The 69,518-nt window shown below is 45.0% G+C and overlaps 6 protein-coding genes across 12 annotated transcripts in view; 5 read left to right on the plus strand and 1 right to left on the minus strand.

Annotated features, from left to right (window-relative positions):
- The first annotated feature begins 4,751 nt into the window (after positions 1 to 4,751).
- eif3m (eukaryotic translation initiation factor 3, subunit M) lies at positions 4,752 to 8,656 on the plus strand. Its single transcript, XM_030377587.1, has 11 exons — positions 4,752 to 4,898; positions 5,266 to 5,401; positions 5,532 to 5,670; positions 5,783 to 5,906; positions 6,122 to 6,216; positions 6,323 to 6,406; positions 6,522 to 6,621; positions 6,917 to 6,998; positions 7,775 to 7,918; positions 8,145 to 8,205; positions 8,400 to 8,656. Exons 1-11 carry the CDS (start codon positions 4,857 to 4,859, stop codon positions 8,521 to 8,523), a joined length of 1,131 nt encoding a protein of 376 aa, XP_030233447.1. The 5' UTR covers positions 4,752 to 4,856; the 3' UTR covers positions 8,524 to 8,656.
- Positions 8,657 to 11,477: 2,821 nt separating this feature from the next.
- prrg4 (proline rich Gla (G-carboxyglutamic acid) 4 (transmembrane)) lies at positions 11,478 to 16,513 on the plus strand. The gene is made up of 6 exons (XM_030376781.1): positions 11,478 to 12,370; positions 12,458 to 12,621; positions 12,721 to 12,748; positions 12,903 to 13,047; positions 13,144 to 13,335; positions 15,331 to 16,513. The coding sequence occupies exons 1-6, from the start codon at positions 12,256 to 12,258 to the stop codon at positions 15,356 to 15,358; spliced, it is 672 nt and encodes a 223-aa protein (XP_030232641.1). The 5' UTR covers positions 11,478 to 12,255; the 3' UTR covers positions 15,359 to 16,513.
- Positions 16,514 to 16,865: 352 nt separating this feature from the next.
- qser1 (glutamine and serine rich 1) lies at positions 16,866 to 29,347 on the plus strand. The gene is made up of 13 exons (XM_030376780.1): positions 16,866 to 17,216; positions 18,732 to 18,835; positions 19,085 to 19,231; positions 19,475 to 22,780; positions 23,133 to 23,446; positions 24,767 to 24,883; positions 25,414 to 25,547; positions 25,651 to 25,835; positions 26,219 to 26,356; positions 26,461 to 26,558; positions 27,072 to 27,218; positions 27,495 to 27,590; positions 27,801 to 29,347. The coding sequence occupies exons 1-13, from the start codon at positions 17,107 to 17,109 to the stop codon at positions 27,939 to 27,941; spliced, it is 5,037 nt and encodes a 1,678-aa protein (XP_030232640.1). The 5' UTR covers positions 16,866 to 17,106; the 3' UTR covers positions 27,942 to 29,347.
- A 3,455-nt stretch (positions 29,348 to 32,802) lies between these two features.
- On the plus strand, positions 32,803 to 41,413 carry depdc7a (DEP domain containing 7, paralog a). The gene is made up of 9 exons (XM_030378074.1): positions 32,803 to 33,064; positions 35,365 to 35,830; positions 36,713 to 36,843; positions 37,290 to 37,482; positions 38,625 to 38,845; positions 39,156 to 39,298; positions 39,414 to 39,539; positions 39,907 to 39,988; positions 40,105 to 41,413. Exons 1-9 carry the CDS (start codon positions 33,049 to 33,051, stop codon positions 40,317 to 40,319), a joined length of 1,593 nt encoding a protein of 530 aa, XP_030233934.1. The 5' UTR covers positions 32,803 to 33,048; the 3' UTR covers positions 40,320 to 41,413.
- An 8,168-nt stretch (positions 41,414 to 49,581) lies between these two features.
- Positions 49,582 to 60,881, minus strand: cstf3 (cleavage stimulation factor, 3' pre-RNA, subunit 3). Its single transcript, XM_030377152.1, has 20 exons — positions 60,694 to 60,881; positions 59,697 to 59,801; positions 59,418 to 59,513; positions 56,140 to 56,172; positions 55,209 to 55,306; positions 55,037 to 55,103; positions 54,754 to 54,788; positions 54,494 to 54,620; positions 54,261 to 54,338; positions 53,977 to 54,139; positions 53,559 to 53,668; positions 53,171 to 53,287; positions 52,862 to 53,080; positions 52,612 to 52,714; positions 52,428 to 52,497; positions 52,114 to 52,309; positions 51,846 to 51,996; positions 51,448 to 51,542; positions 50,544 to 50,604; positions 49,582 to 50,218 (listed from the first exon to the last, which is right to left on the minus strand). The coding sequence occupies exons 1-20, from the start codon at positions 60,718 to 60,720 to the stop codon at positions 50,013 to 50,015; spliced, it is 2,157 nt and encodes a 718-aa protein (XP_030233012.1). The 5' UTR covers positions 60,721 to 60,881; the 3' UTR covers positions 49,582 to 50,012.
- A 1,725-nt stretch (positions 60,882 to 62,606) lies between these two features.
- The window catches only part of hipk3b (homeodomain interacting protein kinase 3b), a 37,242-nt gene continuing 30,330 nt past the window's right edge, over positions 62,607 to 69,518 (plus strand). For 6 of the 7 annotated variants that reach the window (XM_030377366.1, XM_030377372.1, XM_030377368.1 and 3 more), the window contains exons 1-2: positions 62,607 to 62,981; positions 67,564 to 68,866. In XM_030377366.1, the coding sequence (XP_030233226.1) occupies positions 62,909 to 62,981; positions 67,564 to 68,866 (1,376 nt within the window). In that variant the 5' untranslated portion in view covers positions 62,607 to 62,908. Of the gene's footprint in view, positions 62,982 to 67,312; positions 67,362 to 67,563; positions 68,867 to 69,518 lie in introns of all 7 variants that reach the window. The other variant, XM_030377371.1, reaches the window with a different exon arrangement.

Here is a 69,518-nt window from a genome sequence, read left to right on the forward strand (position 1 = left end):
TGTGTGTGTGTGTGTGTGTGTGTGTGTGTGTGTGTGTGTGTGTGTGTGTGTGTGTGTGTGTGTGTGTGTGTGTGTGTCTGTGTGTGTGTGTGTGTGTGTGTGTGTGTGTGCGTAAGACTTCAGACTGGTTTATTGTCTAAGCAGTGTCCAACGATGTTCCACACACGTCCACTCCTTTATGTTGCCGATTACACATCTCCCCTCTATCAATCCTTACATTTATCTTCCCATAGGTGATCCTCTATCAATCCTTAATACCCTCTACCAACCCTTACGTTATCCTCTATGACTCCAATGTGTTTGTATTTTTGGGTTTGTGTACGTGTGTGTCCGTCCTGGGACTAAATTATTTTTCACTTGCGGTTTGAAATTCCAATGAATACATGTGTCAATTTCGTAAACACATCACCAAACAGAAGTGGTGTGGTCATGTCTGCAATGCTCCATCCCACAGCCTCTGGTTCATCCCAGCAGGTGGCTGGTTAGTCATGGACAAGGCCACGTTTTATCAGACGTTTTACAGTAAACCTCAGCCTTTCCTGGCCTGTCACACCCCAGCAGCTGTGGATAAGTAAGTCAGTCAGCGTCCGCGATATTGCGAGCGGTTATTGCGTTTTACCATAACCTTGAAGATCATCATGCGTATTTGAGAATGTTTAACCGGATGACTCTGGCGACGTTGTGACGATGGGAACCACCACCCGACAGCGGTATACATTGTAAAAGTGAAACCATGGCCACCGACGGCAGATTGCAAGGGAAATACCAAGATTGAGTCTTTAACACTTCTGCTTATTTTTTACGTTTAAAACGTGTGTGCCTCAATCACAAAGAGGTTTTTAATTTATTTTAGTTAAATGTAGAAGACACCAGATGTTTCCTAAGATCGTTTTACTGATAGTGTTTCCAGGTTTCAGAAACTTCGAAAATAAATAAACACTTTTAACACCCACCAACATAACTCTTCCTAAGAAGAATTATTCAACTTTATCTTGAAGTTAAACTCGAGGTTTACTGTTAAAAGTTGGATTGGACGTAAATGATTGGATCACAATAGTGTATCTGTGTTCACTGTATAAATCATCATCAATAGAAAAGCAGTAAAAGTAGCAATCTTATCTGTATTTTCTACTGCTCTCCTGGGTAACGCACATTTTCAAATCTCTTGCAGTCAATCTGCAATGTTAGATCCTTTATTTAAAGTGTTCACCTTTTATAAAAGAAAAAAGAAATTGGACTCTGGATACATTTGTCCTTGATATGACTGCACTGTTTACAATTCCTTTGGCTTCTCCTCGTCAGCTCAACGTGGATAGCGCAAACGACAAGAGGCCCATCCGTCATGTATAAAGCCACGAGTCAACCTATCCAGACTGGAATATCCAAATTCCTGCAAAAAAAGAAAGAAATGGAGCCTTTGCTCTTCTTCTCTTGCCATTAGGAGCAGCAACAAAGTGCACACATTCCAGATAGTGGAATTAATGACCTCAGATAGCTCACCAGCACTACTGTGAACCCTCCGTGATGGATGGCGCTGCTCTGACGGCGTGATATGAGGACGGTGTGCTGTGCTCATTAAGTGATATGGATAGATAACGGCGGGATTTTACATACCACAGCTTCTTTTCAAGTCTTACCAAATGTGCTTTCGCCACCAAGTGAACCGTTTTCTTGGAGGGGGTGGGCTTTAATTAAACAGGGCCTGCAAACAAACACAAAGTTCAAAAAAGCAATGTTTGATTTATTGTATGAAGAGGGGAGGATATTGGACTGTAGCTTTGTGGGAGTCTATCTCTGTGCTGCTTTTTTTGTGTGCATAAGAGCAGAAAATATGAGTGCAGTGATGACGGACCAGCTGTTTACAGTTGTCAATACTAGGCTCGCTTACAGTAGGACAACAAAGTGTGACTACGAAGATGAATACATACGATGGAGGTCCACGCACTTCTGCTGTCCTCTGGGGGTGTACATTTAAGCGTCGATTTTGTGGAAAATTTACCAAAACAATGTGTGTGTCCATGTTGAATGTGAACACGTCTCATTCCATGTTTCAACCGAAGGGAACACAAAGCAAACAAAAGCAAACATCAGGAGTTGGGTCAGCATGTAAATAGTTTAGCCATTGACTCCACCTAGGGAAGTTACTCAAGTGATGCATCCCGACAAGGTCACTGGCTGACGGATGAGCCCAACGAGGGGGATTTCTCAGAGGTTGCGAAGGTGAGAGGAACTGTGGGAACCAGACAATTAGTGGGTGAGAGGCAGGCAGCCATGTTGGAGGATAACCGTGAGATTGATTTACATGGATAATAACCATTTGGCAAAGGAAAGATACAAAAGAAAAGAAAGTTGGCTTGCTGACCCGAAAGAAAGAAACACCTGGGATTAGCTAACACACTTAACTCATAGCTGACACTCGACGTATAGCCATTCGTCTTTCAGCATGCTAAGCAGGCAATTTTCCAGCAGCTAAAGAAGTCCTTAGAGTAATTATTTTCAACAAAATAATGGCTGAATTGCATTAATATGAACCTAGCACACATGTGACTAACAGTAATTATAATTGCACCTGTACAAACAGTCTCCAGAAGTATATTTATGTATATCTATATGTAAACACAAATATTGCCCTGTTTTCCACAGTATTTAGTAATAATTTACGATATGCTAGATGAAATGGTTTTTGTTATTATACATTGAAATCCAATTAGTTGGAGGAAATCCTACACATACCTTACCTTCCATTTTCTACATGGATTCTTGTAAGAACTCAAAAGTTTGACTTTCTGCCTAGAATGGTCAGCAGTCTTCCCCTGAAATCTGGACACATACACTACCCAGTTACATCCTATCAGAGACTTACTATAAACACACTCTGCCGCCAACACATTCATGTGGCTAATGGGGAGACTACAGTGTCAGAGAAAGGCCGTTCTTTAAAATGATAGAAAACAGACTAGTAGCGAATTACATTACATTTGTGCCAGGTACAGTGTCATTGTAAGTGTACGCCTTATTTCTGTGTGAAGCGTGTTCTTTTGAATTGTGAATATTGTATCACATCAACTTTAATCTAGGACAAAACATTGTCTTACTTGCACCTGGAAGCATCAAAGTGCCCCCCAAAAACGATGTTTTGGACTTGAAACTTGCCAGGCACTTGACACCAGTGGTTAGTCAGCTAATGAAAACCTCAACATTGCACAAGAAGACGTATGGAGAAGTAGACATAAATTCCTTGCAGTGACAGCTTACCAGGGCAGAGAGAGAGAGAGAGAGAGAGAGAGAGAGAGAGAGAGAGAGAGAGAGAGAGAGAGGGGGGGGGGGGGGGGGGGGGGGGGGGGGAGAGAGAGAGGGGGGGAGAGAGAGGGAAGGAGAGGGAGAGAGAGAGAGAGAGAGAGAGAGATTGAATGAGAGAGAGGGATAGAGAGATAAAGAAAGAGAGAGGGGGGAGGGGAGAGAGAAAGAGAGATCTTGTACCAGGCACTTGCCTTCCGAACAGCATGACGCAGTTGGTGAATGTTATGGTGAAATGCTGCTCCAACCATTTCCATCCATAACATTATGAGATGGCCTTTGTCCTGCTCAAAACTATACCACACGCTAAATGCTCCAAATGCAGTAGTAACTGTCTTGTGCAATTTTAGCACTTTCAAGGAATTATGATGAGACATCCCTGCCCGCCCGATAAACCAACCCAGTATCACGCTAGTTAGATTGTGCTTGCTGTCACGAAACTGTATCTATTGAATCGTGGGCATAAGGGTTGCAATGACAGCATAATAATTAGAGTGCTTCATTTGTGTCTTGTGTTCAGCTGGTTTTGACATTACAAACTGCTATTGTTCTATAATCAACTGTAATTTAAATCTTGTTGGAATTCAACCAGAAATGCATTGATTTGTGCATTTTAAGTTGTTTAAATTTTGAGTTGTGGTAATTGTATTAATCAGCTATTGCTATGTCTTGCTTTATTCAGTCAACACAAATAAAGTACATTATTCCCCCCCCCCCACCTTCATGGCACAATGCACCACTGATGGAGGAGCCCAAACTCCATGATGTAGGATAGCCTGCTTGACACTTTAACTGTTGTTGGTAACCTGAGTGGAGGGTTTTAGGGTGAACCAGAGGTCCACTTACACTCTTAACCTTACCCACCTCAATCACCCAGTGGCCTGCCACAGTCCCTATACACAGAATCTCTACTTGATAGATGGGTCGAGGAAGGCCCCATATCGGCAAACTATCAGTGAGTGGGAGTGTTGTTGCAGAAGCGTGTTCCCCTCTGATGCTTGTATTGTTCCAATTGGTGAGCTTTCTGGGGTCTGCCATGGTGGTCCACGTAAATCCATGTAATTCCATCAGATAACCTTTCCTGAATGACACCCTCACCCCTGTATCTCTTATCAAGCCCCTCAGAAGAAGATCGATACCTTGATAAGAGAAAAGTGAATGAGCGAGTCATTATGGTTGAGCCATTTTGGAAGTCGTACAATTAAGGAGGCCAACTGATTCTATCAAAGAAAAAGAGATGTAAGTCCTAAAACAGTTTTAAGACCAAACTGGCCATAGGAAAACATTTCCTATGGTAGGTGAAATTACCTAACCACAAGACATATGCCATTTATTTTTTTTATAAAAAGAAAGGGTGGGGAAGAAGCAAGATAGGTTTTTACAGTTCCTTGATTTTCATCAAGTAGGTACCACCCGAATGCCCACATGAAGTTTCTTGAGTTCTGTCACTTTAAGAGATTCACCCGGAAGTGCAAATACTACGCCGGCAATCTTTCCTTTACCCTGGGTAAGCAGTGGTGAGAGCGTGGATTTAAGCTAAGATCGCAAAATCATCCAGGATGAGCGTCCCAGCATTTATTGACATCACCGAGGAAGACCAGGTACGGCATTTGTGCATTACAAACGTAGTTCCATGTCTGCCTAAACTCGTAGACACGTTATATAGGCCTAAACAATAATTAGCATAATAGTTAGCTTAGCATGATAGGCTACTAGCAAGAATGTACCACAGCAGTGATACTAGCTACCAGATGCTACTCTTATCTATTGCGGTATAGCAGAATATTACACCAGTCAAAGCACGCTATGGCACACCATCGCTAATCTCTTCATCGTGTTCTCTATTACCAACCCGTCAACCACGTAGACCGGCTGCATTATATAAAAAAATGAATAAGAAGGATGTTGCCTGTTTTTATGTGTTCCCTTCTCTGGTGCATACAATAATTCCGCACGTCCTGTTGACAGGCCTCGGAACTCAGAGCCTACTTGAAATCTAAAGGAGCCGAGATCTCTGAAGAGAACTCCACTGAAGGCGGACTCCATGTGGATCTGGCCCAGATCATCGAGGCGTGTGACGTCTGCCTCAAGGATGACGACAAAGGTGTTGTGGCACATACATTCAAATGTCACTTAATTAAAGTGTGGCTTATTAAACAATCCCAAATTGAAGTATTAATGAAGACCTCCATGTGTACTTTACGTAACTATTTTTGTTCTCTATCACTCTGCAGAGGTGGAGAGTGTGATGAACAGTATTGTGTCGCTATTGTTGATCCTCGAGACAGAAAAGCAGGAGGCTCTCATTGAGAGTCTCTGTGAGAAGCTGGTGAAATTTCGCGAAGGAGAGAGACCCTCCCTAAGGATGCAGCTGTGAGTCCCATAACCATGTTTGTTTAAAGGCATTACACTAGGACGCATCTGGTAAAATTCTCTTAAAACGAAGTACCTTTAATAATAATCATATTTCTTTATTGTTTTTCAGGCTAAGTAACTTGTTCCATGGCATGGATGAGACCACCCCAGTGAGGTACTCCGTCTTCTGTGGGCTCATCAAGGTGGCGGCAACTTGTAATGCCATTGCCTTCATCCCGACTGACCTGGACCAGGTAAGAATCTTTTACCATGCCAACAGACAGCTATGGCAACAGGGCAACCTAACTTTGTCTATTCAAAGACACGTTTTCTCTCGACTAGAAAGGTTTTCTAGTCTGATTTTAATTTTTTTCTCTCAATTGCAATGGAGCTCGTTTAAACCGATATCAAAGGTCGCTACGAAAGATTTCATGAAATGTTTTGGTGATGTGTTTGTGGGCATGCTCAGGTTCGGAAGTGGATCATTGACTGGAACCTCAACACAGAGAAGAAGCACACACTCCTCAGGCTGGTGTATGAGGCATTGGTGGACTGTAAAAAAGGGTAAGTGTGGAATGATATCCGCCTGGCCCTGTGGATGCATCTGCTCAAGGGGAGCCATTGATTGGCCCAGTTTTTCATGACTGGTCTGGTTTGTGTTGTGTGACAGTGAGTCGGCAGCTAAGGTGATGGTGGAGTTGCTGGGAAGTTACACAGAAGACAATGCTTCACAAGCTCGTGTTGATGCCCACAGGTAAGGAGAAGGGCATTACTTTTTTCCCCTCAATGCTCATTGAGAGTCCTATGAAATTACATGGTCATAAACACATTTCTACTTCTTCTTTCTCTTTCTATGACTATCCTTTTAGATGTATTGTCCGTGCTCTGAAAGACCCCAACACTTTCCTGTTCGACCATCTGCTGGCCCTGAAACCAGTCCGCTTTCTGGAGGGAGAGCTTATCCACGATGTGAGTATGAACATGGTAGCACTGGTTCTGCAATATATATTGCTTTAGTAGCTGTAAAATAAAAGTATCTGTGTTTATTATTGATTTCTGTTGTTAGCGCTATTGTTTTCTGGTCTTGTATTCAAAAGTATTAGTTTACTCCACATTTTTACTGGAATTTTACCCTATTTATGCGTGCAATTCATAATTTAAGTCAAACTATAATTTAGATTGTAGCCCTCTTTCAAAATGAATTTGTTGAATGGTGACTCATTTGTTTTACATTTTTGAAAATATCTCCCATCCTCTTTCCTAGCTTTTAACCATCTTTGTGAGTGCAAAGCTTGCGGCATACGTTAAGTTTTATCAGAGCAACAAAGACTTCATTGACTCCCTTGGTGAGTAGCCTTGACATAAGATAACAGATGCATGAATTCCCCATTCAAAGCCCATGCCTTTTATGAGTCTTTAATGACAGATTGAGGCTACTTTGAAATAATGCATTGCATGACTATTTGATTAGTTGCTAGTTCTGTATTACTTTTGTCACTAACGCAGGACAAATGTAACACTATATTTTGACTGCGGGCCTGGTGGATATGCCTGTTTATATCAGATTAGTGTAGGAATTCTACATTTAGTGTTATGTGCAGTCCGAAATGTAGTTGTAACTGGGAAAGTTTATCCTTCGAATGATTGAGATGGTTTATGAACTGCTACTGCTACTGCTTTTAAAGATTAGTCAACAGCATATATATATATTATTTTTTTTATCAGGATACATGTTCCATCACTCAAATGATTACTCCCAAATATTGTTGACTACATTTCTTTTCGACAAATAATGGCACAACATAATGATATTATATGTAGCTCCACATGATAATAACACACTGAGACCGTGAGATCCAACATGCACTGTTTACTGAGTAGGAATGCGTCTTGTCAGCAGCAGTCTTTGTGTCCCAACGCTGCAAGCTGAGGGGTAATTACTGAAGTGTGCAGGGTGCCCACTAAAAACAGACGATGTGATGTAGTGTTTGTATTAATGAGTAGATTCCCTGACTGTGTGCTCCTGAATGGAGATCCAATTAACACAGGGGAAACTCCCAGAGTAAAGTGTAATTGAGCGTGTGTGTGTTGTGGTTAATGATCCTTGTGTGTTGCTCCGCAGGCCTGTCCCACGAGCAGAACATGGCCAAGATGCGTCTGCTGACGTTCATGGGCATGGCGGTGGAATTCAAGGAGATCTCCTTCGACACCCTGCAGCAGGAGCTCCAGACGGACGCTGAGGATGTCGAGGCCTTCGTTATCGACGGTATTGGCAAACGCTACTCATACTCATTTTTCTTCTGTGGTTCAATGCAACCGTAGAGCACAGACGATGTCAAGAAAAAGAAAACTTCTTAGTTGGTCTTTGACATCTTCCCCGCCTTCTTCGCAATATGTTGTATACTTTTGGGGTGATACTTAATCGTTGGCTTGAATGCTTGCTTAAATTCTTTAACCAGCCCTTCTCTGTCCGTTTTCTTCCGACTCTGCAGCTGTCCGGACCAAGATGGTGTACTGCAAAATTGATCAGACCCAGCGAAAAGTTGTTGTGAGGTAAACCGAAGTCCAAGATTTGTTGTTTAGCTTGATATTTTGGCTCCAGATTCAAAGCAACTGTACTTTGTTCAAAAATGGGCTCAAATGGGTCTACCATATTTCCTCATAAACGTGCGCCATGGTTCTCGTGGCTGCTTTGTTGTTCAGAGTTATTTTCATCTGTATTCCCTCTCTGGTTTCCACCTCATCAGCCACAGCACTCATCGTACCTTTGGCAAGCAGCAATGGCAGCAGCTTCATGACAACCTGACCTCCTGGAAGGCTAACCTAGCCACAGTAAAGACCAGCCTGCAGACTCTCTCACCATCCGCTTGATTCTCATCCCTTCACTCAACTGCCCAGGTTACCATCTCGGCCTACTATTCCCATTTATTCCTGAACTCTCAGGCGAATCTGATCACCATTTGTTTTATATTGACCCAAAAAATAAAAAATGATGGAGATCCCCTTTGGTTGCATTTCAATCATTTTATCTTGAACATGGTTGTGTATAGTTATAAAATATTTTTGTGTTTTACAATAGTTATTTAGGTTGCATTAGGAATGATTTTATCCTATACATGTTACTGGATTTCCTGAATTAGTATTAAAATATATATTTGTAAAAATGAGAACTAGAGTTTATGTATATTCTCAAATATAACTGAAAATTATTATTAAGTATAACTTTTCTCACGACCGGAAGTATCTTTATGAAGTGCTGTTGGAGATACTTCAGGTAAGTGACAGTCCAGCGGCACTGGAGAGGTGGTCAGGGTTATGGCAGCTCCAGAGACACGCCCTTACGATGACCCCCTGTGAACTGAAGTGATTGACAGTACCGTTCGTGTCATCATCCAAGGCTGATTCAGTGTCTCTAAAATGTGGACACGCCAAGTGGGTTGTGGTTGAGCTTCTTTTACTGTGAATCACCATGACTCGATCTTGTGACCTCCTTTTCATGACTGGCCGTGGTTAATATTCTAAACTCGTTTTAACTATGAAGTGAAGTGTTGCATATCCCTTAGTTTCCCTTAAACCTGGCCCCTGTCCAGAGGGACATCTGGTGATATATATGAACAGCATTAAGTGCTTGAGGAGTGTGGGAGTGCCTTGCTGGGCCTGGAAGTAAATCAGCACGGACCGCCATAGCACTCAAGCATTGTTTCAGCAGGCTCGTACAATAAAAAAGACCAAACATTTGTTAGGGAATATTACTAAAAAGTATTAGTTTCCCTTTATTCAGGAGTACCAATAGGCCATAAAGCCATACTTAAAAATTTCTGTGGGAGTCAGACCATGGAAATAGGACAAAACTAAAAGGAATACTTGTTGTTAAAATCAAGGCATCGAATGTACATTATTTTCTGCTGTGTGCCCCTCAGGAGTATGTCCTCCGCTTTGCTTATTTCCCTTGTAATAAGAGTTTATACTTCCAGTAGAATTTCTGAACAGAATGTTATACAAGTCGAATGATAATTACATAACTCGGCACTACCCTTTCTGCTTGATTTCAATTTAGCCAACTAATCTGCCAATTGGACAGGCACGGAAAAAAGGGTTTCCCCCCCCCAAGCACCCCAAAACAACTCCACTAGGCCATCTCCAGCCAGCCGAGTTGTTGGGTGATGTCATTACTCCCTCCCTCCCACTGAGTCTGCAGAATCTCAATGCTCACTCTTGTGCAGTAGGTCCACGAGGGAGCAGCATCTTATCAGGAAGAATAAATCACACAACACGTTCACCGGAGCACCACCTCATCACCACTAGCACCCGCCAGGTGGTGGAGCACCCGAAGGAGAAGACCGCCACGTCAAACACAAAGCCTTGCATTGAGAGGGGTCTCAATGTGTTTGATTGTCTATTCTTCTTCCTAACTTTTTTTTTTTTTGTTGCTATTTCGTGTCTTCCTTTTTTTTGGTCACAGCAGAAACATGCTTGATGTGAGACCTGCCAGATGTGGCTGGTTTTATCTCCTCCTTATCAAAGTCGGATACAACTAGTTCCAAGTTGTTCTATTGTGTAAAATATAATGTAATTGCGATACAATTCCAGGGGTGAGGCTAGATTTCCAACGGACCACTTACACACAAACAGCTCGGATGATTCCACGTCGACTGATTATGTTCACAATTGAATACCCAAACTTGGTAGTTTGGGGATTTTACTGCTTCAAAAATTATTTCACACAACTTGCTGTAGTATTGTAAATTCAATTTACCCTGCTTCTTTCCACCAACATTCTTCATGTTAAATCGGAGACGGACAATATCCAGACGCTCAGCCCCTGTATGTCTGGATGGCTATGTTTCAACATAGCCATCCAGCATTTCCAGATTTGTTTACTTTCAATTGATGTTGCATTGATCCCATTGGGTTATGAAATTAGGTGTGGATGTATAATGGATCGTTGGTCCAACTATTAACTATAAGCACAATACACCCCAGCTCCACTCATAATCATTGATGGATTCTCAGTACCCTTCTCCTCCAAAGTCAAGAGCCTCAGCGTCATCCTGGACAACACCCTCTCATTCGCACCCCATATTCACAACATCACCCGGACTGCATTCTTCCACCTCCGCAACATCGCCAGACTCCGCCCATATCTGACCCAATCCAGCACTGAAATCCTAGTTCACTCATTTGTCACATCACGCATAGACTACTGCAACGCCCTCCTCACCGGACTCCCCACCAAACTCATCAACAGACTGCAGATCATTCAGAATTCAGCCGCCCGGATCATCAACCGCACCAAATCATCTGACCACATCACCCCTGTCCTCATCCAACTTCACTGGCTCCCAGTACACTACCGCATCCAATACAAAACCCTACTCCTCACCTACAAAGCTCTCCACAACCTAGCCCCGAGTTACCTCTGCGACCTCCTCCAAGAATACACTCCCTCCTGCTCCCTCCGCTCAACCTCTGCTGGACTACTATGTATCCCCACATCACGACTCAATACAATGGGTGCCCGGTCATTCAGTTGTTCAGCACCCAGGCTCTGGAACTCCCTCCCCCCACACATAAAACAATCAGACACCATTACAACCTTCAAGTCACAACTCAAAACTCACCTGTTCAAACTCGCACACAACGTCTAACTGATCACTGTCTTGATTGTTTGATTGTCTTGTTTTTGTTTCATTTATTTATTTATTTATTTTTCCACAATGTCTTGTTTTTAAACGATTTATATGACTTTATGCTCTGTAAGGTGACCTTTGGTGCCTTGAAAGGCGCCTCTAAATTAAATTTATTATCATTATTATTATTAACAGTGACAGACATTCAGGAATGTATCATATTGTCTTTTCACTTTATTCATATTATAGCCCAGGCAGAATTCATATTATAACAGTGGATGTCCTTATATGTTACTTACAAGAGGCGGCAAATGCCCTTTTTACGCTTTGATTTATATAAATAATGGCAAATATAAACTAGTCCCTTGGATGAAAAGGATAATTATTCATGTACGTTTATGGACAAATTTAACATTTAAAACCACCCCACCCCTTTCGCGTCAACTCGGCTGTTTAAGTTTAGATGGTGTCAAGTGCCACCTAGTGTCCATTTGTTTGTCATACAAAATTATAATCAGCAAAGTGATACCTCGAAGCTCGATTGGTTAGGTCTGCACAGGTAGTTTTTGAGCAGGTGACGTCACAGTAATTTGGAGTAAACAGAAAGTGGTTGTGCGAAGGATCAGCAAGTAGTAATTGTTTGCTTCTTTAGTACTGTATAGCTGACGTACAGAGAATGTATAGCTATCCACTTTCAAGTAGTTTTTTTTTCCAATAATACAGCTGTTTTGGTCGCTAGCTGAAGGTAGATATATTTTCTCATTTAACAAGCGTCGAAGTCAGGAGAACACTCAAGATCGGAGTTGTGATAAATAACAATTCGGCACAGGCCTCGACTCAGTGGGAAACAAATATTCTTTCAACACTGCAATTTTTCCTTATATTGAAAAGTATAAAGTAGGGGAGTCTACGAGATAATAATTATCAGATTAAACCCCTCGCCAGGTCGGTACAGGTGGATACCTTTTTGGCAATGGCCGCTTTTCTCTTTCTATGTACACTTTTTCAAATACTGGCATTTGGAGAGTTTGCTTGTACCAGACATTTGATGTCAATAGATGGAGGACGAGAGGACAAGTTGAAGGAAGGTAAATTATTTTCTTACTGGATGACACAATTTGAATCTAATTTGCCTACCTGGTGACACCGTTTTTCTCTGGTTTATTTGACTGAAGTTTTCCTAGAAGAGGAGAAGGCAAATCGGTTCTTGGGACGCCATCTACTGTTCAACAGGTTTGACTTTGAGATCTTCACTCCGGGAAATTTGGAAAGAGAGTGTTATGAGGAAGTGTGTAACTACGAGGAGGCACGGGAGGTCTTCGAGAATGACATAGATACAGTTAAGTGGTTAAAGCGCACTGAGTTCAATACGATTCAAATAGCAGCAGAAGCTTTTCATCACAGCTCATGTAACTGATTATTGTACTTTATTTTTTAGGGTACTTTTTGGAAAAAGTATAAAGAAGGTAAGTCACAAGTGTTTTTGATTATTTCCTTCTTTCTTCCCTTGGAGACAGACACCTTTGACAATGGTATAATGTTTATGCTTGTATGCTGGATGTAAGAATTCAAACAGTTACCATGCTCTTAATTTTACAATTTCTGTGTGTGGCTGTCCAGATGAAGGGAAGCGACCAGGAGGACGGCTAGATGTTACATCTCTCCTGGTGGGGTTGATATCGGCTGGGGTGTCCGTGGTTGTCATAGGCCTTCTCTCCTGGTACTTTTGTCATGGCAGGTGTAAAGAAGGCTCCTCGCGTACCAGGTACCCCAGTCCTATTTAAATTTGTAGCTCAAAATCTGATGCCTCAATAAGCCATTGAATATTAAAGGGAAAATAAAATAAACTTTTTTTTATTAGCTCAGTCAGGGTGCGTCGGAGGCGCAGTAATGCATCTGTGATCCTACGGAGGCTGGAGGAGGTCGCTCTACAGCCGATGCCAACATTAGACAATCCTCCGATAGAGGGCATCCCCCTCCCGGACCTGCCCACCTATGAGCAGGCTATAGCAAAGGCCGGGCCTCACGATGCTCCACCACCTCCTTATCCTGGGTACTTGTATTTGCCTGCTTGTTGTTTATTCTTAAAGGAGCTGTAAGCGATGTTGTCTTTTTGGCTAGCTTCCTGTCCGTTTTTTAAGTTAGCCCTCCCCTCCCTTCTCCCCAGCTCTCGCTTGAGTCCTGGCTCTTTTTCCTGGCAGCTTTCTTTTCTAGAGATGCACCGATCAACCGGCCGCCGATTAAAAAAGCCGGTTTTGTATCCAATCGGCCACAATCGGTGACCTGCCGGTCACTGTCGTAATTTCCGGTTTTCGGCCGATCAAACTCACCCGCATGCGCGGTGCGTAGCAGCTCAAGGCGCCCAGAGCGCGGGAAGAAAAACATGTCGCTGATTTGGACTTATTTCACTGTGTGCCAGGACGACCCAAAACACGCTGTTTGTAATGCTTGCAAGTCAAAAATAAGCCGTGGGGGATCATGTTGCTAGGTACGCGTCCTGCGTCCCTGACGCATTCAAATCTGAAAGGACGCACTAAACTCACTATCCATGCGTCCCGGGGACGCATCTAATTTTCCCCATGAAAAACGATACATTGTGAACATTAAACAACTCGTGTTTAATCACAGTAACTGGCCAAAGAAACCTTCTTGTGAGCAGACCAGACAAGCACTGTTTCAACCCTCTGCGCATCTACTCGGCGCAGACGTGATCCCCTGTTCAAAGTATCGCGACATGCTAATTTAGCCGCTACCAAAACAACTAGCTCGTCACCGCTGATTTCATTTCAACAATTAAAAATACAAACTTCATAGTAAATAAACCCACGTTTCCACTGCTCGATGCTGTGCTCATTCGTGTCGATTATGTTGTAACGTTTAGGGGACGTGCTGTAATGAAATAAATGAAACATAATCCGGTGGTGGTGATGAAAACTACATTGAACGGCAGCCTACATATTGTTATGCCCAAACGGCGCCTGCGCATACATCGCGCTTCCAACGAGATCCCGTTTTTCTCGAGAAACAGGCAGAGAAGAGAGAACGCAAAAATACCACCAAAGAAAAAGATGAAACCTATTGCAGGTCAGCAAACTATTGCAGCTGCATTTTCTGTCCCCACTACCTCTGCACTCCTCCCTGACTCTGATCAGCCTAGAGAGAGTACCTCAACATTGCCTGTACCTACTTCTGCCTCCCCCTCTACTGAGCCTGATGAGCCCACTGCAGAAGAATTGCCTCAACCTTCTACATGTTCCTCCCAAAAAAAGCGAACTTTTCTGAAGCAGTGGCTCACCACATACAAATGGCTGCGCTTTTCAGATGACAATTTCATGTATTGAGTTTAACACTATTAATTTCATTTAAGAAATAGAATAATAATAAAAAAGAAACACATTTTTTAAACTGGGGAGTCGGGACCCATTGAATTTCTCAGGGACCCACCCAACTCGCCACCTGTGGGTCCCGGGGACTCACTACATTGAAAACCTATCAACATATTATATGATTATAATTATTTCTTAGAAAATCGGTATCGGAAAAACCGGTTTTGGCAGGTCAGACCTCCTTAAAAACCGGAAATCGGTATCGGCCAAGAATTTTGCAATCGGTGCATCTCTATTCTTTTCCTCTTTCTTTTCTCCAGACTTGTTTTCTTGCTTTGCCTGTTTGGTTGTGTAAGAGCGCTTGAATTGGTAGCAGAAATGGTGCTGAATTTCTGCTGCCTATACGTCAAGGCGCAGCGAGGAACGCCTCTATGGGGAGTTCTCTCCTGATTTGACAAAAAAGGAATGGGATACCATTAAAATTAAATCTGTATACTGCAGAGCGAAGGCAATGGGAGACCCATTTAACCAGGCCAAACACTCACTATCCATCTGGCCATCGCTCTATCAGTGATGGCAGTCGGATTACTAAGCTATTCAACACTTATTCTATCACTCGATTACAGCGCCTTTAATCAAATACTATGTCCGAAAAGATGACAACCTCTGTATTCTGTCAATGATAATCTTTTCTTTTCTTTTTACCAATGTTGTATCCTCAGCTCAAGACCTGGGAGTATTCGGCGATAGTGTTTTGGAGGCAAAATACTTCACCTGACAACATTAAGCACAACTTTACAGTTTTCATTTATATTTATCTGTGCCCCTGACAAAGAATTACCTTTGGTCAGACATCGTCATTGAGGCCAGTCGTGGTTTTGATTCATTTAAGATTTTTTGTGAATCATTTGATTTGCTGCTTATTACACTGGTCTGTTCAAGCACTGTTCATGTAGTTTAGTTATACAAATAGAAATAGAAATTAAGTGAAGTAGATCTGAAGGCTGAGAAATGTAAAGCTGAACTGCAATCAAGATTATGATTGTTCTGTTTTACAATACAAGTATTAACGTAAATGATGGGATGAATGTAAGCTTGTGAGTGAACTCAAGAGAAGGAAATGCAATGTATGAATATAATTACATTCCTTAATATACCTTTTTAAATTGAGATGCTATGGTTACGGTAATATTTTCTATTATTTTTCTTATCAAATTGTCTAAAGGATTTTTTGCTGTGGGTTATACATGAAGCTGTTGTTGGGCATATTTTACCACTAGGTAACATTATTCCACTGCAAACAAAAAACGTGTGTCGGCCAAAGCTCACAAAACAACATACTTTGAATAATTGGATGCTGCTATTTTGGGGGGAAAGGCCCAGATAATTTTGCTCTAATTTATAACAATGTATTTTTAAATCATACCCACCCATTACTTTGAATTATGAAAAATGTCTGATGTTAGTTCTGATGGTTTTCAAAGGTTGTTGGAACTTTTGCCTAATAAAAGTGAGGAATTTAAAATGTTATTTTGATATCCATCCAGTGTAAAGATGGAACATTGATCATTATTGAAGATTTTCCTGCTACAAAGGTGGTCTCTGCAACTTTGGAAACCAAGGTTAACTGCATCACACATGACCAGAGAAAGCTACGTTTGTTATTCTCCAACCAAGTGATTGCAAGTTTTCAATACATTTTTAAGTTATATCGTTTCTTTAACAGAGAGAGACACAGGGAATGCATGTTGTGCAATAATTGATATTGAGTCGGCGAGGAAGCGCCTGTTGAACTCCAAGAGGTGCTTATCAAATTCTTTGTGTTTATTGCAGGGAAGATAAGATTGAAATTGTCTGTAAATGAAATGTTATGAAATGCCATTCAAACAAGGATGCTCAACCATTTGTGGCTTTTTCTCTTAATTGACCATGTAGACTGAATACACGTGGACGTGAAAGCAATTGTGTACTGTATCTGCTAATAGTTCTTTAATAGTACCTTGATATTTGGCTTTAATCCTGTCTGCCCTTTCTTAACTAATCACAACAATATTATACCACTTTATTAAGGAATGGATACAATCCAGTTTTCATGAATGGAAATGTTGGGTTAAATATACATTTGTATGTTAGTGTAGTCTTATGGGAGGTAAAGTTATATTTTAATATTTGAAATACTTAATTGCATAGTGTTCAGGTGAGAGCAGAAGTAACTTTCAACCTATGCTTGCGACCAGCATTCAACTAGGGTTTGTGGTGCATCCTGGGAAAATAACCAACATGGGGTCTTGAAACCATGCAGTGCCTACACGGTTCTCGAAGGGACATGAACAATAACTAGCAAATTAGCCGAAAACGACTGCTTTCTCTGGGATATCGTAATTCAACACGGAGGTGTATGGGCTGTGCATCCCTGCAATGTGACTGTCTGGTTTGTCTGCTACAATGTGTGCCTGCTGCTCTAAAAAGCTCCATCGGGGAAGGGAAGCTTTCACCGGATGATGGACAGGAATTATCCGACGTCAAGCTTTGTGGACCCGCTGGTTCCACCAGCACAGACCGTGGCTTCTTGGGCCTATGAACGCAGCACATCGAGTATCAAGTCAAGGTAAAAGATGAAGGAGAGGGCGCGTCACCTTCTAAAGAAAATGTCGGTGTTAGGCGGCCTAGCAACGAGCGAAGAAAGGGTTTCATTATTAGGACAATATTCGGCTACGGTTATCAGGAATTTAAAGTTCAAATTAATTAACGAATGGATGTGTCTGTTCTTTATGAAAACTGGACACATCGGTAATCACCTTTCTATGGCTACCTTTCCCAGACGTTAGCTCATGTGGCTAGCGTACTGCTAATACGCGTAAAGTTAGTAAAGCTAATATCAACGGAGACTAAACGTCCATTAACCACTTTGTAAACAAGTTGGGGCTATACTTGGCAGTTGCACGGGTAGAATATCGCCCCGGTATGTTCGGTGCATCTTGTTAAATATGTTTCGCTACCTGGTAGTATTGGTAGTTTGGCAGATTGATGCAGTTCTGTTTATACATCTAACGGACATATAGGCGTTTTGGTCATCTATATTTAGACGTATTTTTAAAGTGTCGTTTCTTTATTGCATACCAGTGTAGGCTGTCGGGTTACACTATTTTTACATTGAAACACACTTATAGTTTGCGAGTATTGGAATCACACCAACTTTGTTTTACTGTGTGGATCACCAGATCTATTTTGTGGCCTAATGTTATTTTGGTTTTATTCACCTAACCTGTTTCGTTCTGCAAAATGTTAATTATTTCTGTTAAGTCTACCATACGAGATTCCTAGCAAAATGTAAATGGCAATATGGAGTTAAGCCCACATGTCAATTTGTATTTGTTGTTCCTTTATTTAAATGAATTACGTTTAGTGTGTGTGTGTGTGTGTGTGTGTGTGTGTGTGTGTGTGTGTGTGTGTGTGTGTGTGTGTGTGTGTGTGTGTGTGTGTGGGTTGATTAGGGGACGAATTTAATGCAGATAACTCGAGCATTTCAACGGATGCCTCCTGGCATGAAGGGCACACAGTTTTATTTATTTGTTGCCTTCTGAAGCCACATCTTGAGGACTGCAGTACACGTATTAGGAAGAAAATAGGCCAACAAGTACATTTGTATACCTTTTACCTTGTTTCAAACTTGCATGGTCCTTTACATTGTAGTTGTTATCAGCTACATTGCACTATGACAGATGTTTACCGTCCTGGGTACTGTAACAGCATCCCGTCCCTTTAATGCAACATCCTTAATATTAGGCTTCAATATTTATCTATATTTTCGACCTAATAAGATGTATAATTGTTCATAAAAGTAACTCAAATTGCGGTAGATTTATCTCAGCCTAGGGCTGCTGGGGCTGATTCGTTATAACTTATTTTCTTAAATGAAGATATTAATTTGTAGTAGTACAGTTTAGCTGATGCATCAAACATAGTCAAATGTTTTTTTCAAGCAGCATAGAATCAACAACTCTCTTTCTATCATAGGAGAGAGATGCCAAACTCTTACTTTATATATGCAAGTCTATATTGATTGAGACATGGTTGGTATTATCTTAACCTTTTTGATATTCTGTTTTTTTTCTATTTTCAGTTCCGGTTATGGGGCAGCACACCTTGACACAGATCTCCTCCAGCGACCAAGCTATGTCTCCTCCCACCAGCTCCCCACGTACACCACATCTCCCCACCCCACAGGTCCAACGTCTCCTCCATCCTCTTCACAGTAGCAACAGTTCCTCCATCCTCTTCATAGTAGCAACAACTCCTCCACCCTGTTCATAGTAGCAACATCTCCTCCATCCGGTTTATATTAACAATGTCTTCTCTATTTGGTTTATAGTAGAAACAGCTTTTTGCTTTAATGGTAACATTTAGATCAATGAATGTTGTGCGCATCACAGTAATGACTTATCCGTGTTGATACATCTGTTTATTTTGTTTCAGGTCTCCCTGGAGTGTTTGACTCAAGTGGTCATACCTCTGAAACTTCTATCATGAGCTTCCTGTCCGCCATGGAGTCCAGAAGCCTTCAGGCTGGTCCTGTTAGTGCCTCATTGCTCCCCCCCTTCAGGACACCTTCATGGCCCGCCGGTGAGCATTGGAGACTGATGAATCAAATGAGTATGAATATCTGATAACGTATCGCACAAGGAATTTTGTGTTGTTTGATCCCTATTTATAACAATGACCATCGTTTGATTTGCACTTGGCTACTATTTGGGAGTCTGCAACGTAAATCCGTGCAGAATAAAACCATTATTTTCTATGGCTTACTTGATCTCAGTTTCACTTTCCAGGCCTCATCCAGTCTTTGTTTCCTTCTCTTTCATGCAGGCACCAACTCTTCGACAACAGAGCTGTACTTGACCGGTGCCCTGCCTCCAACAGCCACTTTCCCCTCGCCCGCCACCCTCTCTTATCAGCACACTGGTGCCTTCCCTTCGAGGAGCTATGCTTCCACCCCGTCTCTGGCCCTCCAGGATCCGGCCTCCTTCAGCACTTCCACCAACGGCCTCTTCTCTCACCACGATCCCCTCCTCCACCTAAAATCCAGCCAGACTGTCCTCCCCACGGCCCTGGCCTTCAACCATCTCTCTTCTCCCACCCTAGGCACTGCTCTGCCCATTCAGTCCTCCACCTATCGTTCTGCCCAGGAGTCCGCCCCCCATCTTCTACAGCCCCAGTTCAGCCTACTGTCCTCTCCCCTGCCTGTGTCCCACACCACCTCTCAACCGTATGCGGCCCCAGTCTTCTCAGGCTCTATTGAGAGAGCGCTTCAGCGAGAATGTAGTGTGATCAAACACCTCCAGAGGCCTTCCAGTAGCCACACGGTTGCAGACCAACTCACTAGCTCTCAGCACTCGTTAGAGGGGTATTTGGGCGCAGCCAGTGGAACGGAGATGTCCTACCAACAGGACCCCTCCAATCATACAACAGTCTCCTGCAGCCCCCCCACAGTGGAAGGCTCTTCCCAGGGTGCCAATGGTGCCCAGCAGAGCAAAGCAGAGTCAGGAACCCAAGCCTATTCAGCCTCTTTGGCAGCCAAGGCAAAAGACTGTTCTTCCAAGCATCCTCCTGCAGGCAGAGAGGGTCATGGACACACCCAGAGCCTGCCAGGAAGATCTCCCGAGAGCTATTCCTCCCCTGGGCACAAGCAGAACTCTGTCATAGCAAACCAACAGCCGGTGGATCTGCCCAGCCTCCTCTCCACCAGTCTCCCTCAATCCTACGTTGCGTCCCGCAGCCAGCCCCAAACCGTTTCATCCAACTCCGACAAGCTGCCTTCCCTTTACACAACTCTTCCTACATTCTCCAGCCATTCTGCCTCTATTAATCAGACACTTCTCTACTCCTCCAGTCCTGGTCTCAGCCAGGAGCAAGTGGTTCAGTATGGAACCCACGTCCATGCCTTGTGTCAGGGCAATCTGTCGGAGAGCTACTCCTCCTCCCACGCCCAGGGGGCTCCTAGCGTAACGTACTCGTCTCAGTCGCAGGGGCAAGTTTCCCTCCCTCAGTCGCAGAGTTATGTCCCGGGACAGTCTTTGAACTCCCCGTACCCGTCCACGGTTACCCACAGTCTGCCCGCGTCTAATTCTACGCAGGGCTACACCCTGATGCAGTCACCAGTGGGAGGGAAAACTGATGACAACCAGCCCCAACCCCAAACCCAGTCCCAGAAATACCTGATGTCTGCTCCGTTGGCCAGTTACTCTGCAGCTGCTCATTCACAGTCACAGTTACAGAACAATATCAGGCCTTCAGTACAGGAACTAAAGGTCATCTATGGCAAGCACAAATTAGAAGAGCTTCCCATACAGGACTTGCAGGTTTCCATGGAGACCAATTCCCACAGCAATATGTCAGCCCACAACAATGTTGTTTATGTTGTGTCAAAAATGGAGGATCGCTACAAAACGCAGAGTGTCATCCGGAGCAATTCACGTGAGGATCATCTCATGGGACTGGAGCCTACCAACATGGTCCAGGTGAAGGAAGAAAGGCTGGACTCTTACCACCAACAGCACATCCAGTTAGGCAGTAGCCAGGGAACGACTGACCCCAAAACGACACACTCAACTATTATCTCTTCACATTTGGGCCTAAACGCAGAGCAGCTCAAACAACATTCTGTCCTCCTCAAATCCCCAGAAACGCATCAGCAAAACCACCAGAACCAGGGTCTGGACCAGGGCCAGAACACTGAACCCCAGACCCAGTTCATCAGAGTTCCTAACTCTCAGGTTACCCTTGAACACAACCAGATGATTATGCTGCAGCAGCAGCAGCCCCTGGTCCACCACACTCAGAACCCCTCAAAGGTGGTTTCGCCACACATGCTGTCCACACAGGCATCAGGCTCCGTTCAAGTACAGTACCCCCACATGGACGGAGAAATGCTAAACCCCGGCATCACTGATGCCCAGAGTCGGCAGGGTGCCGTGCAGTCAGAACAGGGCTCGGGGGGCACAGACTCGTCTAAACTCATCCAGCCATCGAAAGATCACTACAGCCAGGCTGTGAACCACCAGTCGCACGATGCCAAAAACCAATTCACCCTGAACTCCATTTGCTTCCCTGACTCCATGCTGATGGTGGACGACAGGAACATTCTGTCCAATGTCGATGACATTTTGGCAGCCACAGTGGTGGCCTGTGGTGTCACACCGCAGGACTTTGTCAAAGCTACGTCCGCCATGGAAAGGGAAATGGCAAACCCTATAGACTCTAAGGGTCACTTCCAGACGCTGGATGTGAGGCATATGTCCCCGAGCTTCTCCACAGCACAACAGCCTATCATGGCCAACACTAACTCCCAGACCATGGCCATGACACTAAACGGAGGTCACTCGACCGCAGACTGCCAGGGTCATTCCGTTCACACCAACAGCGGTTGTGACCTGAACCCCAACGTCGACCGAGGTATTTCGGAGAGCGATTACCATCTGGCAAGCCAGGTCTTTGACACCTCCGGCCTCCAGAACAGTGGCCCGGGTAAAGGTATCAAAAGGGAGGACGGCCTGATGGAGTGTCATGGCCCGGACGGCTTGCCCAAAAAGAAGGCCCGCAGCAAGTCCACCGCCCAAGAGGAGGAGAGCGGGCCGTGCCGGTTGGTGAAGCGCGGCGGGCCCGCCAAGCGGCAGAACTCTCGCGGCAGCGACACCGGCTCGTCGTCCTCGTCCACGCCAAGCGTGCCGTACGACGGCTATCAGCAGCAGGAGCGCATCCGGCAGAAGATCCGGGAGGTGGAGGAGAAACAGCCCGAGGTCAAAACGGGCTTCATCGGCTCCTTCCTGGACTTCCTGAAATCGGGCCCCAAGCAGCAGTACTCGCCCAGCCCCGCGCGGACAGTCAGTCGCCCCAGGAAGCCCTCCAGCTCCTCCAAGCCGCCCGCCTGCCCCCCGCCCCCGCTGAACAGCAGGCCCCAGCTTCCCCCTGGGGGGCCCCTGATGTCCCCCGAGGGCCTCGGCGGGAGCGGTCATCACAAACGCCTGGACGAGGACCTCCACAAGAACCTGGAGACCCTGCCGTCGTTCAGCTCGGACGAGGAGGACAGCACGGGGAAGAACCAAGCCCTGCGGAACAGCATCAGCTCGGCTCTGTCGGCCCTGGACGAGGTGTCCGACCGGAGGCCAAGGCCAGGTAGTAAAACACTTTGGCTGACCACTGCCTTGAGAACAGAATGTTTGTTATTAAGTACTGTGTAATCTGAAGATCGGAACCCTGTTCAAAAAAATTAGGAGCGAAATAATTTTAAATTGAAGGGATTGTCATCATCGTTAGAAACGTTGAACTTATGTGCACTGGTGCAACTCAAACAGAGTGTTGGTTACAGAAGGGCAATTTTTCATTTCAATTCATCTTGCGTCAAATTAAGGCCTTCACGACATAAAGCATCCTCAAACAAACGGCTATGATGCATTTAATCAAGGCGCAACTGCAGTGCTGTGCTATAATGTGCGGCATTAACTCGTCCAAACTTGTCCTTCTCCAGACATCAGAGCCCCTTGTTCCATGATGAAACAAGACCAAGCTCCCAGCATGCCGCAGGCCATCTCCGAGACGCGTGTGGCGCGGGCGACTGCTCCCCCCAAAGCCATCACGACCACCAACGCCTCGTCGGGGGGGAAGCGCTCTCCGGTGTCGGAGGGCTTGAAGGACTCCCTCCCCGGCCAGCTGGCCCTCCAGCTAACCGGCGTGGCCATCGAGGGGCTGACGGACGAGGAGCTCTCCGACAGCGGCGGAGAGGGGATGTATCGGGAGAGGGACGAGTTCGTCGTCCGCAACGAGGATATAGAGAACCTGAAGGTACGGCGAGGGAAATGTCGTTTTTGTAGTTGCGCACAAGGACACACGATGATCAAATTTATTTTGCAATAGCATTCTTTCTAGTTATTTTTCTGACTAGAATGCAAACAATTAAAGGATTTGGGGTTCAATAGAAGTGAATCATTGAGGGGCGAGGTATACAAATATTGGAAACTAGGGCTGTAACGATACACAAATTCACGATTCGGTTTGTATCACGATTTTTGACCCACGGTTCGATACATCCCACGATTCTTTTAAATTTAAAAAGCATTTTATTTAAACAACACTTAAATACCAATTATATTAATGTAACATTTAATAACAAATAATTTGGAACACTGAACAGATTTGAACCGAAAGAATACTATTAAAGTATAGCTAAATTAATAAAGAAATAACCAAAGATTGCAGTTGGAGGTTGCTTTTTGCTGGTAGGCATAATAGGGCCCCTTTAACTGTTTGGTTGGTTTATTCAAATATCCTTATTAGCGCTTCTTATTAGGCTATGTAGCTTAAATAATGACATAATCAGGGCGTATAGAATGCAACATGTTTAATAGCCTAACTTTCAATAGATGAGGAAAAACATGACCGTGGCAATAACGAGGCATAGTGTTACGAGTAGCATATGTGTATGCGCGAGAATGGCAGTGTGCGTATGCGTGTGTGATTGACGTCAGCGAGTGAGTGGACGAGCGAGCGGTAGCGCGTGTGTCTAGTGAAGAAGCGAACGAGTCCGGTAGAATAAAGTACCCATCCTGTCAATAATCGGTGGCCGCTTCATTCCGACCTATAAGCAGACAAACTGCCAGTCAAATCACACAAAACAATAGAGACAGGATCACACAGGAAAAAAAATTCGCGCTTGGCCCACTCTGGATAAATGTCGTTCATATCGCATATGAGGACTTCGACGGCTGTGGAGAAATGCAATCCTCCGTAGCCACGGAGAGCTGTCATCACAGAGAGGGCATCTCGTCACATATTTACGGCATCGATAGGAGGGGGCGCTGTCAGCAGACTATTATTTAGAAAATTTTATTAGCAAATTTCAATCGGACAATTTGACCGAAGAGTTAGAAAGGGCATATCGCGCTTCTGCCTTCTCACACCGCGAGACAGGTTCGTGGCTTTGAGTATCGCGATTTTCGGTTTGATACGCGTATCGTTACAGCCCTATTGGAAACTGAATTTTTGAAGCTCACTGAGGTGAATTGATCTATGAGACATGAGGCTATGTATATCCCGTAAATACAGGTTGATGTGTGTGTGTGTGTGTGTGTGTGTGTATGTGTGTCTGTGCCTTTGTGTATGCAGTTGACCATGAGAGCCGGCCGGGAGCCTCCATCCATCTGGAAGGTTCAGAAGGCGTTGCTGCAGAAGTTTGTTCCGGAGTTGAGAGACCGGAAGCGGGTGTTCTCCGCCACCAACAGTGTAGGTTCAAACCCACGCACGCAGCTCCCTCTGTGAGCGAGGTGACCATTTCGCTCACAGTTGAGAAAAGGACTTTGTGGTTTGCGAGTAGTTTGCACTTTAATATTTTGTGTATTTTGATTCATTCATTTAATCATAATTTTGCACGTTTGCATACATTTCTTATTGTTTCATAAAATGTATGCATAAAGCCAGGGTAGGCCTTCAGAGAGATGTTTTTTGGAACTATATTTAGTATTCCACCACAACTTCAGGCCTCCTTCTAAAGCCGATCCCCCAACACTTAACCAGCTCTCTAGCTTTAGTAATAGGTCTGCCTAGCCTGCAGGCAGGTATGCCATCCGTTTTATTCTGGCTGACGGAAATTATTGGAGAGGCTTGTTTCAAGCCTACGCTGTTTTGTATGAAAATAATTTCTACAAATATGACCTAAAAATAAATTGACCACCATGGCTTTAAATAAAGATGGTTAAATTGAGTCGTTATCGACCTCATCACCAACGGTCTGTCGATCATTTCTTTGCTTGCAGTACCTTGGATATTTCGGTGACGCGAAGACCATGTACCAGCGGGTGTACGTGAAGTTCCTCGACACGGTCAACAAGCGGGAGTATGTGCGTGTGTGCAGCCGCAAGCCGCGCTGCAAGCCCATGAGCTCCCTACGGTAACCGGCACACAGAGAGCCCCGCCCTGTGTTCTAACGTCCGCCATCGCCCAAGGTATAAGGCCCTAGAGCTGGTGTCACCCTCTTCTGTTCTGCCACCCAGGGGAGCCCAGGTGAAGACCCTGCTGGGCCTGTCGATAGGGCCGTGCGCCGTGGCCCTGGGCCAGAAGCCGCGGGCCAAGCAGCCCAAGCCCAGAGCGGAGCCCCCGCCCAAGAAGAGGAGGAAGTGGAAGGAGTTTTCCTCCACCCTCTCCGGCTCCTCTGCTGAAGACGGCGGGGACGACGATGGTGGGGAAACGTTTCTACCTCTCTCAATCTATGTAAACCTAGCGAGACGGATAGATGGTTCCCCTTTGGGGGATGCTGTTGTCCAAAGCCTCTTGGTATTGGGAATCAAACCCCTAACCCTGGCAGCGTTGAAGTGAGACACACTGCTAACCCTTCACTGTGTAACGACGAATGAGTTAATTTGTTATAAAACATAACTTTGACGTCGACTTTGTACATGATTTGGGCGCGGTGCCCTAGTAGAGACAAACATAGAGCACAAAAACATACATCAACCTTTACCTCATACTTAGTTTCTGTTCCACTTTGAGGCCACTTAAGATGGACCGGACTGCGACGACTCCTGCCTGGCATTATGATGACCTATTCCACCTCCCACACAGAGTTCACGCCCCCGCTGCCCTTCTCCTCGAGGAACCTCAACACGCGGACCATGAAGGAGACGTTCCGGAGCTTTGTGGAGCTGCTGGTCGGCGTGGCGATGGACGAAGACGTGCTGGCGGCGCTGGAGAGGGAGAACGGTCAGTCCACGCGCCGTGCGTCCTAGCGGCGACCCCCCTGTGTCTGTCGTGTGTTTCGGAGGCAGTCGGTGAAGGGTGTGATGGTGACCGATGAATGCTTTCAGATGAGCTGCTGCTGCCCCACATGAAGCGGGTGGACGGGGTGATCACGGACAACCGGAAGCACCTGCTTCACAAGCTGCACATCGGACAACTGCTCAAGGTGAGCGCCCCCCTCCGTCTACTGGTTGGGCTCGCATGACTTTCAGCGCCTCCATTGTGCCGTCACTTTCCTGGACCGGTGCTTAATGGGAGGGGAGAAGGCAATGGGTGGAGAAATGCATTCCCACATTATTTTTGACTAAACCCTTAGAAGTTCTAAAGGTTCTAAATCAAATTAGAAGTCGAGGTGGCAAAGTATAAGCAGTCCAATGAGTGTAAATGACTCGTCCGCATCTGTCCACCTTAACCCTTGTTGAGAATGTATGCAACTTGGCCCTCTTGTTGTCGACCTGCAAGGTGCTTTGCATAACAAATGCCTTGTGTACTCCATTATTCTACTAAGGATCTCATAAACGGTGGTCCTACGTGCACGTTATCAAGTTTTAACATGTGAAGAATCGTAATAATTCTATAATGGAGGCTTGGCTCCCATTGACCCAACTCGGTTATGAAATGGATCCTCCCGGTTCCGTAGCCTAGCACAGCAGCTTACTCCTGTGCTGCCTTTCCACAGACGGCCCTGGACAGCTTCCCTGAGATCTCAGTGGTTACTGAGCTAAAGAAGGACGGGGAAACGCCAGCCTTCAAGGTGCGCCTCAGCGGGAAGGCCTACAACAGGAAGACCATGAAGCCCTTTAAGATGCCCAACAAAGTTCCCCTGGTGAGCCACAAAGGGTGTGTGTGTGTGTGTGTGTGTGTGTGTGTGTGTGTGTGTGTGTGTGTGTGTGTGTGTGTGTGTGTGTGTGTGTGTGTGTGTGTGTGTGTGTGTGTGTGTGTGTGTGTGTGTGTGTGTGTGTGTGTGTGTTGCATTGTTGTTCAATGTTTAAAAAAATACCGGGCGGTGATGTACATTCAATGCGTGTCCACTAGATGGCTCTACTGAGTGAATAGTGTGGCCGCTCAGAACAGACTTGTAACGCCGTGCTCTTGTGTCTAGGAATACACGGTGGACCAGCAGAAGACCCAGTGGTTCTCCCTCTACCACTCGTTGCAGCATTACAAGTACCACACTTACCTCATGTGTAAAGATGAGGTAAGAGGTGCATGCACTCATCCACTGACTCCATGCTAATCTACTCATTCATCCATACTTAGTTCATTCTCTCAGCCAGAGAATGAACTTGATATTTCTATTGTCGATTGCACAGATGTGCATTTCTTAAGTGTTGGTGTAGCAAACAGTAGCAAGAAGTGACACGCAACCTGTTCCTCTTATTCATCTTATCCCCCCCCCCCCCTGTAGATAGCAGCTCTGGGGGTGCAGGCAGGCCCGATGGGCCAGGATGAGACGGTGCAGAAGTGTCTCCAGAACGGAGCCTGGCTGGAGGGGCTGTTTGAGCGCTTCGGGGAACTGCTCAACCAAGTGCAGCAGGTCTGCCGATAGCCGCAGAGAAACGGTGGCAAGAAACGGATAAGTTCACCTCGCCCCCCCCCCTATTCTAGGATGGATTTCCCCCAACCTCCCCGGCCAGTGTGTAATGCATGAAGGGTGGCTCGGGGCTGTGATCCCGCCCTGCGTTCAGGGAGGGACTGCGGGCCTGTGTTCTCACACGGATGGGACGTCAATACAGGTGTGTAGGCCTGTACGGCGGGGGAAGCCAGGCAGCCGGCACCCCGGCCTGAGTCCTTTTTGGGAAAGCAACTGGACCCGTGGAGGACAGGAAGTGTTTTTGTGCGTCTGTGTTGTTTTTCTGTAGTAGCAAGCCAACAGAGAAATGGACATTTTGATAGTTACATGATATGTTTAGTATTTTTAAACGGTCAGTTTTTTGTATAAAACAAAATATTAGAAAAATGTTGCTAGAATTTAACCAACAAGCATGCACTAGATGAATAGAGCAGTTACCCTAGGCCTAGGTAGGAGTGTTTTTTTTTCTTTTGGTAAAAAAAAATGTATGTATAATCATAGATTTATATATAAACTATGTAAAACAACCATTTTTGTAATGGTGTGCCAAACTCTATAAACTATATATTCTGTACATTTTGTAAAGAAAGAAAGAGGTGTGTTAGGAGTGATTTGCATAGCAAATCTTTGAAGAAAGATTTGCTCAACTATAGTATAGAAAAAAACCTTTTTGTCTTTCAAAAAAAACCTTTACTTGTAACACAATTTTTGATTCTGATGGATTCAGTGCAATTCCAATTCTACTTTTTATGAACATTTTAGTAATGTTACTACCTTGTTTTATCTCTGGGCAAAAGGAAAACAAAACAAGATTATTCTTTATATAACTATCTCTACAGGTGTAGTCTGCATTTTATCAAAAAAAATAGAATTATTTTTCACAGAAGCACATATTGTTATACCAGTGGCTTGTTCATTACGTTTTGTAAGAGGCTTTTGCATTGTTATTCAGAGAGATCTTCCTACTTGGACTCTTCATAGTTTACATGAGTTGCAACTATGACGCCGTATCTAAAGCATTGTGTTCTAAAGATGCCGTTTGTAGGTTGCATGGAAGGTCTAGTCAACGCCAGGAAGGTTTCACCTCTCGTCCCTCACATTGTTTAATGTTTATCAATGCACACAATGTGTTTTTATGGTGTTTGTATTTCAATACCATATCGTAAAGCTTCAGTCCGTCATGATATGGGCGAAACGATTCAGTTTCGGCGAGGATGTCCGTCATAAATGTAATTGTAAAGAACTTTTAGTGCCTACAAACTTACAAACTGCATCTTTACCACGTTAATCATGTAACTGCATTCAAAAAGTGATCTTCTTTTCAAGTGTAGGTACACTGCAGATATTTTCTGATGTGAAAATAAATTTCCTAATTAACATGAGTGGTAATATTTGTTTCGTATCCAGTGAATTATTACGTGTGCCGCTGACCGAATGTTTGTCCAGCAGGAATGTTATTATAGGTGTGTTTAACCACACGTTCATTCGGTCTTTGCCATATCCTAATAACAGGACCTCATTCCTTGAACTTGATAGTTTATCAGTATTCCTTCCTGTTTATTTAAGTTTCAATCGGGGAAAATGAGATGCCTTCCTCTAACACCTTTACAGTGCATGATTTATTGTGGTTATCGTGAAATTGCAGATTTTTCTCTCAGTCAACGATGTCAGCCACTACATAAAATCGGATCATGCTATATTATTGATCTGGAAGCAGCGGAATACAGAAACTAACTTTTGAGGAAATTATTTATGCGGTTTGTCATCAAGTGGAAACCCAAAATTGATTGTCAAACGTTTATTTAGGGTTACAACTGCTAGCTTTAAATACACAGAAAAATGATGATCCCATTGTGTGATTTATCTAGCCCCTCCCCTTTGGTTAGTCATTCCCTTCCTGATAGAATATGTTGCCTTATACTGAAACTATATGTGCTTACTTTTTATCATAATGATACACATCAGGATGAGATGAGCATGGTTTCACAATCACCTGCTCATTGTTGATGTGGAGTTTCTAGTATTGCATTTGGGGGGGTTGGAGAGTGGGGATTAAGTGGCGGGAAAAACCTATCCATGCGCTCATGACCAAACTATTCCCTGGAAAAACGGGTGGCCGCCAGTGTGTACCGAGTCAAGGGGTCCCTGGGCCCTGTTCAACGAGTCAATGAATAAAATATGATTGTGCAGCCACTCTTTCACAATGCCGTATTATCATGCACCGCGCAAGACAAGTGCGCCAGTGTGCTCTGTCGGCTGCTCTGTGAAGAGGCACCACTGTCCCCCCGTCATTTAGTGGCGTTAGTGGCCCAACGGCGGGGGAGGCTCAGCCACACCAGACTCTGGGATTCCGACCCGGACCAATGCCAGGGAAAGTTTTTGAACGTCTGCTGTCCGGGGGGTTGGGGAGGACGGGAAGGGGGGTTATGAATTTTAATGTGTGCTGCATTGCTCTGCATGTGGGAGATAAACTGAGAGGGCAGTGTGAGCAGACAATCGGAACACAGTCCTTTCGATTGTTGTTGTTTTGGAGATTACAGACGGGACTACCGGACTCCGGCTTGGGAATGCTGCTTGGGCTCGTGGTTGGTTAACTCGGATATTGGGGCTCGAACCCCGATGTCCACAGTGTACCTGTAGGCAACCCAGAGCAAGATGGCACTACCCCAACCTGCTCCGTTATGTTATGTAACTAGATTCACTGCAAGCCTCATTGGATGAAAGTATCTGGGACTTTTATCCAAAGCAACTTTTTCCTTATACTTTACAGTTTAAACTGTGACATGCTCTTAGAAGACTGTGGTAACTTGTTTTTCACATCAGTCTTCTGGCGGATTGGAGACGAAGGGGTGATTGCATAAGTCCGGGAAGAGGGAAGAAGTTTAGGCGTACCGCTGTTTATGGAGAGCGGGGAATCAGGGATGAACAGCACAACAGATGCTGCCAAAAGTTTTGGTCTAAGGTCCAAAAACAGCAAATTCATAACAAGCGATTATACTGCGCTGTTTCTGTAGTTGAATCAAGAGGGACAGTACAGTTTGAGTTCACTCAGTGTTTGGGGCGCAATCAACTGAAGAAAATGGCCCCCAGTACTTTCAATATTTATGGTTATATATGAGACCATCTACAATAAAACAGAATGCACCTTAATGTCTGAAAGTGAGAGTTTGATTTCAGTAAATAATTGGCAGGCTTTATAAAGGCTTTAATAACTTTGCTTTGACCTTGTTGAATGTTGACAAGTTTACTGATTACATTCAGAAGGTTCCCGCACTCCTTCCTAGCTCTCTCTCACTTGCTCTATATCCATTCCCTCTCTATTCCCTCTCTCTCTCTCACACAATCTCTCTTGCTCTTTATTCACCTTCAAGCTACACACACAATATTCCCATGCTCTTGCTTGGTTTCAGTCAACCCTTGGCGACTTACCTTGTGTACTTTCTCCATTCTTATGTCATGTATTTTTCAGCAGTGGACAAAACACCATCACAAGCCTTCCCCCTCTTCCCCCAGAGTAGTGGAACCTGTTTCCTGCTGTAGCTACAACATTCCCTTGATGCCTGTCGTTCCCCTAAACCAAAACGTTTAGGGCATGTCATTACATGACCTCTGCAGACTAACGTCTATGGTGAAAATGTGAAGTTCACGCTGTTATTAGTAAAGTCAAGGCTTCCCGGTGGGATTCTGAATGATGCAACACCTATAAAGATTAGCTTATCATAAAAAATTGGTTAACAGTAGTAGCAAGAAACCTGCTACCCTCTTAATTTAAACCTAAATTATATTATATATTTAGAGCAACTACTCAACTCAGGCCAAGTCGGGCATTCTTTTGTGTGAAAGAAATTTCACACGAAAGAAGATTTTGCAAGGCTAGTGATCCAACCAGTTTGCCAAACATGGTGTGTGTGTGTGTGTGTGTGTGTGTGTGTGTGTGTGTGTGTGTGTGTGTGTGTGTGTGTGTGTGTGTGTGTGTGTGTGTGTGTGTGTGTGTGTGTGTGTGTGTGTGTGTGTGTGTGTGTGTGTTTGTCTGACACTGTTTCTGTTTCCTGGACCTTATTTCTGGCTCTCAGCATGTTCAGCGAGAGGCAGTGACACTGACACACGGAACACCTTGAGTTTAGAGTGTCATCTTACCCTCTTCCCTCGTCACATTACACCCATAGGACTCGGAACACAACATCCATTGCCCATTCACTTCAGTCATTTCTGACTATTTTTAAACAGCAGGAAATACCTCTGAGACACGTCTGTCAACAGAAAACACTGACATATTTTCACTCCGCAAATGCTTTGCTGTGTATGTGTGTGTTTTAAACTTGCTTCTAGTTCAACTTCCCTTTTGTCGCTTTTTTATTCTCACGTTATTTATTTTTACTTACTCAAACAAATCCTTTGGAATGTCGGGCCCTTTGTAACATCTGTCATCGCTATTATCATCCTTCGGTCGATATTTACTGTAAAAGGTGTGTCACTGAAAGGACCGGTGGTATTCAATGTTTTTTCTGTTCAGTGTTTTATTCAAATGAAGTGCATGAAGGGATGCGCATGTGGGCCTGCTGCATGCTTAAAAAGTTTTGCAGCTCAATGACAAATGTCAATACGATTTAACTGGAATACCTTTGTACACTCTTGGTAAATTTGAAGGTTATTATTCTGCACTTGTATCCCATGTTAAGTAAGGGGGGAGAGAGAGAGAGAGAGAGAGAGAGAGAGAGAGAGAGAGAGAGAGAGAGAGAGAGAGAGAGAGAGAGAGAGAGAGAGAGAGAGAGAGAGAGGGGCAGAGAGAGAGAGAGAGAGAGAGAGAGAGAGAGAGAGAGAGAGAGAGAGAGAGAGAGAGAGAGAGAGAGAGAGAGAGAGAGAGAAGGGGGCGAGAAAAGACAGACCTCATTACCATATTAATGAGCATGTTCGAGGCGTTATTGGTATGAATGAATAATGAATTGCGATGGGAGGAGACGGTTTCGGTGTCGACGCTGTAGTGAGTGTGCGTCACGGTTCAGAGGACTGGACAGTGTGGAGATATGAGGACCCTGGGCAGTAATTGAATGGCCACGTTAAGGGGCTGGGAATCGAACCGGGAATGCACCGACCACCAGGTAATGTGACATTGAATTCGTTAAAAGTATGCGGCATTATAGATGAATAGACAGTCGCCTATTTCCAGAGTTACTTTAGCCTTTATCTTCCTGTTTTTAAGTAGCCTATTGTTTTGTAGTCTCCCAATTAGAATAGTGCAATAATGTAACACCTATTCAATTGGGCTATCTTAAAATCATTACAAATAATTCAATCCAAATAGTCGACAAATAAAAAAAAGCATCGTATGGCAATCTATACGACAGTTTAATAAACTTTAGTTCAGAGTGGTAGGCCTATAGTCGGCCTCGCGTGTTTCTGATCAAGGGAAATCCAATGCTGATGGTGAAGGTTATAAACGATAGACACAATACTGTCATTTTTTGGTATGTGACTTTACATCCCAGCCGCCTAAAATGTACCCCTGCAGACTAACTGCAGCGTGTTGTCATATCTAAAATCGTATTGTTAAGACAATAATACCTTAGGTACGGCATTAGCCTACGCGTCAAGAGCTGCTCCCTCTGCGATTATTTACGCATGTTCTGTGTGTGTGTGTGTGTGTGTGTGTGTGTGTGTGTGTGTGTGTGTGTGTGTGTGTGTGTGTGTGCGTGTGCGTGTGCGTGTGTGTGTGCGTGTGTTTGCAAACATCGACTGTTGCCCTTGACTAAGTAGTAAGTAAATTCCCCCTTGAATATCTGCTCTGTCCGCCGGGATAAAAACATGCACGGCACGGAGTTAAAGAGGGGGAGACGACTGGAAAGAACTATGCAAACAGGGCTCAAATCTCAGTCCACGCGGGAAACAGAGAGTGACAGAACATTCCGGTTCCCAGGAACCCCCGTCCCACCTAGAGCATGGGTGTAGTAGGCGCCTGCTATAGGCACAGAGCCCCCCTGCGACATGTGCATTGTGTAACAATAGTTCCTGAATATGGATCAGATAAACAGTTGTTTTTGATCCCGGACCCCAGACTCGTCTTACAGAGGGGACAGTGAGAAAAGCCCAATGTTAGCTGGTTTGTTCTGATAACGCAGTTCCTTTCTGTTAAATAGAAAATAAGTATTTCTTTAATGGCATTTTCATTGCAGGTCTTCATAATATGTCTCGATATATATATAGGCCTATTAACCTGTATATCTAGATAGGTATACCCTCATCTATCTATGCCATAGGCTACCTTCTAACTTTACAATGCCATCCTGATTAGATCTTGTGAATCTTAATAAGCTGGGTGGTGGGATGTGTTTGACAAATGTTTTCTGGGATGGTGAATGGGTCTTTGTGTAACTGGACCTTTGTGTGCGTGCGTGTGTACGTGTGTGCGTATGTTGATATGGGGGCATTAATTATCCATGTGTTTTTCCTCTGAGTTTGCGTGTTATACCCAGCCTGTATTTCACAGCATGGTGGGAGAGACAATAGTTGTAGATATTGCTTTTGGGATCAGGATTGCTACAATATGATGACATGAATTGTTTCATAGAGCAGCGTTGATGGCAGTCTGTGGGATGGTCTGTCTGGGGGATTCAGCTAAATGTAGACTGGTTATCACATCTGCGGGTTTTTCCTGCTGTATTCCTTCAAAACAAAACTGAAGACTGTTGCCAAATGGCCAATTGGCCTTCCTTGAATCATATCACCTTGTTTCCTGGAATCACTTCCTATTTATGATGGTTTTCTCGCTTTTTTTTTACCTAACACATACTCTTCAAGTGTAGGTTTTGTGGATCGTCCTTTTCATTTTGCGGGGGAACTCAATTCAGGTGGACACTCTTTCTCAGCTGATCAGGGATGTATGAAAGGGTTAAGGACGAGCGTAAAATAAATGTTTACAATTAGTTGTAGCCTAACGACCTCGAAAGAGGGTTAGGTTAGTCGGCTCACTCAATGTCACAGTAATCATAAATAAGATAAGACATTTGGTGTGCTCGCTTTTAGTGTCTTACAATACTGTGAGTGCATATATTCTTTGCATAAGTGGCCCTTGTAGGAATCCAACCCCTAACCCTGGATAATGTTAATCGATAATGACAAGGGTTAAGGCCTTGCTCAACCAAAGGACTTACACTGTAGTCAACAAATCCTCAACGTTACGGCTCACTCAGTGATATTCTGCGAAATGTTGCTCATTGTTTGTTTGTTTCTGTTTCTCTACGCATGTTCCCTCCTTCAACATCTTCCTTTCTTCACACACTTGTCTCATCATCTTCATCATCCTCATCATCCTCATCATCAACCTCATTATCTTCACCACCATCATCATCATCCTCATCGTCTTCATCACCACCACCATCATCATCCTCCTCCTCTTCATCAGTGCCGGCAATGGCTGCCGGAAAGCCGTTCCGAGCGACCTTCATCTGGAGCAGCATCATCAACAACCTGCAGTCTCAGGTGGAGGTGAAGCGACGCCGCCACAACCTCAAGTCCTACCAGGACTGCTTCCTGGGCTCGGAGGCCGTGGACGTGGTGCTGGCGCACGTCATCCAGAACCGCTACTGCGGCGACCAGGACGTGCCCCGCTTCAAGGCCGTGCGGCTGTGCCAGGCGCTCATGGACTCGCGCGTGTTCGAGGCGGTGGGCACCCGGGTGTTCGGCAAGGAGAAGCGGCGGGCCACCTTCGAGGACAGCAGCTTCAGCTTGTACCGCTTCCTCTACCCGGAGTCCAGTGAGGCGGTGCTCACCAGCAGCACCGCCCTGTCCAGCAGCTCCGTGGAGGGGGGATACGACGCCTCGCCCGGGACAGGCCAAAGCAAGGACGGCTTCAGCACGCCTGATGACCGGTAATCCCCCCCCCCACACCACCCCCCCCCCCCCCCCCCCCCCCCCCCCTCTGGATCATTTCTAGCACATTAATGACTTTTGGATGGAATTGTTGAACCTAAATCCCACAAAGGCTTGGCTTTAGGGCTTAAAAGTTTAGGCTAATGCATGTCTGATTCTTCCGATTACCAAGTTAGAGCTTGATGAATGCTGACATCAATAGCAACATTGCCTTACAAAGAATATTGGGATTTCTTTATTTTCAATTGATAAAGGCTGGTTTAGTACAGAAGCAGAGAAAGAATTTCAAAGTATCCGCATTGTGGAATTTGAGGCTCAAACGTTAAACATCTAAATCCATTCCCTTTTTTTATGTGATTAAATTAAAATGTACAAGAGCACGGATCCAAGCAGGGCTGTTATATAAGATGTTGAGTGCGTGTGGAGGACCTTGTGATGTTCCTCAGCTTCACTCTCTGCTCTTGCCCTGTCCTGAGAAGCAGGCCTGTCTGTTACCTCTGATCTCCGTATGGGAGATGATAGATCAGGGGAGGGTAATTGATGTGAGGGCCAGAGATGTGTGGCAATTATCAATCTCCAGGTACATTAAACGTGTTAGTCACCATTCAGCCTTCAAGGAAGCCCAGCCAAAATGTGGTAATGGGAAATAAGGGAACCTAAATATAGTTTCATGTCTGCCATAATATGAAATCCTGTTTGGTTGTAGACTGATGGTCTCCTTTAAGTCTCCATCCACATTGTTGGGGATGGAGAAATGAATTCATCCAAAATGGTGCCATTATGATAACTCACAAGTGTGCTGCATTATGTTGTTACAGATAGATCTCGTACCTTGTTTATTTATCGTTTCCAATTCTTGCTGTGATTATGTGATTCTTTAGGCAGAACCAGGCGCTCATCTACAACACACACCCAACCAAAACAGACAAATCTCTGGAGCAAATGCTGGGGAACCTCAACGTGAACTCCGCCCTCACCCCTCAAATGACCAATCTGGGTCTCTCCCAGGACCGTAAGTCTACTTACCCGACCAATCACACAAAGTTAACATTTGCAAAGGTTTTATCGGTTTCCCAGTATCATATATTATCAATCTTTTCTTCCAATCTATCAATCTTTTCTTTGGGACACAAAAGCACATAGCACATAGTACAATAATACATCCTAGAAAACGTATTTATAAACGTATATATAGTTTATTCAAGTTAATCAGAGAGCAAGGTGTGTATGGAAGGTGTGAGAGGATGTGTAGTATTATGTGTGTGTGTCTGAGGGTGTATACAGTCTGCTTGCAGTGTGATGTGTGTATATACAGTATATTTGTGTGCATCAGCGAGTGTGTGTGAGGGCATGACCCTCTAGTGTTCATGTTTGTGGTCGTGCTGAACTGCTGTGGGCGCTCCTCCGCTGACCACATGGCAACATGGTCCATAAGCCCCGTGTCTCTGTGGCCCCCAGTGGTGGAGCAGGTGTGGCGCCAGCAGTCCGTGTTCAGGCTGCTGCAGCTGGTGGAGCTCCCCCTGCTGGAGAGTCTTCTGGAGGGCAAGGAGCTCCCCCGCCCAAACCTACACAGCATGGACAGCGACCCGGACCTCCTGTACACCTCCAGCTACCTGGACCGAGAGGTCCTCAAGGCCTTCAGCGAAGCACAGTGAGTCTCACACCTCCATTCATGGTTCATGTCCCCTGGCATTCATGGTTCATGACGCCGGGGGACTTTGGGATTACTCCACTTGGAACGTTTTTCCCCATCATTTTGGGTGGGAGGTACTTTCGAGAGAACCATTGTTTAAATTGGTTCAGTATTGAGTGGTAAACTCTGGCGGTAACGAAACAAGTTGTACTTCTCTCTAGGGATCCTTTCCAAGGTGTGGTCAGACATTTATAATAACAACCGGATCTGTCAATGGCAACATAAGCACCTTGAGAGGACATACATTGACGGGGCCAATGCCAGAAAGGATTACATTGCAACTTGTTTTCGCGGATAACGGCATTTGTCCCTATGACCCGAAATGATCGGAAAAATATGTGAAGGATGAAAAGTGCTCCTTTAATGTTAACTGAATGGCTCTCACATGGAAATACAATCGGGAATGTTGAAATGTCAGAATCATTGTGGAGAATAGAGGGGTTTAGTGGCGGATAGCATGTAGTAGTGGTGTTTTGCCCTTGTGACAGAATATGAGAGAAAAGACTCGACAGGACACGCCTTCCTTCCAGGAAAAGGTTCAGGGCACACAAACAGATAACAGAGAAAGGCAGTGTGTGCATGATTACACATACGTGCAGAAAACCAAATGCAAGCTGGGTGTACCGTCTGACCACCAGACTTACTATTTGTCCACCTCCAAACAGGGTCACACAATGGGAAGGGATTTGATACGTGTCTGGCCTATGGTGTTGGCAGGCTGGCTGGATAGATATGAATTGGAGTAGAGCATTATGAGCAATAGGTAGTGCTTGCACAATGTTCATTCTGAGAGAAACATAATAAAAACACCTGTAATTTATCAAGTTGAATTGGCATCCTGTGCGAATCATGAAGGCCTTTAAGACTAATGAAGGAAATGTTATTTCTGTCTATTTGTCTATTTGCAACTGTTCATTCCTTACTGTCTATCCCTAACTGTTTATCACTAACTGTTTTAATTGTAACTTTCATTCCCTGACCATCTGTCCCTGGCTGTCTAACCCTAATATGGATGCATTCACATTACATCTGAAGGTTACTTCTAAAACCTCTATCCCTGTCTGGCGTCACTCATCACCTCTTCCTCTTCCCCGCTGCAGGGCCGACGAGTGGCTGAGAGCGGCCATGGACTGTCTGGAGTTCCTGCCCGACAGCCTGGTGGTGGAGGTCAGCAGAGGGCTGGCCGCCTGCTCCGAGGACCAGCCCAAGTGCAAGAGGCTCTTCTACGGCCTGCTGGATAAACACTACGGCCAGTCGCAGCATCCGCCCCTGCTCAGCAACCACATCTTTGACATCCACTCCGGCATCTCGGAACTCCTGGGTAAGAAGGGAGGGAGCCAAAGTGTCCACAGCTTCCCGTGTAGACGCTTTGGATGCAAAATATCGGTCTTCATCATCTGTCTTTTAACTTGGACTAGAGCTATAGCCTTAGTTTTTAAGCTAGTAATCATTGACTTACATGCATGTTTTTTTTTTCATATTATTGTTATGTTTTTGTGAAAAGTGCGTAATAAGGGTGCTATATAAATAAAGTGTTGAGTTTATCTCTTGACTATCTAATTGCTGTCTTTTAATTGCCAATGTATTCATTCTAGTGAACTGTGTATGTGTGCGTGGGTGTGTCCGTTTAGTAAACGGAAAGAAGGAGCAGGCCGTGGAAGCGCTGCAGCTGTGCCTGAAGATGCAGGATTCACGCAGCAGGGAGGAGCTACGCAGGCTACTGAGGTTTATGGCCGTCGCATCCAAACCAGAGGAGGTCAAGCTCCATAAAGAGGTGAGCCCCTATCGCAATGAGAGCGAGGGTCGGCTGTATTTGTGTGATGCATGCGTGCGTGTGTGTGTTTTGTTCAAATGGGCCCTTTGCTAACCCTTTTGTATGCCCACAATAGGTTGAGAACAGAATGGCAGTGAAGAGGTCTTTCGCCGGGGCCATCATCTACAGCAGAAGACTGGCCAAAGGGAAAGTGGATCTGATGGTGCTGTTCATGGTGGAATACCACTGTGACCTCTTCAAGGTAAGTGCTTATTAATGTGGATGGAACCAATCAATGAGTTTGGTAAAAGCCAGAGTGTAATCAAAAAAACTGATCCGTCTGGGAAGTGAATTAGATAGATAGATAGGTAGATACAACTTTATTAATCCCCCGGGGGGGAGATATCCATTTTTTAAAGCACAGCAGCAGTGAAAGACACAGGATATAATACAAAACAATAAAAATACAAAGTAGTGCTAAGGAAAACAAAAATAGATGCTGAAGTAAATTCTAAAGTAAGGACAAACTGAACAAACAGGAATTGGAATAATGCTTGTTTGATCGTGGTGGAACATGGGCCTTGAATCAGAGCAATATGTTAACTCTTTTGTGTTCTTTTGTCCACCAGATCCCTGTGTCGTTGCACAGGTTAGTTAGTGATCGTCTTTTGAATATCGTGAGAGGGAAAGATCCAGATGACGTCATTACAGGTTGGTGGATTGTTTTTTTGTGCCATCCATTTTTACATTCCGTCATACAATAACATTAGATTGTTAAAAGAAAAAAACCCTTGATAGCTTATCCAAATGATTCATCTCTCTCTCAGGCCCCACATATTGCAGAAGAGTAACAGGGAAGGACTTTGTAGAGAGCGCCCAGAAGACAACTCACAATGAACTGCGCTCCTTACTGAAGAGCATCCACGAGAACACCAAGCTCTCGGCCAAGGAGAAGAGGAGGCTGCTGGGACAGTTCTACAAGGGCCACCCCGAGATCTTCGTCCAGTACTTTGGGAGTAGGATGGCCACTGCAGACCTATGATCGTCTCACATCGGGGGGGGGGGGGGGGGTATTTATTTATTGATTTTTGTATATTATGTATAGATGAAAAAAAGAAAGAAAGTGCTAGAACAAAACGTTTAATGTGAAGTGGATGTAAAGATCAGTTGTTTTTTTTTAACGTTTTTACAACCATATGCCCTCATCATCCTCATCGTCATCCGCTTATCCGGGGTCGGGTCGTGGGGGGAGCAGCTCAAGCAGGGGGCCCCAGACTTCCCTTTCCCGGGCCACATTGACCAGCTCTGACGGGGGGATCCCGAGGCGTTCCCAGGCCAGTGTTGAGATATAATCTCTCCACCTAGTCCTGGGTCTTCCCCGAGGTCTCCTCCCCACTGGACGTGCCTGAAACACCTCCCAAGGAAGGCGCCCAGTGGGCATCCTTACCAGATGCCCGAACCACCTCAGCCGACTCCTTTCTAAGTAAAGGAGCAGCGGCTGTAATCCGAGTTCCTCACGGATGGCTGAGCTTCTCACCCTATCCCTAAGGGAGACGCCAGCCACCCTTCTGAGAAAACTCAACAAACATATGTGAAGTGGATATATTTAAGAATAGTTTTTAAAATGTTTAGTTGTAGAGGCAATTTTGGCACACATGATTTGACTTTAGTTGACTGCATGAAAAAGGAATTTATGAAGGAATTTTAACAGGCATAAAATGGAAGGTGTGCCTATTCTTTGTGAGTGAATGTCGAACATATAGTTACAAAACAGAAATTGTGTCAGAAATGTAGGAAGGGCCGTGCAACAACAATAGCATCAGGAATAAAAGAAAACTTATCATATAGTTTATGTATGTTACATATGGTTTAACCATGTTTGAGCAAGCCCAGATTTCTCAATCTATTATTTAAAGGTCCAGTTCTCTGCTCCTGTTGTTTTCCACTCGTTAACAACACATTCATGTCTGTTAAGATATTTGTGGCAAACATTCTCATATTGGTTTACATAAATTCCTGTTCCAGCATTTAATTTATTTTGCAAATTGGGAATAACATAACCAATGCCTAGCCATTAAACAAATGTATTGTTCAAAGTGAGCAGAATAAAACCAAGATTTTCTATAACTCACACAATATGTCGATTGGTCCATTTCCCTGACTTCACATCTTTACTGTCTGGAGTTTTGAGCGAACATTTGTTCAATGTACAAAAGTATCTAGGATATGCTTTTATTCAAAGAAATTTAAAGTGAGTACAGGTCAGGAGTTATAGGCATTCTAAAGGTATTGCTGTCAGTTGCCGCTGAACTGTCCTCAAGACGACAAAGTATCTGAGAATGTTGTTCATTATCCCATATCTGTTTTGTGGATCCACAGTTACACAGTGTTATGTCAACATAGTAACCAAGTGAATGCTTTAATCTAAAATCTAAGTATAAATCACAAAAGAACCAATAGGAGGGCAAACAATGTGTTGGGTTGCTCAACAGTGATTGTACCGATCACCTGTGAATATCAACAGCTGGTTGGCATGCAGGCACGCACACACGCACACACACACACACACACACACACACACACACACACACACACACACACACACACACACACACACACACACACACACACACACACACACACACACACACACACACACACACACACACAGATCCAAAGTGCTCATATTTATAATAATTGATTTTGTGCATTATACATGTGTAAAACCCAGAAACCAATTGTTTGAATTTAAAAATGCATTTGTTTAAAACTTGGAAGTGGTATCGATTGAAATCAGATTATTAAAGTTAACAGTACATTCATATGTCCGACTTATGCTGGGTCAGATTCAGCATCCAGTTCCTATACTTACCTCTTCATCCATCCCTAGCTCCGGTGTTTGCCAAAAAATAACTCCACAATCATGCACTCTACAACAAGGGCTTTACTTGGTACCAAAAGACAGACAACACCTTTGAGATCGGTTAACACAGGAACTATGTGGAGGCTAGGTCAGAATACATCTAGAACCCAGCATGATTGGAAGGTTATACATCTGCCTGAAATAAACTATGTTTTAGAGCAGGGGACTCAAATTCGCGGCTCGCGGGCCAAATGCTACCTAATTTTATGTGGCCCGTGAGCACTTCAAATGTATTCGATTATTTAATTTTTTTCAAATTCATTGAATAAGAAAATTAAATCATTGAACAGTTTCTACCAATTGTACTGTTGCCGTGTAATCATAATAAAATATGAACATATTAGATTGACTTAACAAGGGTTGTAGTAGGACACCTGTTCTATTTCATCCTTACTGACCGCCAGAGGCGGTGCATTAAGCACTGGATTTATCCGTCTCGCGCATGCGCAGTTCGAGTACCTATACCAACAAGGTCACATGTGACCCTCGTGACACCGGATTGGCTATATAGCCCGGTGTCGACAGAGGATCTGTTCCTTTCATCTTCTCGCAAAGACGAATGTTGTAGTACCGCTTGCGGATAGCGTATTCGCTTTTTGAAAAGGATCGCGCTCCAGACTGTGTGCAGCCTCGCGACCAAGGGTCGGAGCAACGGGTGAACTCGTCCTCCAGGGGCTGTTGGTCTGTACAGCGCTGAAGTAGAAGCTTCCAAGGTTTTGTTTAGTTTCAGTCACTTACCGGTGAAGGCAGCGCTCTCGCGTCCTCTCCCGGCAACACTGCTGGGGTTATTTTCACTACTGGGATTAATTTCGCTACTGATAGCTCCCTTATAGAAACAGCTCGGCTGTGTTCTGGGTTACCAAATTTATTTGGTAAAAGGTTTTTCCAGTCAGTCACTTACCGGTGAAGGCAGCGTTCTCGCGTCCTCTCCCTGTAACACTGTTGTTTATTTCTTTCGGTCACTTACCGGTGAAGGCAGCGCTCTCGCGCCCTCTCCCTGTAACACTGTTGGGGTTTATTTTTTAGTCACTTACCGGTGAAGGCAGCGCTCTCGCGCCCTCTCCCTGTAACACTTGTTTGTTTCTTTTCAGTCACTTACCGGTGAAGACAGCGCTCTCGCGTCCTCTCCCGAGAACACTGCTGTATATTTGAGTGTGTAATTATTTTTCCAGTCACTTGCTGGTGAAGACTGCGCTCTCGCGTCCTCTCCCGGTAACACTTTCTTGGCTCTTCTTGAATTAGTAGCTCTCTGGTGAAGGCAGTGCTCCCTCTCCCAGTGTTCTGCTGATGGCTCATGTGTGTGGCGCCTGTGTGGCCCTCCTTGAGCCTGACGATGGCCATGATCGCTGCCCCTCTTGCCTCGGCTTCGAGCATTTGAGGGAGGGCCTTACCGAGAGGGCCTGTATGAACTGCGGCTCCATGCCCTTGGCACTCAGGCTGGCTAGGCTCGCAGCGGTGGAACATCCGGCAGCTGTCGACCTACCATCAATGGCGCCACTTCCTCCTGCTCAGCCCGGCCATTCTTGGCGTCGGGGTAGAGCAGGCCCCCCCCCCAGGAAAAGGGCTAGGGACGAGCTAGCATCCAAGGTGGATCGCTTGTCGTCCGATATGGAGAGGATACAGGAACTCCTCCTGACCCTGCAACCTGGGGCAGGTGGCGCGGTGGCTGACATCCGGCCTGACCCTTCCTTGGGGGATGTGCCGGGGACGGACGATGTCCTGTCGCTGGCGGCATCAGCCAACCTCTTCAGTGAGGGTGTCACGGGGGAGGAATCCTCAAACGCTTTTGGGGAGGCCTCCCGCTCCTCTACTCAGAGCTCTGGGCACAGCACAGAGGGTAACCCCATCGGGGCCGTCATCCGTACGGCCCTGGCTCGCCTGGGGCTCGATGCTCCTCAGGCAGACTTGGCCCAGCCTAGCGCCTTTTTCAGGCGCAGCCCTGCCACAGCCCCTTTCTCTGTCCCTCCTTCGGAGGAGTATTTAAAGGAGCTACACCTCTGCTGGAAGGACGCCAAGGCTCTCCCCCGTCCTTCTTCCAGTGCTCGGGCCTTGGCTGCCATGCGGGATCCAGCGCAGTATGGTTTGGGTTGCATGCCACCCGTTGAGCCCGCCATTGCCTCCCTCATTCTAACCCCCGATCAGGCCTTGCGGCCGGATGCCAGGTGTCCTCGGCCCCAGTGCAGGGTCACAGACGACCTGCTTTCGAAGGCCTATGACGCAGCAGCACGTATGGGGCGGATTGGCAACTCCCTCTCCCACCTAATGCTGGCGCTCTCGACCTCGCTGCAACAAGCTGCAGTTGAGCCGTCTACACAGGACCTGAGCGACGCGTCCCTACAGGCCTTTGCCCTCATGTCCAGGGAATTGGGGCGTGTTATGTCCACCCTGGTCCAGACTCGCCGCCAGGTTTGGTTGGCTCAGTCGCCCCTGACGGAGGCGTGCAGGAAGGCCCTTAGAGCCGTGCCAGTGGTACCGGGGGAGCTGTTTGGGTCAGCTGCCCTGGAGACGCTGGAGCGAGCTGCCCAAGCTAGGCAAACCAACCTGCAGCTGTCAGGTCTTCACAGGAGTGTCTCCGCTCCTGGCAGGCCTAGAGCCCCCCCGGCTGCCCCCCGGGGCCGCTACCAGCCACCACGCTCTTACCCAGCAAGAGAGGAGGGCCTACGCAGGTCTCGGCGGTCCGCCCAGCAGCCCGCTGATAGCTTTCGCGCCCCCGCCCGCCCATCGCCCGGGCAGCCTCGGGCCGCGGAGCCTCACCGGTACCCCTCCAGAGCCGACAGAGGCCGGGGGGCCAGGCGCTAGGACCACGGGGCCGGTCGTCGGCTGTTTTTCCCAGCAGCAGATCAGCTATTGGGCTGCCTGTACTATAGACCCCTGGGTGGTTTCCACCTTAACCCGGGGGTACGAATTACAGTTCCGACGCCGGCCCCAGGCCTTTGGCCGGGTCAGGATGACAGTCGTCCGCGACCCGACGAAGGCCGCAGCTCTGGCCCAGGAGCTATCCGCCCTCCTGGCCAAGGGTGCGATCGAGCCAGTGGACCCTCAGTTACAACCCGGGGGGTTCTACTCGGCGTACTTTCTGGTCACCAAGAAAGACGGCGGATTCAGGCCCATTCTAGACCTAAGGGGCCTGAACACGTTTTTAAAAATTTTACCATTTCACATGCTCACCTCGGCGGACACCCTGAGGGTAGTTGCCAGGGGGGAGTGGTTCACGACTATAGACCTAAAGGACGCCTATTTTCATGTGCCGGTTGCGGCACACCACAGGCGGTTCCTGAGGTTTGCCTATCGGGGCAGGCATTACCAATTCAGGGTACTTCCCTTCGGGCTTTCCCTCTCCCCGAGGGTTTTCACCAGGGTTGTGGCGGCAGCCCTCGCACCCCTGCAGACGCAGGGCATGAAGATCCTGCCGTATCTGGACGACTGGCTGGTCTGTGCGCCCTCCAGGTCCCAGGTGGCCCAGGACACGGCCCGCCTGCTGTCGCACGTCGCCCGGCTGGGCTTGACGGTGAATCAAACAAAGAGTTGCCTGGACCCTTCCCAACGGGTTACCTATCTGGGGTTGGTCCTGGACTCGGTCGCCATGAAGGCCTACCTTTCACCTCGACGGGTGAACGACATCCTCCGCCTCCTTCCTCTCTTCAGAGCCGGCAGGAGGCTGCTTTTTATTCTTTTTCTTCAGCTTCTGGGCAAGCTGGCAGCTGCTTCAGCTGTGGTGCCTCTGGGTTTACTGTCCCTGCGCCCACTCCAAATGTGGCTGAACAGCCTGCACCTAGATGCCAAGTGGCACAGGCAGAGGAGGGTCAAGGTGACCCTGCAGTGTCTTGTCTCTCTGGCCCCATGGAGAAGGAGAGCGTATCTGGAGGCAGGCGTGCCCATGGGCGCAATCCCGGCACGCCGGGAGTTGGTGACAACCGATGCCTGCCTCTCGGGATGGGGCGCAGTGTGGCAGGGCAGGACTGCGCAGGGACGGTGGTCTGGCCGGGACATGGCACAACACATTAATGTGCTGGAACTCCGGGCTGTGCAGCTGGCATTAGCCAGCTTTCTGCCCCATTTGACAGGCCGGCATGTCCTGGTCCGGTCGGACAACATGGCCACGGTTTCGCAGGTGAACCACCAGGGGGGCACCAGGTCAGCACGGCTACTCCGGGTATCCCAGAGCCTGTTGACTTGGGCTTCTCCCCGTCTGGCCAGCCTACGTGCAGTCTATTTGCCGGGGGCCCAGAATCGGGCGGCAGACTTCCTCTCCCGACGGAAGCCTCCACCGGGGGAATGGCGGCTTCACCCCGAGGTGGTGGAGTCAATGTGGGGCCTCTTCGGCAGGGCAGAGGTGGACCTCTTTGCCTCGGAGGAGTCGGCGCATTGCCCCCTCTGGTTCTCCTGGGCAGAAGCGTCCAGCCCTTTAGGGCAGGACGCGCTGGCGCACGATTGGCCGGACAGGCCTCTTTATGCCTACCCACCATTGCCTTTGATTCTGCCGACACTCCAGAGGGTCCTTTTGCAGGGCCACCGGCTCCTTCTGGTGGCCCCCTTTTGGCCGGGGAGGCTCTGGTATCCACTGCTGCTCAGGCTCTGCTGCAGCACGCCATGGCGCCTCCCCGACAGGAGGGATCTCCTGTCCCAGCTGGGGGGTCAGATCTGGCATCCCGACCCCTCTCGCCTACAGCTCTGGGCTTGGCCACTGCAGGGCCCGACCCACTGCTGAGGGAGTGCACTACGGCTGTCAGGGGTACGGTCATGAGTGCCAGGGCACCATCGACCAGGTTGCAGTACGGAAACAGGTGGAAGCTGTTCTCCAACTGGTGTGCGGCTAGGGCCGTGGATCCAGTGCATTGTGCTGTGACCACGGTGCTGGAATTTCTGCAGTCCCTCCTGGATAGTGGCCGGTCGCACTCTACCCTGAGGGTCTATGTCGCTGCCATCTCCTCCCTACATGATAGGGTTGACAGCGCCACGGTAGGGCTCCACAGATTAGTGTCCCTCTTTCTAAGAGGGGCTTTGAGGCTGCGTCCCCCTACAGCCATGCGGTCTCCAGCATGGGACCTGCCGCTGGTGCTGGAAGCCTTGTCATCTCCTCCCTTCGAGCCTTTGGGTCAAGGGGGTTTGAAGTGGCTGTCTATGAAGGCTGCCTTTTTACTCGCCATAACATCTGCCAAGCGGGTCGGGGAGTTGCATGCCCTATCAGTGAGTGATACATGCCTGAGGTGGAACTCTGATGGCTCGGGTGTCACTCTATGGCCGAACGTTGCGTTCCTGCCAAAGACCCTGCCACGCAATCACCTTAACCAGCCCATCCAGTTAGCACGCTTTGACCCCCCTTCTGGGGAGGGTGGGTCTGAGCTGCTGTGCCCGGTGCGGGCCCTTAGGGCTTATATTTCTGCTACCGCCGGTATTCGCCAGTCGGAGCAGCTTTTTGTTTGCCATGGTGGCCCTAACAGGGGTCATGCTTTAACAAAGCAGAGGCTGTCCCACTGGATTGTGGAGACCATAACACACGCCTACGGGGCCAGTGGCCGCCCCCCGCCATCCAGGGTGAGGTGTCACTCAACTAGGAGCGTCTCCACATCATGGGCTGCCCTGAGAGGGGTGCCCCTGGGGACCATCTGTGCCGCGGCGTCATGGGCGTCGCCTAGCACATTCTCCAGGTTCTACCGGGTCAACGTTGCCACTCCCCATCCAATGGGCGTGGCCCTGATGCCAAGCTCTGCTTTCTCTGATCAGTAGGTGAGCACCTTGACTCTTCGTGACGTTGTTGGTATTGGCCATCCAGTGCTTAATGCACCGCCTCTGGCGGTCAGTAAGGATGAAATAGAACGCAGAGTTACGTATGTAACTCCGGTTCTATGAATCCTGGATGACCGCCAGAGTTACAGGTCACTCAGAAGTCTCGTGGTTCGCGAGAAGATTCTGGGAACAGATCCTCTGTCGACACCGGGCTATATAGCCAATCCGGTGTCACGAGGGTCACATGTGACCTTGTTGGTATAGGTACTCGAACTGCGCATGCGCGAGACGGATAAATCCAGTGCTTAATGCACCGCCTCTGGCGGTCATCCAGGATTCATAGAACCGGAGTTACATACGTAACTCTGCGTTCCCAACTAGTAGTGTGGTCTGAGGCCTCGGCCCTGGATATGTTGTTATAAAACAAATAAAAATGTGCTTACATATATTTTAAAATGTATGTGTACCAGTATGCAATGTATATTTGTACACTTGAATAAATAATCAAACGGAGAGACAGTTATTTAACAATATCTTACGAAATAAGAGATTGATTGAAATAAATGATAGTCTTACAAGCGGCCCTTTGAGGGGAAACATAATGCTTACGTAGCCCGGGGTGAAAATTAGTTTGAGACACCTGTTTTAGAGTATCATCTTGTGGCCCTACCACATGGGATCATTACCCAAAACGTTATGAGGACTGTCGTAAGTTTGGATGCCAATAATGAGAAGTAGAGTCAAGGTAAAGAGGTTACTAGAGGTATACAAATGTGATGAGACAGACCTCATCACCCAGGCGATGAGATTTAATATCTCGAGAACCCATCGTCCGATTTTGACGCTTGACCCCTCTGTTGGACAAGCCAAACCATCGAAATTGCACCATAATGTAGCGATAAAGACTGTTTAAAGGCTATTACTTCAAACGGGAACCCCTCTTGGTAAGTTAAACCAATGTAAACAAGGACGGATGGGCTCAAATGCCGCATACACTGGATTATTCACTTATGGTGGTGTTTCGCAATCAAATACAACCTTTATGACAAAAACAACTAATTTTGTTATGTTTATTTTGGTTGTTACCTCAAAAATTTAAGCTTGAAATTGATGTTCTGTTGGAGCCTCAGTTTTCAAAGAATACGTTTGTGTCGTGGGATTATCCGTAGGCCATTGGTTCCTAATGTCCAGATCATAACAGTATATTAAATGGAGTGAAAAAGTGTGCCATTTACATTTTTTGTATACTTTCATGCCCTGTTCAATCAGCCAATGTTATTGTCAGTAGTCCAGTCTTTAAGCTTCATAACTGCCAACATGTGAAAGTTGATAAGCCTTCAAATAAACACCCAATGAACATTAAAGCAGTACAATATTCCTATCAAAAAGTTGAGATTCCTACACTGTCCAACACGTAAATGGTTGACTAAACCATAGTTATAACAAGGCGTTTCATGATATCAAATGAGCAATGTGGCGTTTTCAGTTAAATTATCTTGTTAAATTAGACTATATGTTGCTTTAGTTGACAAAGCTAAACATGTCACATTTGTCTGTACCAATACTGCAACCTAGTGGAAACTCATAAATAACACATTTATATTGACCATCAATCATGATATTGTGCAGGAGGTGAAAATAAATAGAGAACGTGGTTTGATTTTTCCCCCTTTTTATTTGGAGAAAGTTTACCTTAAAAAAAAAAAGATTCCACTAGTCTTCACTTGAACATCACGAGTCAGAAAACAGCAGTGTGCGAGAAACAAAAACCAAATAAACCCCATGGAATTAAAAGCTTTGTACAGTATATGGTCATGTTTTCAAAAATAAAAACTGTTAAAAACAAAGCAACAAAAACGCACAAGTCTGAGTGAGTGAGTGTGAGTTTTCATGGCTGTACAACAACAGAGTCAACAGACAGTACAGTATACCGTCACACGCATACGAAACAGAACAGGACGTGGAAGATTGCCCTCTGGGACCACGAGTTGAGTGAAGGGCCGTTTTATTTTAACATTCGTGCCAGCGTTCACCGTCTGTAAAGTGTGGTGTTGTCGGCTTCCTCGGTTTAGCGTTTTGTTTCGTCTATCGAATCCTCTTCTGCTGGCGCGAGCGGTAGATGTCGTGCACGGGCGGGGCCACGGCTCCCTTGTCGTCCTCTTCGTCCGAGTCCGCGTTGGGTCTCTTCAGGGACTTGCCGCCGCCCGCGTGGTTCTCCATGGCTCCGTTGCCCTCGCCTCCTGCCGCGTCCGGCAGCCTGCCCGTGATCAGCTCCACCGCCGCGTCCACCGCTGCAGGGGTAGAGGGTTAGAGGTGAGCCACCATGATTATACAGGTGACGTATTATACCACCAGCTGTGAGTGTGATTAGCCGTTACAAGCCGTTTTGAAAATCAGCCTCTTCTGACATCATAGGTGGGTGTGTACACCTAGACGTATGACGGACAGATGAGCAACGTTTGCTACAGTCCACTGGGTAGGCTGGTAGACAGCACACATCTAGGTGGGCACGCCCACTTGTGACGTCACAAGAGGCCAATTTTCAAAGCAGCTCGTTACATTTAAAACAACAACCAAGTGAGCGGGAGAATAAAGGACATAAAGAGGATAACTTACTCTCAGGAAGTGTGCATCTCCTGAAGGTCTCCATGACTTCATCCACTTGGACGAAGGGACCCTGCGGCGAAACAAGTAGACTCATCAACGATACAATACAACATATGTTGACCCGCTTCCTTATCTCGTTGAGCCACCACCTTAGAGGGAGCCTAAAAGGATCATTGGGTGATTTTTCAACCTGGATCCTATTTTCGCCCATCATTTTGGGTCCAAGTGAATTATGTTAACAATCTTTGCACTCGGTCCAGTATTGAACAAGGCGCTGCAGCCGTAATGTGCAATAAAGGGCTGTAACGTAATCCTTTGGGGGCAATAGCGCCTTGTCAATGTAGGACCTCTAAAAGTGCTTGTTTTTGCCAATGACTGAATCGGATTATATTCTATAAAATTGGAGACATTTTTTTTTTGCTTGATTTGGTTTCGTTTGTTTATGTTGAGAATTTTCGCTAGTAAATGTTCCTATGTCATTACAGTCTCAATCCACCTTCAGCCAAATCTTTAAGGTAAACCCAAGGTACACATTCTGTCGTCCCACCCAACAAAGCTTTTCCTGCAAGGGTCTCTAGTGTTTCATCATGAAAACCAGACTCAAAAGAGAGATCAAGCGAAAGGCAAAGAAAAAAGTTGAATTACTCTCTAAGGATCCTTTCCATAATGTAATAATAAAATATGAACATATTAGACAATTATAACAAATGCAGCCAGTTTTCGCGGATTACGACTGCAGACTTTTTGTTGCAATACTGGACCAGTTTCCAAACTGCTTGTCCGCATTAGTCTTTTGGACCAAGACGATGGGGGGGGGGGGGGCAAAAAGGTACTGGGTTGAATAATCCCCAGGTCGTCCTTTAACAAAGCGCTGGCTTTACGAAAGACCTGGCTGGCAAAGTGTTGAACTCACAGAGAAGCAGCTGGGTGGAGGCAGGAGCTTCATGAGGAGCACAGCCGCCGGAGGAACGGGGAACACCCCTCCTGGGACAGGGTGCAGCCCCGGAGCTGCGGAGAAGAAGATCAGAGGAGCTTAAAATAAAAAAGATCAGTTTTCAATGGAAGGGAATCAAAGTGGACTTTGTGGGGCGACATGATCAGAATACAATTTGACATGCTCCGTAGTGTTGTTATTGAGCGTCGTGCACTACGCTAATGACACGCTTACTGCCGACGAGCCGCCGATGAGCTGACCGGGGCAACAAGAACAATAGGAATTTATCCCTGACATGCAGAAAGGACTTTCACTGTGAGGATGTATTTCCCCTTTTCAACAACTTTAGGGTGGTGGATAGAGAAGGGGTTACGTACGGGTGAGGTGCCTGGGCTGGAAGGGGATCATCTGATTGGTGTCGGGCTTGGGGTACTCGGGTTTGCGATCCGCCTCGTCCTTCTGGGCGGGCGTTGAGGGGGTCACCACCGCCTCCTGGAGCAGCGCTGCGTATTTCGCACGGGACACGTCCTTGGGAGGAAGCAAGCGTCATTAACACACGGTCATTGAAAAAAGCCGGCACCTACAGTCGAAGACGCAGGAGAACTTCTCTGGATGCGTCAGTCACAGCCTGGCTCTTTTGCACACCTTGTATCCCAGGGCTTTGAGTTCACTGCCGGAACAAGGATAGAGGTCCATGAACTTGTAGCGGTCGACCAGCAAGGCCGTCTCTTTGCCCTCGTACTCGTCCTTGAAGGCTGTGAAACGCCTGCGCTCCACCTTCAGAATACTGGCCAGGTCTCCGATGTTGCTCTCGAAGGCCAGGAAGCGAGCCCAGATCTCTCTGGAAGGGGAGCGACGGACAATGAAGAGCGGGGACGTCACGATCAACACATGGTTTTCACACAGGAACATTGGATTTACATTTCCCAGGAAATTGTTGTGAGAAAAAAAAATCCTACCCTGATTTCTCGGGGGACATGCTTCCTGAGGTGAGCACTCTTTCAAACAGAACCCGAGTGTTGTTGTCCTCTAGAAGGGAAGGTCACACAGAATAACAAGTCAAACACAAACAACAGGGACAAAACGCTGAGCCCTCTTTCTACAACAGGGTCATTGGGGGAAAGTGCTGCAATGCAAACCTACCGTTGAGATGGGAGAGATAATCGATATAGGCAAGAATGTACTCCGGGATGTCACCGTATTTCTTCAGACCAAGTTCAAATATCTTGAAGGCCACAGATTTATCCTTCAATGGAAGACAAGGTAAAACACAGAGTTACAGAGAATACCTTAAAACGCAACGACTGACCCACTGCAAGGCCACATGCGAGCGGGGACTTTTTGAATGCTTTGCGTCAGGATGTCCCTTCGGACTTCCCGGTCTCTTGTTCACCTTGCTACAGTAGTACTCCATGAGGGCCGCGGTCACGTAGACGTGGTGCCTCGTGCGGAGGTCCTCCCGGGCCTTCTTGAAGATGGTCCGGCCCATCTTGATGCCCTCCGCCCTCCTGGCGAACTTCATGTACTGGATGTACACCAGCGTGGGGTCGATGTCCTCGATGCCCAGCAGGCGGTTGTAGATGCTGTGGACCTTCTCGTGTTTCATGCGACTCTGATGGGCGAGAACACGTCAACGTGAGCAAAGTGAGAGGGACGGTCTGTGTCTACGTGCTCTGCCATCCGGGCGTTCGCCGACACCCACCTCCTCGTAGTCGGCGAAGGAGAAGTACAGCAGCATGTTCTTCTTGAGCAGGGTGCCGATGGCTCGCTCGTAGATGTTGGCCGCCTCGTCGCTGAACAGCTTGGCGTTGTTCATGTCCTACGGAGTCAATCGCAGAGAGTCAAATCTTGAATGGCAAAAAACTGGCAATTTCTTTTGTCCAAACAACCCCATAATAGATAAAGGGTTGGCGATTGGCCCGACATGGGCTCGGTCTGCTTGACATCTGTCAGAACAAGAGGAGGGGGGGGGGGGGTGCACGACATCTACCACTCGCGCCAGCAGAAGAGGATTCGATAGACGAAACCGAGGAAGCCGACAACACCACACTTTACAGACGGAGCAGATAAAAGCTTTGGTGGTCTCTCACCCCTTTCTCTGCGAGCAGTTTGCTGGACTGCTCCAGGTACTGTGCGGCCTCGTACCAGACGTCAGGGTGGTGGCCCAGCACCAGAAGGCACTGTTCATAGGCAAACATCACTGCATGAGGGGAACAGGAGAACAATCAGAGGACCACATCTATCGAGACCGACCGTTGTAATACCCTCGTGTTGGATAAGATCCTGGTGGCTTTTTTTATAGAACGAAATGACAATATCTATCATTATCTTTTCAGATGTACCAATCTATTATTTGTATTTATGCACACACACTTATCAACCATTTAGCAGGCAATGTTAAACAACGTAACCTAACACAGAGCCTTTTGGTGGTCATTACGCTACCCTGCCCTTTGTCACATCAACCAGAGGCTGGACCGCAGATGGGGCTGGCAGCGGGCCAATCACCTCTCTTTGTGATGAGGGTCTGGTCTTCTGTGCGCAGCGGGTTGCTCTTCTCCCACTGGATGTACTTCTTCCACATCTCCACCTGCTGCGCCTCCTGTGGAGAGTTCTGAGGGGGCACAGAGGGAGCGTTCCGATCCAGCCCCTTCATCACGGTCTCGTATTCCTGGAGGATACACAGCCGTTGATGTTACAACAATGGACGACGGCGGAGACGATGCAGCTACAGCAGATTGGTCATGGGACTGCATTCCGGTTGCGTTGGAGGTCCAACTGCTACACCTCACCTTTGCCACCCTCCTGGCGTTCATGTAGTCCCTGCTGCGATCCTCAATCATCTTCTTGGCCAGGTGTATGTTGATGCCCTGGTTATAAAGCACAAAAGGTCAGAGGTAATTTTGATTCAGGCCACTGCCCATAATCCATCCGAGGCTCTAGTAATATGTTTGGATATCGGTTCAGGCCGAGCTGTGGGTCAAGAAAGCCTGAATGCGCGTGTGTGTGTGTGTGTGTCCCTCACCTCCTCATATTTGCTGTAATCCCTCCAGAGCTGCTCGATGTTTATCATGGGATTGACACAGCCCCTCTGGTACACCCGCCGCACCGCTGTGATCCTCTGGTTTTCCGCATATGAACCCACCGCCTCGCTGTAAACACATAAACAACGTTAACCATGGCTGGAATTCGAAAACGTATGATGGGGCCGACTGAGCAATGAAAAATGCCAAGTGAACATTCGAGAGATTACACAGAAAATATGTTTTCTCTAAATGTACTTACACTCCTTTGAGGAAGTTGATATAGTCCACCCATATCTGTAGGAGAAGGTCATTGTTTACCAGTTAGTCAATTATTTTGACTTGCCAGTATCTTTTTACGATACATGCACCACATTAATGCACAGGTAGGGGTCATCATCATGCTCAAGGACGCCTAGTTAGTGTGGACATTGGGGTTCAAAGCCAGAACTTTTAGGCTGGGATTCAAACACCCTACTAACTAGACTGCAAATTCTTCAACAACGTGCACCATTAGGTCATAGTTCTTAGCAAAAGATTCTTACCTGGTAGGACATGATTTCCATGCCAATTTTATCAAGGGCAAAGTCATATGCTTGGGCCATCTTCTCCCTAGAGCAAACCAAACAAAGTACCATGTTATAAATATTATTGAATATCGGTTGAAGGGGCCTTCCTTCCTACACCATGAAACGGAGCAGCAGCTGGGACCCTCACTTGTAGCTTGGCAGCTTTCCTTTGGTTTCCCGTACATAGGCCAGGTAGCACTTCCAAAGATCGATGTGCAGGACTTTCATCAGACATCTCTGAAACAGCTGGAGAGCGGAGAAAGAGAACACGTACAAGAGACTTACACCATGAGAAGGGATCGTTGTGTTTATGTTCGATGACAGAATGTGACAGAATGTATAATTTATCAACAGAATTATAATTTCTCCTTTGTCCACGCTTTGACTACAGGAACTGATACCCTAAAGGAAAACACACCCCTTGATTAATTGGTTTTCCCCTATCCATTAATAAAGGTTCTATTGCAATTGAGAAAATGTAATTTGTATAAAAAGCTACCGTCGGTAGACCGTAGGCTTTGATATATTTAGTCATTACAAAACTGAAATTAATACAATTTCTATCTTCGGTTTTCAATGTAAAATGATACAATTAGAGCTAAGGCTACATTATGTTTATCATTTGGATACATTCGTCTGACCATTTTTGAATTCCATTGTTTAAGCATAAGTGCAAATTAATATGTTGTCATATTTGTGTGTATAGAAGTAGGCCCACTTGTAGATAAAAATGTTTTAAATAATTCTGGATTAAAACATTTCATACAGGTTTTGCCATTCGTGTAAGATAATGCAAGTGATCCAACAGATCCAGTCAAAATACAGGACGTTTATTCTCAATGATTCCAAGACATGGAAAGAAATAACAATCGACTCCATTCATAATAGTGCAATTAAAGTACAGGTTATTTATACAGCTACTATTGAAATCAAACAAACTTGAGATTGGTTTAATTATTTTTGTGCATGGTTGATTTACATAGGAAAATTTGATTAGATGGATGCAGTGATTGAAGAAAAGGAAAAGCAATCAGTGACCTAGGCGTCATGGGATTTAAAATGACGGTTGATTGACTTACCTTTTCTACCTTGTCATAGTTTTTTGCCTTGATCTGCAAATAAGAGTGTAGATGTAATGTTAATTCAGCCAGTCTCTCCAGAAATCATGTATCATAATGTACACATGCAAGTCACCACGTAAACACAAACAAACCCTCTAAGATCAACAAAGTGAATTTCACACAAGAATGACAAGCTACAATTTCAAGTTCAGGGTTTATTATATTTGGTAGTTATTGCACAATGCCCACAAACATACCCGTAAACCCTAGCTCATAAAAACAAATGTAATAAAAACAGGGAACGAGGAAAGAAAATAAATATTATGCCTCCTTATGATAAAGCATGTACAAAACGCTATTCCAGCTGCTAGTTCAGAGGTAACTGCTAAAATGAGGTTGAACTCAGAACAACATGGTGGCCTTGATCTAGGATAATAAAATCTGGCCAGCTCCGGAACATAAATACTTCTGCATAAATACACTACTTCTGTCTTCTGCAGTCGACGCAAAAATGGGTTTAGCCAGAACCATCAACTTGTATCACAATGTGCCAAAATCTGCCAACAAGCCACTAAACACCTAGTCAAACCAAATGAGCTGAAAATGAAACATTGTAATTAAAAAAAAGTTAGGCGTGAAGGCAAACCAATATTACACAAATTGCAAGTTATGAACCCAAGATTGATGACTTATGGTGGTTAAAGGATAAACAGCCGGCAGGAGCAGCCCATCCACATTAGTTGGATTCCCTTTACAAAATTAAATGGAAATATATCAGAACTGGAGCATTAATAATATGCCAGTTACATCTGAATGTCTGGAAACGGCATTTGACAGATATGCAACTGTTGAATAGTTGCAGTCAGTCTAATGCTGACAACCCCCTCTACAGTGATCAGGATAAACACTCAAAAAGGCTGCATATAAAATCATAGCTGGAAAGCAAGGTTTCTTGAATGCTGTGTGTATAACATTCACAGGTAAGGAAAAAGCCCTCCATATCACGGTAAAAGCATTTTGATAAGCAAATCTCAATCACCAAATAAATCTATCAAAAAATATTAAAATGCATTGTAGCTGCTTTTGATTTGGTTGGGAATGCTAGCTTCAACTTGGAAATGACTAAATGTGACCCAGTTGGTCATGTGCCTGCACAAGGCCAGTCTATTTCACAGCAGCGCATCTAGGTGAAAGAACAGCAGCCAAGCAGAAGGGATAGACCAGGAGAGGAAACGTATGTCAAATGGATGTGTGTCAAATCAATGAAACAGCCAATGTAGTATAACTTAATTAAAAAAAAGACAAAGATGCAATAATTCACAATGCACGTTTTCTATTGTCATTTTTTCTTTTCGTATTTTATTACATAGTATGTTCTTAAAATCATCCTCTTGACATGGTAGCACTAAACCGCCTTGCAGAAACAAGAGCCATAAGCGGTGGCACTGAAAAACAAACTGGGTTAGAATAAAACCCCAAACCACAACAGAAGGAAACGGAAGAATAGTAGAGTCACTAACCACCCAAACCGAGAACGCAATTGTTTGGGGGAAAAAAAAAAAATCTATCCATCAAGTTATTTTTAAATCAACTGTTTGTCTGTTCTGCAATACTCCAAATGACCCTGCAAAAAAATGGCTGCTTTAAAAATAGCTAAAAATAGATGATCCCTCTCTCGCACTCATACGGCAGTGATTGGATGCAAAATACTGTAGTATAAAATTTGAATGGCTCTACCAAGATGAGAAATTGTTGGGACTTCCCTATAAGTAATGACAAGTTCAACAACTCTTCCTTGTGGCATGGAGGAAGGCATAACAAACTTGGATCATCACCATTAGGGGTTGAGGAAGGATAGTGGAAGAAAGTAATCCGAAAAAATAAATCCCATGGGCCATTTAGAATACCTCATTAAGAAACAATGAGTTCACCTCACCAGGCATCTTAAGAATTGTTGAGAATTACTTTGCATGTTGACACACCCAATTCCTCCTGGGGTGTAGGTGCAAGGATTTGCCCAATGCATGTTGTATTAACCCAAAGTAACCGAACAAACAGAGCAATAGAAGCAGCCCACAAAGAAATCTGATGGATGGGGCAAACCATAGGGAAAAAAAAATCCTCTGGATTATCCTACCTTTAAAATCATCCAGCCTTTTAAAAACTAACCTCGAAACATGTTTAAGAAAATTGAAATTGCCAAAAAAAAAAAAAAAAAGATTGGCTATATGCCTTGCTCTGTGTAGGAGTTGGATTATTTTAATAATTATGGGGAGCCTAACTCAATGGGTTAGTTTCTCATAATTTAAGTTAAAAAGGGCATGACCCGTAACGTAGCCAAACATACTTACCAAAATTAAATTACCCTATTAAGTCACATATTGTTAGTCACAATATTGGAACGTATACAGGTTAACAATTCCCTATTTTTCTTTTATATGCCGATTTGGTTTGGGTAACAATTTGCATAGCCTGGACCAGGGTGTGGCTACCACTGAATAGTAATTTAAATTAACCCATCCTACTCGTCATTTGTTCTGGTCTCTTGAGCAAACTATTTGAAATCTGTGTCGTACCATATAAAAAAATAAACTGAAGGGCTTCATGATGGGACTTAAAATGTTTGTATTGAATCCAGCGAACTGTAAAAACTGATAGTCTTAAAGCTGCTGCTGCTACATGAAATCAAAAAATATTGAAGCTTAGGGAAAGATGTAGGGTGGTAAATGGTTAATTCTTCAAAGGGGGATTACTCAAGGGGTGGGATAAACATGTTGGTCACACAACACCTGCCGTTTTATAATGTATTTGTTTAAAACAAAAATGACTCCAAAGAAATGACACAGGAGGCAATAAATTGACACGACAAGTGAATAAAAGGCTAATGCACTCCAATACCATTAAAATTATTTTAATACCGTTGCAGATCAAACATGCAACAAATGCATTTTACCCCATTTGAAAACGGCGCATAATGTATTACTATATTTGAATTCTGGAAACAAAAGCAGTATTTTCTGAAAAAGAAAATGTTGGAGCCACCCATTTTTATAGCCACAATCCTTAAATTAATTGTAATGCTCATATTAGTCACTCTCAACACATCACAAAAACTAGTAAGTTTACCAGTTAATAAGCAAATAAATTACCTTATTCTATTAGTAAATCAAAATCGTATATCAATTTAAGAATTGTGGCTTTAAATACCTTCTTATTTACGTGTGAAAGTCACATTGTTGATCATGTCAGAATACCAAGCCATTCACACAAAGTTGTAAAAATAAAAGCGTATTAACCTCTGCTTCAATGAATAGCTTCCAGAATCTGCCAGAACTGGGGAACTGGGTGACAAGTCGCTCATATGTCTTCCTGGCTTTATCTATGGGCTGGTTCTACAGGAGGAAAGTGTATTGACATTGGAACTAGGTTAAACTTACCCAATCACTCGGAGGTGGAATAGATGCAATGTTAAAACACTTCATCACCATGACAATTTATAGCACCCTTTTTTCCCCTCCCACCCGCCCCAAAACCAAATGAATTAAACCCGGGAGTGCAACCCTGTGTCACTAAACCTGTGCTTCTCGAATCAGAATGCTCCATGCGTCAAGGTCATATGGGTTTTCTTCCAACTTCTTCTCTGCCTTCTTCACCTTCTCCGGAACATAGTCTCCTGCTCCCTGCAAGAGAAAATGGAAAGAGAGATTATGTTTTTTGTTGGTACCAAACTAGGGCCAAGCACGCTCTGATTGGAGTGTTTGGTCGTTGCAGCCAATTCCGTCTGTGGCCCAACTAGTCTTTAAACAAGGCTGCAAAAACAATCCTATAGTTAGGCCAAGTACTAGGATTACAGGGGACGGCCTTATGACCGGACCCTGCGGATTGCAGCGCGACAGCCATGCAAATTTCAACATGCTTCTTTGAGACAATAGGCTTCATCATGGGACTGCAATCTGGTCAATCTTTAAATTAGTGTTACAACGTAGATGGTACGATGAGTCTGACTTAACAGGTCTTCCAGGGCCCACATTACACTTGCAGCCATGTCCATGAAAGAGTGAAAATGATCCGACATACAGATCAATGGTTAAATACGAAAAGGGCATGGGAACAAGATGCCGAGTGGCTGTTAAATATGCTCACGTTACTTTATTTGCTATACATCCAGCCTTGCCGAATCATCATTAGTTACACCGAAGATGTTGAGGGACAGTCAGTCCAGTTATTGGTTTACATTTCGAAGGAAGGGTTCGACATATACAACCAGGGATAGACCCCGTGAATAATTGCCAAATCGCAAACATTGTGTTGCATAGAAAGTAACATTAACTATTAATCGATGAGAAAAACAATTGAGATTGACATTTCGACTTTGATTGAAGGGTACAAATGATCCATCAAGTGTTTACTACCACCAGCAAATATGAACAATGTGTGTTGTTTGCTTGTACGCTAGCAATACGGAGGCCTCGTTGACTGCAGTGCAAGCGAGGCACTAGCATGGCTAAGCTAAGTCATGCTAGCCTTAGAGTTGATCAAGAGTAAGGAACTGAACGTTTGTATACGACATACCTGATCAGCTGCTCCTTCGGCGGACATGGCTGAGTCTATGATCTAATATAATGGCAACTTGATTCAAACACAATATACAAGGCTTTACGAAATGTTTAAAACTGTAGCATAGCTCAAAACGGGCACAAGTCAGTTGCCCGCAGAGCGCGCCTGGTCGTCCTCTCAAAATGGCGTAGTCTGGACTTCCTTTTACCATGGATGTGTCCAAGTGATTTAGTATAAGAAGGTTATTATAACAACCACATAGTCACAGCATGTTGCCTGAATCCCATTAAAATGAAAACAATAAATAAAGACAGTTTTTATTCAATTGTTATCAATTATTATAACCAAGCCAACTTGTTGATAAATGTGGAGGCGTAAATAGTCGGACATTCTTAGTAAAATTATGCAAAAGTGGCACTCTTCGCAATAGTTATTTACATTGAGTTAATTTGCTGTGTAGGATTTAGCCATGTAGACTTTACAACCGCGGAAATAGAAAAAGCATGTTTATCTAGAATGATGAACTTAAAAACTCAATTTATTAATTATTGAAATGCGATTATTATCATATTATCCTAGTCCGTCAAATACAAATTACCAGATTTTTGGAATTTGTATTTAATTGTCAATACACAGTTTACATAAATACTCATTTACTCTTATCTGTCAACAGAGGGAGACAAATGATACCGTCATCCGCCGTGATTTGCGTTTGCGCTTGTGTTGTTAAGACTAAAGCAACAGACCATGAAGGAGAGTTTATCTTACACCTAATACTGCTGTTAATACAAATAGCCTAGAAGTACTAATAATAAACCGAAAAATATTATTTATTCTAATAATGATGAGAAAATGTTGTTGGGCTATTGTTTTGCTGTATGAAATTAATGCAATTAGGATGATCCTGAAGGTGCCAACAACTGGACTTCGGGGGACACCACAGGTGACAAATAGCCAACATATCATTCAAATATTTAAAGAAGACTTGCTCAATTTCGAAAGCTAGTTTGGTGCAGATGTTGTGAAACATGTTGAATGGCGAGCCGTCGGGGTGTCTTTGGATGCAAGGATCATAACCATGTCAGTAGGTCTATAAGTAGGCCTAACGCATGTGTGAAATGGATCTTTGCCTTTTCTCAGACCCTAAATGCTGGCCAAGGTAACATGATGGTGCATAGGTTTGGCATTCCTAGCATTGATAATGCTATAAACGGGTGGGTTCACGTGAATCCACCAGTTGCCATGCAAGCTGACCAAAGCAAGTGGAACTCTGGCGGTTGGCTCAGCAAATGTCAACAAACAGTTGTCTGCAGAAAGATTAGGTTACTGCTGACCAGTGTTATTGGTCTTCTCAGACACTGGGGGATTATGGTTGCCTTTATGTGAGCTGGGTGACAACAGACTTTCAGGCCCAATCAAACATTTTTTTTTCCTACAGGCTACCATCTCTGTTGATAAAAATAACATAAATCGCACTTCGTCATTTGTTCGAAGCGTCAATATTTCCCTTTTTTGTTCTTAAATATATATTTATAGGGTCAGTGTTTAATGCGTTGTTGTATTTCTGTGATGTTTTGGTTACAAATTCTGAGCCACAAAAGCAATTCAAACACCCATAGCCTACACTGCATTGAATGAATGTATTTCCTTATTCTATTATTATAATATCCATTTTTCCTTTAGAACGCTCTAACTTAACCCTCGTCACTCATTATGTAGCCTCGATTTACAATCTCTCTGTAAATTAGGATATATTGTTTTTACTTTAAATAAAACCGAAACTCTGATTTATGTATTGTTATATTCCTAGACAAACTGTTGTAATCAAAATGTAATCTGTATTTTCTACTGTTTGATATAGAAATGTAGGCTTTGAAAGCACGATTACTCCTCTATTCGATTGCTCTGGTCTGCCCTATGCCGTCAAAGAATCACAAACACTTCGCACGCAGTCGCGAGAGAAAAGGGACATGTTGGAAACTGACAGACCCGCGTAACCGTTCGTTTGGGGGGTGCCGCACACCCTTTCAGAGATGGGCTACTTTGCCCTAAGACGCATGAAAATGAACTGAAGAGTGAAGCTACTATCTGGGCAATGTGTGGTTTGAATGGACATTCATATGTATGAGTTATTTGAAGTTTAAAATGTGGGCGATGGTGGTGTTATCGAGAGCCAGCTCTCCCTTCCCTTCGTTTAGGACAAGATGGCAGCAATGCAGGCACACTGTGCATGGTATGGCTTCATAAGTCCATAACATGTTCAGAAAAGACCTGGATTATACCCATTGTGACTCTATGTGAAGGTGAGTTTGAAACAGATGTTTTTAAGGATAAGGCTAATCATCAAGGTTTAATGGAAGCTCTACTGTAAAGTTGTAACAAAGTTGGCTGCTGCACAACGTTAGCTTGATAAGATTACAACTGGACATTGCATTTCGTTATGTGAGTTGAGATAACTTTGTTTCAAAGAACCACTTCCTCTTCCTTCTGTCTGGAAGGTATTTCTAAAAGAAAAATAAGAATAAAAAAATGTTTAAAGTCGTGAACGGTTGTATTCTGAACTGGTAGTTAGTTGTCTATCACCTGACTGAGTTATGTTATAAGAACAATCATAGCAGCACATTGTTATTAGGCTATTATATCAGGACAATTTTTACAACATTAACGATATATACGATTATAATATACTCTCTTAATTCATTTTGATCCATGCATCCCAATAGATCACATGAAAACGCTGGAATTGTAATTAAACATCCTAGCACATGTTATAAAGATACGATACAGTTTTGCGTTGTTGTACCTCTTGTACATTGATATGCGTCATGTTACAAATGGGAAGATCTTAAGTCGTTGTTATGGAGAGGCGAATATAATCCTTGACTCTCTGTATGAATAATAAGTGAGCTGGGGCTCATCTTCTACTTGACAATAACAGTAACTTACGTCCGCTATCGTCACAGCTATTCCGTGAATTGATCCGCTTAACTTCCAAATGTCTAATGTTCACCCAAAGAGGCATTCTCTAAAACGATACTTTTCCCGATACTTCCAGTGGTCCTAGTTGTATCGTTTTAATGTTTTAAGCGACTCTCACGTATCTAACACTGTTGCTTAAAAAAAGTAACACAAACTCCACAGTTAAGCCTTGCATTAATTACTCGTTTTAAGGACTGTACCAATTCATCAAAGTACGAAAGTACAAGTTGTTGTAATGTGGTTGGGCTTTTGTTTATTTTCGTCCTATCCAAATTAATACCTTGACGGTAGCGTTTGTTGGGTTTGTTTTCACATGAGAGAGGTAATGGAATGGTGTCTATTTCGGAGGATTGTTTGAGTGAGGCCCTCTCCCATCTGTTCAACACGTGTTATATGATAAACCTCAACATCGCCACAAAAAGTCTTAATTTCTATGCTTGACAGATCAGCCGAAGCCAGAATAGATTTAACAAGTTTAGTAGAGCAACGTTCATTTATTTTTTATTTAGAATGCATGAAGTGTATTTCAAATGTACAATATACCAGTTTTAAGGTCATTTTTTATTTAGTTTATTTTACGATTTGATTGTTGATTATTCAACAGTAAGGCAATTCAATACCGATAGGATAATTTTCCACATATAGCATCTTTTATTGAGGGTTCAGCAGAACCGTAGCTATCCTAAAGCCTATAACATATGGTTAGTACTTGGCCACTCGATATATCCTACCAGGTATGCCTTGCCGTGAGTGAAGCCCTTCGAAATCAGAGATGTGTCATAAATTCACTGTGAATACATGTAGTCACATGTATATACATATACCCTATGCAATTATAGACACTGAAACAATGCAACTATTGCATGTTAGAGCTAATGGCCGTGGCTAAAAGTTAATGGAGAACAAATGTAATTCTGCATTGCTTCACTTACAGACTGTCCGGGCCAACTGCGCAGCATTACATTGTTATAACATTAGGCAGTGTAGACACGCATTTAAGTGCTTAAGGTTAAAGGAAGGAGACAGACAATGTTGGATACAAGAACCTTAGAATTATTTATTTGAGTGAACTGAGCAGATGAGTTAGTGTGCATTTATTGGGAGTACCCCGAAACACAAAACTCTCCCTGCATCACAACGAACTAATGATTAACTAAATTCGAGGCAAATTCATTTTACATAACTGGAAGGACTGGAAGTTCTGTAATTGGACTAGCCAACTGTTGTATTGCTTCTCCCTGACATTTTCTAAAGGGAACAGAATGTCAAAAAATATATTACCCAAGCTCACTTTCATTTTTGTTTTGGCTTATATAGGAAGAGTCCACACATGTACCATTTTCCGTCATTTTCTTTGAAGAGAGTGCGGTTTGGGGTATCCTCAAGCATACTGAGCAGTTCATTTTCTTCCTGTTATTCAATGATCCCATCATTCAGTGGTGATGAAATGGTGTGCCCTTAATTCCACTGCCGACACAGTTGAGCGAAGCATAGTTTTCGTTTCTTCTTTTTTAATGACATAGCATTTGTTCGTTGTCAACAGGTGTCCCTTTTGTTTATTTTTCTCTCAGTTTAGTCGTGAGGTGCTCAGGGTGAAAGGGCAACCACGTGCAATTACTTAGCAGCTCAAGGCTGTTGGGTAAAAAAAAAAGGCCTTCAGCTTAGAAGGACGAAACATAATACCACAGGAGGAGCCTGAGGCCCCCCCTAGAGGAGTATCAAGCATCAGGTAGTAATAATGTCATGGTCTAACTGATAACAGCTGCCATTTGTCAGCCTTTTCATTAAGTAACAGGTTCTACACTCTGTAAATATATTGAATCACCAAACCGCCTTCTAAACAATGAAATGAATATTGTGCACCTTTTAGGCAGTCTCCTAATCCCCACATCATTCTCAGCACATGCTGTGCTGTTTGTTAGTCAACATCAACATTATCACTTGAGCTAGTGGGAATAACAATGAAAGAAACTAGGACATCTAGATGGGTGCTTATTTATTGTTTGAATAAACAAAATGGTTATCCTACTAGCCATTAACATGCATTAAGAGTTATTGTATAAGAATGATTTAATCGGTTTAACAATACATCCTTCAGGTTTATTTAACAAAGTGCAAAATTCCAACCGTAAGACATATTGTCTTTGTATGACATTTGAACTTCGTGACAATGTTTGCGCCAAGGTTGCAACTGTGGGTTGTGTTGATGACATTACTGATTGGTTTTACCAAGCAGAGGTTTAGATGCAGTACTGTGAATCTACCTGTCTGCTGCATTAAGTGTTCATAATCAAAGTGAGGCCCGGTAAACTCTCCTCTAGTAATGCATGAGGCTAACATGCAGAGAAAGGCCAGTGCTTGTGTGAAGACCATTAATTCCATGCTTTGCTGATGAGTGGGTTTAATTAGTGGAAGACCTACCCTTATCAACATCAGTGAAGAAAAAGGGTGCTACTTATTGTTCATGGGCCCCGAGGGATATCGAAGATTCTGAGTTGACTGTTAAATCAAGGAATTATAATAATAAAGTCTGTACAATGGTATGCATTGTTTGGAGCAACTCTCAAAGGTACACATATTTCCTGGCATTACTGGACTACTTTATGCTACTACAAGCACATTTTCTTTTGATGCAACATGAATATATATGGGGACAGTTTGCAGCAGGCCAGTCAAGTAGCTCATAGCCTGTTCTGTTTACTGTCCTGTAAGAAAAAGCTGCCTTTTCTCACTGAACACACTATATGCAACAGCATAACATCATAAAATTAGTTCGTTTTTTATTCTTAGCCCGAGCTCAGTGTTCGACAAACTCAGAGGTATTCAATAGCTTGCTTTTTGTCCTTCATTTAATCTATTGCCCTCCCTTTTAATAAACTTTTGCAATGTAATTAGTGGAGATATACAGTACTACGGATTTGCACAAACCATCAATCATAGTCTTAAGTGTTCAAAATTAGAGATCCCTAGGAGTCTCTCTGTGTTCTAGTTTGAGGCTTGCTTTGTTTCTAAATATAGTAATCTGGATGTAGTGTTGATTAAAGTGGTAAAGACCTTTGGGAGGAGATGCTTTAATGTCATTGAATGCTCCCCAAATTAAGAAGTAGTAGGTATTGGGTGCCAGGCTTCGGCAGGGTTGCTGACTACAGCCTGAAGCTTTCAAATCCAAATGGCATTCCTATCCTTTCCTTCTGTCTTTTTTCCCCCTGTAAGTGAACAGGCAGGTAATCATGATACAAAATGTTTTGATACAGAGGGAACCAACCCCGTTAGTCATGGTAACCAGGTTGCGGTCGTAATTGCACAGCTGAGGAATTAGCATAGGCCTACTTATCGCATTTCGCATGGCTACAGGTAACCGGGTTACGGTAGCAGGTTGGAGAAGGGACAGGCGGACTATGTTTTGGACGGATATTCAGGCTCTGTAATAAAACATGAACCTGTTCCCATTGTAGAACACATATTTATCTTTTTATTTTTCTAACTTAACCTCAGCTTGATGAGAGTGATACAATGGATCAATAGTTGTTGACTAATTTAGTTGGGCTGATAAACAAACACAAACGATTGCATACAAAACAAGACTTGTTATTTTTGGCCATATTGGCCATCTCTTCATCATGCTTTTTTCTCTTTCTTTTTTTGTTTTGTCTAGAGCTCTGGAGTGGGATGCATTGGAACATTGGAGGAAATAAACGTAAAAGGTCAATTTTTTGATTGTTTCAAAGTTTGTAGGAGTTGTTAAAAAAATAAACTTTAGCACGAAACCTGAGCAGGGCCATTTGACATCCTAAAGTGATTAAAACGTGCAGTTAACATTTGTGAGGCACTCGAAGATAAATCTACCTTGTCGGTATTATCTTGAGATTTTACTAATGGTGTTGTTATATTCTCTTCCCTTCACAGGTATGGCCTCACAAGTTTTGGTCTACCCACCACACATTTATCAAACCCAGACAAGTGCCTTTTGCAGTGTGAAGAAACTCAAAGTCGAGCCGAGCAGCTGTGTTTACCATGAGAGGGCCCACCCGTGGACTTATCTGAACGGCAGATCCATCGGCATCGCACAAGCAACCAAACAAGCCCGCTCACTCGTGAGCCGAGAGCCGGCGGTGAGCGCCAGAGTGCGTGGTGGACAACAGCACCCGGTGCAGACAGTGGTGGTACGCGGAGTAAAGAGGAAGCCGGCCGGTGAGAAGGAGGGGAAAGGCCCAGCCGAGGCTCAATTGCCCCAGGACGCAGACTTTGTCCCGTCGCAGGGTCAGCGGACACAACAGACAGAAACAGGAAGGGTGGGCAGCAGTGGAGCAGCAGGGGCAGGAGGAGGAGGAGGAGGGGGAAGGGGAGAGGGCTGCCGAGAAGGCGGAGGCGGGGGCGACGTGGAGGAGGAAGGTGACGGGGAAGACGAGGACGGTGGAGGTTTGAACACAGCGGATAGCTTCCAGCGATGTGGGTTGAAACGTAAAAGTGAGGAGCTAGGAAAGCAAGGGAGCGCCATGCAGATAGTGGAGGAACTGTCTATGTTACCTGCCATGTTGCAAACAACGAATGTCGGGAATGCAGCCGGGCCTACGGCTGCAGCAGTTGGCGGGGCAGGGGCGGGGGTGCCCACAAAGCAGGTTGGCGGGGCAGGCGCAAGTGGAGGGGATGGGGACTACCAGTTGGTAAAGCATGAAGTCCTGTGTTCCATGAAGAACACCTATGAGGTGCTGGATTTCCTGGGCCGGGGCACATTTGGTCAGGTGGTTAAGTGCTGGAAGAGGGGCACGGGTGAGGTGGTAGCGGTGAAAATCCTCAAGAACCACCCGTCATACGCGCGGCAGGGCCAAATTGAGGTGGGAATTCTAGCCCGTCTCAGTGGGGAGAACGCAGACGAGCACAACCTGGTGCGAGCCTTTGAATGCTTCCAACACCGCAGCCACACCTGCCTGGTGTTTGAGATGCTGGAGCAGAACCTGTACGATTTCCTGAAGCAAAATAAGTTCAGCCCTCTGCCCCTGAAAGTGATCCGGCCTGTGCTACAGCAGGTTGCAACCGCCCTGAGAAAACTGAAGAGTATGGGCCTGATCCACGCGGACCTCAAGCCCGAGAACATAATGTTGGTGGACCCTGTGAGGCAGCCTTACAGGGTGAAGGTGATCGACTTCGGCTCGGCCAGCCATGTGTCCAAAGCGGTGTGCTCCACGTACCTCCAGTCCCGCTACTATAGGTGAGTTGGGGAAACTTTGGATACGAGGGGTTACGGGTGAAGTTCATTTTAGGTTTTACTCATGTGTTGTGACTAATGAGTAAAGCAGAGTTGTATATGTCCTACCAAGGCAGAGCAAGGAAGTCCCACGCCGCACAACATCCTGCCCCCTGTAGTAGCCCAATACCATCTGTGGCTCCTAAAACATTGACCCCTGCAGTGTTTGCTGACAGGGAATACACTGTTTGTGTTCCTGCAGCTTGGGAACGGAAACCAATGGTCAAAAACATACTTTGACACAATGACTAAAGTCCATGACTGCTGGTAATGAATCAAACAAAGCACAGCCTTGAGAAATGCCCATGGTTTTGTCATTTAGCCATCCTAATTTGCAGTAGAATTACATTAGTCCATTACCAATGTACTAGATGTAATGCAGGACCTCGGAATCTTATTTTTACTTGGCCGAATTTCTTGGATGAGCGTATGGAAAATTGTGATTTATGATATGGAAAAACTGATCTAGTTTATAAGAAAATAGGCCTGCAGAACTCTAAACCGTTATGCAAGAGGAAGAAGCGACCCAGTTCAGTCTCTGGTTTGTCTCTGCAGAGCAGGGCTGAATGTGAGGTGAGCACGATGTGAAGCAGTCTTTACAGTCTAGTGCTCAAAT

Source organism: Gadus morhua, chromosome 14 (assembly GCF_902167405.1).
Source record: "Gadus morhua chromosome 14, gadMor3.0, whole genome shotgun sequence".
In the NCBI taxonomy this organism is placed as follows: Eukaryota; Metazoa; Chordata; class Actinopteri; order Gadiformes; family Gadidae; genus Gadus; species Gadus morhua.

Excerpts from the sequence above, each read along its gene's own strand:
- eif3m (XM_030377587.1), top strand. The coding sequence starts at position 4,857 with ATGAGCGTCCCAGCATTTATTGACATCACCGAGGAAGACCAG. Across the intron at positions 4,899-5,265 it reads ACATCACCGAGGAAGACCAG|GCCTCGGAACTCAGAGCCTA; the intron begins GTACGGCATTTG and ends TCCTGTTGACAG. Across the intron at positions 8,206-8,399 it reads CAGCGAAAAGTTGTTGTGAG|CCACAGCACTCATCGTACCT; the intron begins GTAAACCGAAGT and ends CCACCTCATCAG.
- prrg4 (XM_030376781.1), top strand. The coding sequence starts at position 12,256 with ATGGCCGCTTTTCTCTTTCTATGTACACTTTTTCAAATACTGGCATTT. Across the intron at positions 12,371-12,457 it reads AGAGGACAAGTTGAAGGAAG|TTTTCCTAGAAGAGGAGAAG; the intron begins GTAAATTATTTT and ends ATTTGACTGAAG. Across the intron at positions 13,048-13,143 it reads GAAGGCTCCTCGCGTACCAG|CTCAGTCAGGGTGCGTCGGA; the intron begins GTACCCCAGTCC and ends TTTTTTTATTAG.
- qser1 (XM_030376780.1), top strand. The coding sequence starts at position 17,107 with ATGATGGACAGGAATTATCCGACGTCAAGCTTTGTGGACCCGCTGGTT. Across the intron at positions 25,548-25,650 it reads AAGCCCATGAGCTCCCTACG|GGGAGCCCAGGTGAAGACCC; the intron begins GTAACCGGCACA and ends TCTGCCACCCAG. Across the intron at positions 27,219-27,494 it reads TGCCCAACAAAGTTCCCCTG|GAATACACGGTGGACCAGCA; the intron begins GTGAGCCACAAA and ends TCTTGTGTCTAG.
- depdc7a (XM_030378074.1), top strand. Across the intron at positions 35,831-36,712 it reads TTCAGCACGCCTGATGACCG|GCAGAACCAGGCGCTCATCT; the intron begins GTAATCCCCCCC and ends GTGATTCTTTAG. Across the intron at positions 37,483-38,624 it reads AAGGCCTTCAGCGAAGCACA|GGCCGACGAGTGGCTGAGAG; the intron begins GTGAGTCTCACA and ends TCCCCGCTGCAG.
- cstf3 (XM_030377152.1), bottom strand. The coding sequence starts at position 60,720 with ATGTCCGCCGAAGGAGCAGCTGATCAG. Across the intron at positions 54,621-54,753 it reads ATCAACTTCCTCAAAGGAGT|CGAGGCGGTGGGTTCATATG; the intron begins GTAAGTACATTT and ends ATGTGTTTACAG. Across the intron at positions 52,310-52,427 it reads ATGTCCCCCGAGAAATCAGG|AGAGATCTGGGCTCGCTTCC; the intron begins GTAGGATTTTTT and ends CTCCCCTTCCAG.